Source organism: Lactuca virosa, chromosome 5 (genome assembly GCF_052849685.1).
Source record: "Lactuca virosa cultivar CGN04683 chromosome 5, Lactuca_virosa_CGN04683_v6, whole genome shotgun sequence".
In the NCBI taxonomy this organism is placed as follows: domain Eukaryota; kingdom Viridiplantae; phylum Streptophyta; class Magnoliopsida; order Asterales; family Asteraceae; genus Lactuca; species Lactuca virosa.
The window spans coordinates 457429848-457501936 of NC_136430.1; the positions used below are offsets into that span (position 1 = coordinate 457429848).

The window sequence follows — 72089 nt, forward strand, 5'->3', positions numbered from 1 at the left end:
GGAAACGCCGTTCAACTTAGTGTATGGAGCGGAGACGATACTCCCAGTAGAAGTAACGATAGGCACCTTGAGGATAGTTCATGCTAAGGAAGAAACTAATTCCCAAGATCTAAGACTGAATCTAGATCTCCTCGAAGAGAGACGAGAAAAGTCAGGGGTGCGGCAGGCCGCGTACAAGAACGCCGTAGAAAAATATTACAACCAGAGGGTCAAAGAAAAGGCATTCCAAGTGGGGGATTATGTGCTGAGGCGAAATGAAGCAAGCCGAGCCCAGCAACAAGGAAAATTGGGCCCCGTGTGGGAGGGACCATACAAAGTTATTGAGGCAAACTGCAACGGAGCATACGCACTGGAAACAATGGAGGAAAGGGAAATTCCAAGAACCTGGAACACAAGGAACCTAAGGAAATTCTACTTCTGATGAACACGAACATTTAGCGCCTAGGCCGGCAAGCCCGGACCTTTCACCTAACACGCCTAGGGCGGATCGTGCAGCCACAGTTCTAAGAAAGTACTTAGTTCATCAAAAAAGCAAACTTCCCACGCTCAAATACTTAGTGTATTAAGCGCAAAACTCTCATACTTAGTGTATTGATGACTGAATACTTAGTGTATTAAGCGCACATTATTATTAAATACTTAGTGTATTAAGCGCAAAACTCTCGTACTTAGTGTATTGATGATTGAATACTTAATGTATTAAGTGCATATTATCATTACACACCTAGTGTATCAAATGCAAAATCCTTATACCCGGTGTGGTGATGACCAAATGCTTAGTGCATTAGGAGCATGCTCAACACATTAATATTAACACCTAGTATATTAAAGCGTGAAATTTCTCATGCTTAGTGCATTGATGACTAAATGACCAGTGTACTAAGAACAAGCATAGCACAAAACGCCTAGTGCATCAAGCGCATACTCAGTATTGATATATAGTATATCAAGCGCAAAATTGGGCGCATCAACCATGGGTCAATACTAAAACCGCCAAAATAATGGTCCCATCCACCAAATTAGCAGACCAAACTGAAAATGCACAGAGTAATAACGAAAGAAACCCAACATACATTAAACAAACACATCCAGTACAATAGGGCCTAAGGATTACAACACCAAGCAAAATAAAAGTTCAATAGTATTGGTTCAAAAGACAATAGATATGTAAAGAGAAGATTTTCACGCCCCAGATGGGGTAGCACACGGTGCATGAGCACCTTTTTCAGCATCACCAACAACAGACTCACCAACAGGCTCAACCACGTTGCCATCACCAGCACCAACAGCCTTGCCATCACCAACAATTCCCTCAAGAACATTACCAGCACCCCCTCCACCACCCTCAGTCTCATCATCATCATCCATAACACCAGCCGACACACCGTCAGGAGTCCCTTCAGAGCCTGCGAAAGCACAAAGCTCACGGACCCCCTGGATATCCAAATCCCCTAGCCCTAGCAAGGACGCATGGTCCATGCTAGCAAACGATAACAGGGCCTCATTTACACTCACATAAGGAACGCCATCACCAGGATCAACATAATCAGAACCTGCTGCAGGAACAGAAACATTGCGACTGGACTCCGCCCCAACAATAAAAGAAGCGTGGCGGATGAGACTTATAGCATTTGTAAAATCCGGATGCTCAATCAGCTTATCTACAACCCATACAAGACCCACACGCAGCAGTCAGTCCAAATCACGCTGGGTAGCTTCGGCACCTACTTGAACGGGGTCAATCAGTTTATCTCGATCAGCAACGTCGCGTTCCAAGCTCTCAACTTGAATCATCAAACCTTCATTCACCTGAGTGAGGGAATCCAACTTGGCCTCCAGAGTAGCTCTGATTTCTTCCACAACAGCCTTCTCAGTGGCAAGCAGCTGACACTTCTGCTCCAAACCCTGAACATCACTTCCCAACTCAGACACTTGACGCTTCATGCCCATCCTCACGCGAACTACACCCCGCATGAACTGCCTCTATCTCGCTGAGCAGCTGGACACGCTGAGCATCTGTAACAAGTTAGAACATAGCTTGCGCAGCGGCATAAGACATATTATGAGAAAGAACGGGACTGCCCATGGCCTCCATGTCAGTAACTGCAGCAGGAGGGAATGCGTGCCGGGAAAATTCTATTGCGTTGGTGCGCACAGATAGGCGAGACTCATTGTTGAGATTACAAGCAGGAACAAAGGTGGGAGGACCAAAGGGAACCTCGCCAATACCCCCACTAGGAGGAGTTGAGCCCCGCTCCACACTACTAGAGCCTCTAACCGGAGAAGTATTCGGAAGAACTTCAGACACAACTGGAACAGAAACACTTGGCTGCTCAGATGCCCCCTGGCCCCCTTCGGACTATTGAACGTCGTCATCGGGGATCACAACAAGTGCTGACGGTGTTGAAGATAAGGAATTCAGAAGGCGAGCAAAGCCACGCCTCGTCTGAACCTGTTTAGCAACGTTAGGAGCTCCAGTAACCGTCTCACCCATAACTAAGACGGCTTTTCGCTTGGCTTGCACACGACGGACATTAGAGATAATCCCATCTTTGTTGTCCTCATTCACCCCAACCGAACTAGAACAGGTCCCACTTAAAGGTGCAACAGTGGTAATAGGACAAGCAACTACAACGATGGGTGTCGATGTCCCACTAACCACAAGGGGAGTGGAGGCAGCAGTAGCCAAGACAATCTGGTCAACTCATCGGGGGGAGGAAGTCAATCGATCAGATCTACTTCTCGGTGTTCCAGTTTCCCCCGATAACGCTTTCGTAACACTTCATCCATGGATAGGGAGGACTCAGCACCTGCAAAACAATGGAACATGAGGAAAACATATAGCCAGTGTGTATGGATCAACCAAAACAAAAACCTTAACCAAAAAAGGGGGAGAATAGGAAGAGTAAAGGAAAACACTTACCATCGACAACAGAGAAGAAGACCGCCATCTTCCCCCGACGCCTCCAAGAAGGACTCATTCCTACACCTGCCAGCAGCACCTCAGAATAATCCTCAGGAGTAACCTGGATGTTCTTTAAAAGATCAGCAACAGTTTGGTTGTGTAGAAACAGTTTGGGAGTGAGATCAGCGAAGGAGTTAGCACGATATCGCCCACTGCCTGCCAAATCGTGATTCACCCATAACCACTTGTCTTGCCAGTTCTTGGGGGTCTTTCCATCGGGAACCAGGGTATGTCCCCCTCGCCGGACAGAGAAAGTGCACTTGTCACCAGTGCAACAGAACCTAAAGAAGTATTTAAAGACAAAATAGTCGGGGAGAACACCGTTGGCACGACAGATCATCTCAAACGCCACTACTTTGTTCACAGTGTTGGGAGTCAACATCTGGATGCTACAACCTTCCTTTCGCAGGACCTCTTCCTGGAAATCGGTAAGAGGAAGTCGTAGTCCGGCGTCAAGGGATTTCAGATAAACCCCAACTTTTCCAGGAGAGGGAGACGTGATAGATGAACCAGGCAGCGGGAACTCGACCCCATCCGCTGAAGAAAGGCCATACGTTTCCTCCAAATACCGATACTCAGCATTAGAAGGAAGATTTCCAGATGAATCAGTCATGGAAAAAGAGAAGGAAAGAATGGAAGAAGAAAGGTGAACAGAAGGAGAGGAAATGTGAGGGTAAAGAGAAATGACGATAAGTGCCCTTATACAAGAAGAGGAAAAGTGAGATATTCAAAATCCCTGACACATGACGTAACTGCCGACCATGATGAGCGGTCACGTCGCCATTAAAACCGAAACGACGGGCGAATAGAAAACAAGCACATATAGAGCAATTAAGTCCACAACGCCGTAGCTAGCGCAGCAACGCTACGTCTACCGGACTGGGGGACTTGATAACGTGCCCTAGCTAGCACGAAAGGGCCGCGCCCAGCTCAGAAGGCTAGCACATCCGCCAGACTAGGCCCAGCGGGCTTAGCGCCCACCAGCGCCCTCAAGGGTAGGGCGCTCTAGCAAAAGGATAAGTGCCCGTTAAAGGCGTCCTCGCAAGAGGCTCGCGCACGCCAAAGGCGCTCCAGAGCTCCACGACAAAAGATACGGTCAAGGGACAAAGCAAGGGATCAGAGCATTATCGGCAGGACCAATGGCAACGCTCTAACAAATAGAGGAGCATGATCCTCCAATCAGCGCCCCGGATCCTGTCGGCTCAGGAGATCCTGTCTTGTACGAACGAACAGGGCCGCTGAGTATAAAAGGGAAAGATCATGACCCCGAAAGGTAAGACGCCTTCTCCAAGCTACACACATGCACTACAGGAATAAGGAACTATAGAGACGAGATCTATAGGGACGACATATGTCGTCATTATAGACACCCTAAAGAGAAGACATGTCTTCTCCATAGAGTTTAGAATTTTTTTTTGACGTTTGCTACTACAACGGTCTCAACATGTAAAGCGGGTAAAAAAGGCGCGTTTTAGGGAAGGGTATAGGGACGACTTGTCGTCCCCATAGCTTCTATGCCTTAAATCAGCAGATAATCTCCTTCGTTTCATTCACACACACTCAATTATCAGTCTCTCTCTCTCTCTCTCTCTCTCTCTCTCTCACACTCTAGATCGGAGATTCTCCCCTCCCTAATTCGATCATTGTCTTCTCCTCTGGAAACTTCCTCACCACCTACTCCCTGCGAATCTTCGTCCTCTCTCCGTAGATTTTCATGCTAATTGTCGAACAGCACCGTCGGGATCAATAACTACGATTAGTTTCAACCGATTCTGTGACATCCCCAATTTCACGGCCAGAAAAGACTGATTTCGTTTATGCTTTTTAAAATAAAATCAGAGAAATCCTTTTAAAATATGTTGTGGAATTGGTCCCCAAAAAAAAACATGATAAAAGTTTATCAAAACCTTTCTTTAAGAAATATATAATTTCCTTTTATATCAAAACCTCGGTATGTCATGTTCCGATACAGATCAAAAGCATAAACAAGACATTATAAGCCTTGCAACAGTTATTTACAACTACTGGCCTATAATCCATAAATCACTCATCATCATCCGACTATGCTCGGGGTCCACTACCTGTAATATAAAAAAAGCTGAGTCGGTCGGGCTTGGAAGCCTGGTGAGCATATAGGGTTTTCAACCCACAATAAATAAATTTATTATGCTTAAACATCAAACAATCAACCCAATTACCCAATCCCCATTATCTTATTTATTTCTTAAGGATTTACCCTAAGAATCAATTATCACTCATTCCTAAGGATTCATCCTAAGGAATATGCACGAAGTCCATCGCTGCCCAAGGTTTATACTACAAGCACTAACAACGTCGATCCCCACATACTGATCCTATACAGTGATCTTACTAGATCTAGCCTAAAGGATCGATATGAACAACCAACTAACGAAACTGCTTCGGAAATCCCCTAGCAGCAAACAAGGATCGATAAAGACATCAAATGAATGGAATAAGTTTAACCACGAACCTTTGTTCGTAAAAGAAAGAACCACAAGACAATTAAGTCATGGGTAATTATCAATGCCTAGGCTGTGGTCTGAATATCGTGAGGTATATAACCCCCAGACGCACCCTATCCGGCAATGGAAACGCTGACTAATGCCTAGGCTGTGGTCTGAACCCCCAGACTCACCCCTATCCGGCATCGAGAATGGAAACACTGACTAATGCCTAGGCTGTGGTATGAACCCCCAGACTCACCCCAACATATTTGTAGATAAAAATACATATACAGTTTAAAACTTGTATAAAACATCTATTCAACGGATCCTATGTAACATGTAATAAGTGATTAAATAACTAATTAGATACATTTATGTATCACCTGTAGTGAGTGGATTTGATGGAAGTGCCGGGTAGGATGCTAGGTGTCAAGTGAGGACTTGAGCACACACACGGATCCTATGTAACATGTAGTGATACATAAATGTATCTAATTAGTTATTTAATCACTAATTAAGTAAGTAAAGACACTCTAATGCATGAAAACACTTTGTTTCGAGTGCTAGGAGTGCTAAGGGTTGCTCCTAAGGAGAGTATGGCCTCACATTGGAGTTTACTCCTCAAATGGTAGCCCCTATATGTGTTTACGGTTTCTGGACCATTTCCTCCATGAGTTTACGGCCGTAAACTCATGGGAATGGTGTATTTGGGTGCTTTAAGGTCTCATGCTTCACAAAGAAGTGTCCTAGGGTTGAATCAAAGGCTTAGGAATTGGTTAGGGCTCGATATGGCACTCCTTTGGAGTTTGCGGTCCTTGGACCACTCCTTGGGAGTTTACGGTCGTAAACCCTAGAGTTTACGGTCGTAAACCCTTGGCCACTTCATTCTTTTCGTGTTTTGTGGTTCTTAGTTCATGCATGCAAGTTCTTAGCCTCTTATCCAAGCATTAGGAGGTGTTAGGGGCATCCAAACACCCTTTGGGGGTGTTTACGGTTTTGGGAGATCCCCAAACCGTAAACACATGTTCTTGGGGATTTTTGGTGTTCATTCCATGGATTTGTAAGCACACTAAGCAAATAACTAGTTAGGAAGAGTATACTTACTTATAGGAAGCTTGTAAGAGTGTTTAGGACCCAAGAACACTAGTGTGTGTTCTTAGTGTTCTTGGTGTTTTGAAGAATACTTGAAGATCTATGTAAAAACCAAGAATCCATGGATGAAATGATGTATAAACACTAGATTAAGTGTTGTATGAACGAATTTAGGAAGGAAATCTTACACTTTTGGCGGATTTGGAAGAATGGACTTATGATACTTGAGAGAAAAAGCCTTGTGTTCTTGAGGTGGGAAGTGGAGAATGAGGAAAAGATGTGTAAACTCATGCTATATGCATGAGTCTTGGGGAAATTGGTGTTTACGGCCCAAACACCCCTTGTTTGGCCGTAAACACCTAACTAAGGTGTTTATTGTTTTGTTTGCTACACATCGCTAATAACGTCACTTCCTTTTATTTAATCGTTTGACGAAAATAAAATAAAACACCCAAACGGACTTAAATCCGGCCAAAAATGTACTGAAATGTTTTTGAATATTATATGAAGTTTTTAACTGTAGAAATTATATAAATGAAAATTTCGGGTTGTCACAGTTGGTGATGGAAATTCCAAATGATGGGACAACTTCAAGAATTACACCAATCATTCCATCATCCTGCCAATCGAAGGTGTACTTCAGACGTACTGTACCCCTCTAAACGTTCCATTATTTTATTAGACATATTTTAAAGACAAGATACCACTCTTACGATATCTTCTGATAGGTATCATTCACAATCATAAGCTTTTCATTTCCTCCATCTACTCCATTCTCTACGAGTCTTCACCATAATATTTTGTACACCCAAACAAACGTTCGGTATACCGGGCGAGAATTTAAGATAGGAAAGCTTTGTTTACGATAGACGTATAAATCTCCTTATCACTTCGAAACGTTTACATGTTAGTTCTAATCTCGTAATCATACGCTTAGAATCCTACACACATAAGGTTTCCAGATCCGGTCGGCAACAGACCATAGATCCGAACAAATAATAGCATCATTATAGCTATAACACAAAACATTTAGCACATAAAAGCATTTTAGGCATCCTTCCTAAAATAAACTAGTGCTCGTGTCTAAAATATGGTAGACACTCATCTCACAATCATCACTTAGCATTTTAAGTTTAAGTCTAGAAATCCTACAAATTCCTAATTCGCTTAAACTAATGCTCTGATACCAACTGTGACATCCCCAATTTCACGGCCAGAAAAGACCGATTTCGTTTATGCTTTTTAAAATAAAATCAGAGAAATCCTTTTAAAAGATGTTGCGGAATTGGTCCCCAAAACAAAACATGATAAAAGTTTATCAAAACCTTTCTTTAAGAAATATATAATTTCCTTTTATATCAAAACCTCGGGATGTCATGTTCCGATACAGATCAAAAGCATAAACAAGACATTATAAGCCTTACAACAGTTATTTACAACTACTGGCCTATAATCCATAAATCACTCATCATCATCCGACTATGCTCGGGGTCCACTACCTGTAATATAAAAAAAGCTGAGTGGGTCAGGCTTGGAAGCCTGGTGAGCATATAGGGTTTTCAACCCACAATAAATAAATTTATTATGCTTAAACATCAAACAATCAACCCAATTACCCAATCCCCATTATCTTATTTATTTCTTAAGGATTTACCCTAAGAATCAATTATCACTCATTCCTAAGGATTCATCCTAAGGAATATGCACGAAGTCCATCGCTGCCCAAGGTTTATACTACAAGCACTAACAACGTCGATCCCCACATACTGATCCTATACAGTGATCTTACTAGATCTAGCCTAAAGGATCGATATGAACAACCAACTAACGAAACTGCTTCGGAAATCCCCTAGCAGCAAACAAGGATCGATAAAGACATCAAATGAATGGAATAAGTTTAACCACGAACCTTTGTTCGTAAAAGAAAGAACCACAAGCCAATTAAGTCAGGGGTAATTATCAATTCCTAGGCTGTGGTCTGAATATCGTGAGGTATATAACCCCCAGACGCACCCTATCCGGCAATGGAAACACTGACTAATGCCTAGGCTGTGGTCTGAACCCCCAGACTCACCCCTATCCGGCATCGAGAATGGAAACACTGACTAATGCCTAGGCTGTGGTCTGAACCCCCAGACTCACCCCAACATATTTGTAGATAAAAATACATATACAGTTTAAAACTTGTATAAAACATCTATTCAACAGTCACCTTAATTAAACAATTAATATAATTACACATAGCATGTATTTTAAAGAAAATACTTCATATATATGTGTAAGGTGAAAGTGACTATACATTCACCTGATTTAATGAAAATCGGACAGCAATTCGTTTCCTAAAACGTTCGTTTCTAATAAAACCGAGAGTTTTATTTAGAAACCGGGCTCTGCGAGGGTCGGGCTTTGAAACCGAAAAGATAAATTTTCCGGGCTTCTCGGGAACTTCGGAACGTATTTCGGGCTTTAAAAATGATAACGGGGCTTCAGGGGAAGTCAAAATAATAAAAAAGATGAAAAATGGGTGAAAAGTGACAAATTTCGGAATTCTACCCGGGAGATCTCGCAGCCACCACTATATATAGCAGCGAGGGTTGGATCCGAAGCAAGGAGGGAGAGGCAGGTGTCTGCGAGGCTCGGACCAGCTGGCTGCTTCGGCGAGGCTCGGATGCGAGGAGGCCACGTGCCGGCTTCGGATTGGGCCAACACCTCGGACACGGGGCAACAGTAGCGATGCGCGTCGGAAGTTCATTGGACCGCACCCTCGGTCGAATCAGCACGCGACACGCGAGTCGGGCACGGGGCAAGCATGCGAGGATCACGTGACCAGCACCATTCCTTGCGAATTTTCTCGAAAATTGTGCCCATTCTTGTAAAATCCATAACTTTCTCATACGGGCTCCGTTTTTGACGTTCTTTATATGCACGCGTAGGGAAAATTATGCTATACAACTTTCGTTTAGACTTCGTCAGCTAATTTTGACTTTAATTTTTATATTATTATTTTTAACAGACCGGGACAGGTAATCCGTTAAAAATTCATAACTTCTTCATCCCAAGTCCGTTTTCGTCTGTCTTTTTACCGTTGTGCTACTATTGACGAGACCTTCGATTCTTGTTTAGGGCGTGTCGGCTAAAAATCACTCGATCTAAAATTCGAGTTTTTAGTTGTCTACTGCTATGCTGAAACTTCGAAAAATCATAATTTCCTCATACGAAGTTAGATTTGGGCGTTCTTTTTATACATACTCTCGGTTTAACGAACACTACCACTTTCGTTTAGATCACCAAGGCTAAAAAGTAGTTTATCAAAAACTCACTTTTTACGACATTCGGCACCGTGCCGGTTTTGTCGCGAAACTTCGACAGGTCATAACTTCTTCGTTATAACTCGGATTTCGACGTTCTTTATATGTATGGAATCCTTGTAACATATACTACAACTTAGTTAAGATTAATAATTTTAAATAATCTTCCATCAAAAAGTCATTTTTGATGCTTATCGTCTCTTAATTGACTAGCCCTGATCTACAGGCGTTATAGATTTTGACTATCGGCTTCCTTTTCACATCCGGTTACGAATTCTATCGAATACAAGCCCTAATCCGGCTACCAGGTTAGTAAGTCTCTGTTTGAAATAGTAATTGAGGTGTATGTTAGCAATTTTGTGTTTGAAACTGGAATTTGGATATAGGTAAACGATGATGACAACGAACAAACTCAAATTCAATACAAATTTGTTTTCAATATTGCTCTGTACGTTTTCTTTGGCGGAAGCAAGGTTATTGTATTTTCAAATGGCTTATTTCTGAATATTATCTGACACCATACCAAAAATCCATGTAGGTTGTAGGCGAAATATTATAGTTAAATCTCATCTTTGTTTTACAAATCTCAATGACTCTGTAATCTAAACAAATTGAGCTGAATTCATGTGGATTTATTGTATGTAGAACTTATGATAAGTTACATCTTCACTAGAAGAGAAAGTTAAGCCGGATAAATTTAGCACAAGAAATTTTTAATTGAGCATTCTGTTCGTGTTTGCTTATAGAAAATTTTGGATGCTTTTTATTTTGTCTGCAGGGAGGTAGGGCTAGGGTGTTCATGTACCAAAAGGTACATCCATAAGCATGAAAACAGATGTCCAATTTCCCTGCTTTCATCTTTGTAGGAATTTAACTGGGGAAATTGCTTGCAAGAGTATGCGAAAAGAGTGGTATAATTCATCATTATCTTCATATTTTTTTATGTTTTGATCATTAGAAAGCACTATTAAATAGCATACTTCTCATATGAGTTGATAAGCATGCCACTCCAAAGTGTAATTGTTTCACTAATCTTGATTTCGACTTTTTTGTGCAATTCAAAATGAGGAGGCATCAGTAGATGATTTGAGAGAATTTGTGGAACAAACTGTTGCTTTTCACATGAAGGTATGGACTCAATTTTTTTTTCATATGTTCCTTTCTTTTGCAAACAACTTTTTCACATGAGGATCTTCCCTTAAAATGCAGTACCCTCCATCAGGGCCAAGTGGGAGGGGCAGCTTGGTAATCGTGTGACTTCTGGGCCACTTGTAAATGAGTCTGCTGAAACATCATCATTCTCCCCATTGATTGGAATAATTTTTATGAAGCTGTTATAACAGATTACAACCCCGTTGAGGTAATTTGATCTTGCTTGCAGCTCCACCTCCAAATTTTATGCTAAAAAAACAATCTTGATATGGCTTTCAGGGTCGACATGCACTAGTTTATGATATTATTACAACAAATGAGACATGGGAGTGGGTTAATCATGCAGATATAATTGATACTTGATGCAGATATCACCAGAGGATAATGGAATGAGTAGACCTGTTGGACATGATAATGGTCCAAGTGGAGGTGGAGGGTTGCCCAAAAGTCAAGCAGCAACAGCAGCAAGAAAATATTTTCCACCATCACAGAATGGCAATGGAAAGAAAGGCCTATACAATATTCAGTTAACTTTACACTGATACTCTAATAAAAGAGGTAAATTGCAGATAACTCATTGTATTCTATTTACAAGAAAGGAATTTTAACATTCATGTCATGTGCGTGCAACACAGGTTGAGAGGGTATTTGGGTCTACTTGTGAAGCATGTGGACAACAAACATAATAAAAGAGCATGTATGTACTTAACATGTTTAGCAAGGTAAACTACCAAACTAAATGAATCATGTTTCTATACATCATGTCGCCTATTTGTTGTTTGAAACTTGGAGTTTCAGTTTCATAAATCATTTTTCTATACGTGTGTACTTGGTTTGCATTTCATGGTCATTGGAAAGTATAATCTGATAGAAATAGTTTATTATGCTTTGTATGTTTCAGGTGTGAATGTGGTGATGCAATTTAGTTTTCTTGAACACACCACACCCTTTGGATACTTTAAGAGACTAGTGCACTTATCAAATTGTATGAAACTTTTAAACAATTTCAAATTATGTTGTATGTTTTGGTAAACAATTGTATAAGATATTCAAATGTTTTGATATTATTTTATGATATTTTAACGTTTTTTTAGTTAAATATACTGTTTTTGCTCTTTTATGTTTGAGAAAACTGGAAAAATAAACAAAAAATAGCAGTTGAATGTAAATTATGTACAATATCTATGAAGACGGCATTTTGTTGCTATAGATCTAGCTATGGGGACGACATGTCGTCCCTGTAGATCCTGCAATGGAGACGACAACCAAGGACCAACAACAACGATATCTCGTCGCTAAAAGGTACCTATGGCGACGATATCTATTGCAACGCCAAAAACGATCTGTTGCGACAGGGCTATAGCGACAAAGGCTATAGGGACGACTTGTCGTCACGACAACCTATAGGGACGACTTTCTAACCTATAGAGACGGCATTTTTCGTCCCTATAGGTCCCATTTCTTGTAGTGATACACACTCTCTAAACCCTACTGACTTGACCGTCGGAGCGTCTTTCCGGGAGCCCCCTCCCGGGAATGGCTGACGGCCCCTTTTTCTCTGTGATCTTGTAAGAGCAACTCAGGGACCGTTGCCAAAGTCTACTTAGAGCAGGAGCAAGGTCACATCACTCTACATCCCCCCCCCCTCTTTTATAATCAATAAGTGATTATAAAACTCACTAAGGTTGAGAAGCGTCCGAGGAATATACTTCACAAATCTCCCCATTGATGTGCCAAAAATGAAACCACGACAAACTTGCATTAAAAAAAAAACAATCACGAAAAAGTCATGAAAAATTTCCAATTTTTGTGAAAAAATTCAACTTTTGGGTGAGAGTTGCAAGAATTTCGAAAATCCGGGTAAAAACTGTCAATATCAGAATTCTGAAGGGACCATCGACATCGAACCAAAATCAGTCGACCCTCAATGTCGAGATAACAAGCTAACATCAACATAATCGATTCGAATCAACACTAGTCGACATTGATTTCGACTATAAGCCAATTAACGACTGTCGAGTATTCAAACATCCAAAACTTTCGATCATCGACATACCCATTCACCAAAGTAAACCCAAACCTTCAAACCTTCGAAGTCAGATAAAGAATGTCGACTTCAAGTCATTCGACTCCAAGGGATAATCAACCACCAAAACTGATTTCGATTCCATCAATACATGCGTTGGATTTCAAACCTTTTTACCCAAAGCGAAACTCGATGCATCCACACATCGAACGATTTTAACCTCTACATCGAATTCGAATTTGCTTTTGACTTTAACAAATGAACTTTCGTTCCTAAAATTTCAGTTCGACTCCAAGCTTTATCAATCAACTTCGATTCCAAGTCAAACACATCAAATTCCAAGTATACATAACAAAATCGTATTCAACAGGTAAATCAATTTCCCAAATTGATGCTTATTCGACCCAAAAGCGAACTCAAATCATAAAATGTATTTGAATTTGACTCCAAATATTCGACTCTAATACTTCATAGGAATCGAAATCACAAAATACAATTCGAACAACATCAATAGACATCTTCGATTTTCAAACAACTCCAATGAACATAGAATACAGACGAAGTTGAAAATTGAGTATTGAGTCCAAGAATAACCAGATGCGAAGAAAAAAATATGAACAAAAGTCAAAATTGAAAATCGATTTTCAACCAACCCATCGATTCTGTTTCAATCAATTCGAAGTCAATGTAAAATCTCACAATTCGATCTGATGCAACTCCAGTTATGATCGAGTTTTGAAAGAACATCAATCGAATGGTTTATCAACTGAACATAAAATCAAACGATATTTAGGCTTAAGAATAGACTTCAAATTTGAAGAGTCAATATTTGGGCTTTAATCGGATTGGGCTCAAAAGAATAGTAATCAGATCAAAAAAATTGGGTTCAAATATGTTTAATGAACAATAATTTTCGTGATTTTGGGCTTGATTTAAATAAAAATAATTGGATCAATCAATGGGGTTTGAAATGAAATAGATCCAACGAATCAAAACAATCAAAAATGAAAAACGCAACGCATGAATCGAAATCATGAATGTTTTGGAATCCATTTGAGAATTTGAGATACCTTTTTGACGATTCGTTTTCCGTTTGCAACACACGAATAAATCATTGATGATCTTGGCTCTATTGTTGGAACAAGGAAATCACCAACTTGAACATTGTACCACCCATGATGTGTGTTGTACAACTCGTTATTCGTGTTCTTCAACGATCTAACACCATCTTCATAAGAACCATCAACATTTTTGGGTTTTGAATTCAAATTCATTGCAACATTTGGTGATTGTTGCTTTGAAACCCAAATTTGCTTCATGGATTTTGGCTTTACAACAACATTTAACGATTTTGTGAATAAACCCACTTGTTCTTATGCTTGATCTTCTTCTTCTTTTTCTTTCTCAACTTTTTGGATCTTGAAGATTTGATTTCAAGAACAACTTCATTCTTTACAACCTCAACTTTGCAAGTTTGAATCAAATCTTTTGGAGTTAGATATTTGTCAGTTTCTTGAATTGACGGCTTTCGACAAGGAATCATTCATTCAAACGAATCACAAGAACACAAAATATCACCAGTTTGAACTCCAATTGAGTAAAACACTTTTTCTTCTTCATGAAAATCAACTTGAACTCCTTTTTATTGAACATCAAGAACATCATGAACATGATAAACTTCTTCAAGAACATCCGGGTAAGAAGCAAGAACGTTGTCACCATATATGCATTCATCAAGACGAATTCCTTCAATTACTTCATCATCTTTCTTCTTCTTCCTTCTTTCATGATAAGTTGTTACCAAACGATTAAGCAACAACTTATGATGATCATGATCAAGAGGATAACCATTGAACTTTCCACATTCGCATTTCTTACTTGAAATGAGTGAAATTTGTTTGAAATACCCAGTTACAAAACAATTGAGAACTCCTTCAAAACTGAATGACCATGGATAATCGTTCACAAACCAATCTTCACAACTTGTTTCTTGCATCTTTGATCAATCGATATGAACTTGGGTTTTTCTAGAGAGAGAAAGTGATTTTGAATGGGTTTTCTAGAGTGAGAAAGAAAAAATTACTTGAATTCTAGTCAAGAAAATCGAATTATGAATTGAATTAAGTAACAATTCGATTTTTGGAATCTAAAAACCTTTCAAAACACGAAGATCAAATAACAATGAAGAATCACCAAATCAAAAATGTCATCATGGATCAATTCTTGATCAAATCAAGAACACCCGCTCTGATACCAAATGATGTGAATTATGAGCATTTGATTTGGCATGTGGAATTAAAGAACACAAAGAACGTAGCCACACTAACTTTTGAATATCTGTTTAGTTCATCAAGGAATGTTCCTTGAGGAAAGAAACTTATATGTCAAGAAGTCAGTGGAAGTCTCAATGATCTTGAAGAGTTTCAGGAGCTAATCAAGAATAAACCTTTTAGTAATCACTAGCACACGACCAGAGGTTTATAACCTATTGTGTTGACACATTCTTGTTTCTGTACATCTTCTAGTAAAGTTGACTATGCATGTGAGTTCTATACTTCTCATTTGACTGCAAAAGGCAGAGCACGTTGGTAAGTGATAGTACATTGGTCAATGGGAGTGAGCTGCTTGGCAACTTAAAAGCACTGGTAGGCCCTTGTGCCACCAGAGGGAGAGAAACTAAGCATAAGTAAAGTTCAGTCCATGAAGGGAAGAACTAAATTTGATTTTGTTTTGTCCTCAACCTTATCTTTTGATTGTAGGTTGGAAATGATGAGATTCACATGGATGGGAACACATACACCATAAAATCTAAGTGACAAAAGGTTTCACTCTAATTCATGAAAATGATTATGAGGAAACATTTTCGCTAGTAGATTTTAAATCTGATTGATATCATTATGGTTAGCAGTTGTGATAATTACATTCTCAAATTTGTATATGATTACGACATCCCTTTTCATAGTTCGAATTGTGAGAAATGGAAAGGAATTGTTTAAACGTTCAGGACTTGTAGTTCTGAAAGGGTCTAGACATGCACATATGTTATCTAATGAAGGTGTATGAACTTGAGAAGTCTAGATGAAGACTTATCAAATCACCACGTATCAGAAATATGAACTTTAGTAAGAAGTCAAGAGCATTGATTTCGATAAGTCCAGTTGATTTTTGGGTACATGTCAAAGCTAGTGGGAGCATAAACGTTATGCAGGCATGAGCATGATTGTTATGCTAGTGGGAGAATAGTTGTTATGCTAAGTATTGCAAGTTAGCAATACTATATATAGGAAACAAAGGTTACAAATTTGCAAGTTGCAAAGTTTGAAAATTGTTTCGCTATAGAAAGTTATTTGCAAGTTAGCAATACTTTATGTCTTAACAATTTCCACCTAAGTGACCTCGTAGCTTTCACATTTTACTTGTTGAGTTTGAAGAACTTGAGCATGATCCACCAAAACATTGGATTAGGTGTCTAAGCCCATAACTATAATTGGTATGTACTTGAATTGAAAGTAACAATGTCCTTTTGGGTTGCCTTCAAACCAGGTAATTGAATAAGATGATATTTAGAGAGAGAAGAATGATTTATTAATTTATTACATGGTTAATAAATTAGTTAGAAATCAAAATAAATGATTTATTAATGTGTTATGGAAATAATATATTAATTAAAAATCATAATGTTTAATTAAGATTTAATCAGAAATTAATTTGGAATTAATTTTGGGATTAAAGGAATTAATTGAAACTGTAGGGACTAAAGGTGACAATGTTCCATAGTTGAGCATTGAGCATTCTAGAACCTCCCTATAGAGGGGTGAATGAAATCTAGATGCTCTTAGGGTTTCCTTGGGCTCTAAGGGTACCTTGGATGCCTTAGGGAAGAAGTTAAGAGATTAGGGTTATCTTGGATACACCTGCCTAATCCAATACGTTCCTTATCACCTATATAAACCCTATAGGGTTTGATTTCGTCCACCACTTGATTCCTTAGAGGAATTCCGAATTTTTTCACCCTTCACTCTCTCAAAAGTGATCCTTGGTTGCTAGGTTTGTTTGTGAGCCATTAGAGGCGTGACACTTGTGGCGCTTGCTACCAAAGGTCTTTCAAGCAAGGTTTTTAGATTGTTATTACAATATAACAATCAAGGTATGTATTCTAATCTTTGTTATGTGAATTTTGATTATTATACATAGAACCTAGGGTTTCTTCTTTTGTGTTCAAGTTTGCATGTTCAATTAGAGAAAACCTAGATCCAAATCAATTAGGGTTGCATGCACACATAGGATTGTATGTTTTGCTCAAATTAAACACATCATTGGTATCAGAGCCTAGGATTAATTTTCTGTTGAATATGATGCAATTGTGAATTGTTCAAAGGAGAAGCGAACATAATCGTCATTCTGTTCATCGAACTCGACGAGTTCATCTTGGAACTCGACGAGTTGACATCAACTCGGTGAATGCATTGCCAAACTCGACGAGTTGCACTGTCAGATCCAAATTTTTTGGTTTTGATAATTGTCTCATGGATTGATTAGGATAATTACCTTAAATTTGTTTTAATTGTTTAAAATTGGATATTTTAATAAGTAATTTGTATCATTATATTGAATCCATGATTAGGTTAAAGTTTTAATAAAGACCAAATTAATTTGTTAATTTAATTTTAAAAAAATTTAACCTAGTATTTTGAAAAGTCTTAAAATACATCCTCATGGATTTTATTAATAAGTTAATTAAGTGTTTAATTAAAAGACAATTAATAAATCCATAAAAGGTTTAAATTTAATTAAATTAAAAGTTTAATTTATTAAAAGATTAAACCCTTAGTATTTTGAAATGTTAAAATACACCCTTATATTATATGTAACATTAAAAGTTTAATATTACTATACATATAAGACGAGTCAGTCGAACTGCTAGTACGCCTCATTCACGAAGCCATACTATAAGGAGAGTTTAAGGAATCGGCCTGTAAAATGACCGCCATTGGGTATCCATTCTTACCCACCGCTCTCTTGTATGGTGGAGGGTCGTTAGCCGAATGGGTTCGATAGGACAATTAATCTTTATTAAAAGTATAATGATAAAGTAACTAAACCATTTTCTAAAATCTCATTCTTAGTTACTTTAGGAAAATGTGAATTTGATGCTAACCCATGAAATTTCACATTGCACCTTATTGGTTATTAGTGGAGCGTGTGTGGTTAACCGACACACTAAGATGGACTAATATTGTTGGCAATGGGTTTCTCGTAAATTATCATTGATCGATGGAGCCTGTGTGGTTAACCGACACATTGATTGGGTGATAAATGACATCGAGAGTACCAAGCTAATTTGCATGGTTATTCACATCTCGTTTGTGATCCTCGACATCCCAATCACAAAGTGAGAGCATAATCGAGATTAAACATGCCATTGAATAGTTCAATGAATCTCAAAAGATCTAGGAGTTTCATTAGATTGAAATTGGTAATAGTTTTACCTACCTAAAATATATTCGAATTTGATTACGGCATCCCTCTTCAGAATTCGAATCGAAAATATGGATCCTAGCCTTAATTTAGATTTTTGGGTTAATAATTAAGGATTAAAATCAACTAACTTGAATTTTCTTTTCTCCCTTTATAGATGTCAAGTTCTGACATCAATGGTCTTCCTCATCCTTCTGGAAATGGTTTTCATTCTCAATTTGAAGATGATCCTCCACAAGTTGATCAAGGTGAAAGAATGTCTCCTTCTTCAAATGGTGGAACTGGAAATCATTCTTCTCCAACTCTTCCTCCACATCCTCCAGTGATTCTCCCTGATCCACGTTTTCTTCAACTTGAAAAGTTCAAGGTTACTCAAGCCCTTTTGGCATGCAAACACCAAGATGGAAATTCTGTGTGTGCGCATGAAGTCACACATTGGCAGATTGGGAATGTTAGGTGTCGTTTTCCTAAGGGAGATAGCTGTTAGCTTGGTTCTTCACTCGCTTCCTGAGTCATATAGTCACTTCGTTAAGTACTACTATATGACTGACCACGACGTGACCCTAATTGATCTGACATATTTGCAAATTGTTGCTGAAGCAGAAATGCTGAAGAGCACTGGTCAAGCAAATATTTTTGAAGGATTTGTCTCCTAAATTCCCATGGACATTGACAATGGCAACATTGGTAGTCCAGAAAAGGTTTCTCTTCCCAATGGAAAGGGATCGGCCAAGGTCAAACTGTTTGACCATATGGTAAAAAGAAAGTCTAATTCCGAGATAGTCCCATGTGCCATTCCTGAAGAGTCCATATGTTTCTATTTCCAATTGAAGGGACATTGGATGTGAGGCTGCCCTGTCTACCTGAAAGATCTTAGAGATAGTAAAGTCAAGTTGTGTGACTCTACTTCGGGTACATCCACTATCTAACTCCATTAAATTCCTATTCATAGATTCTTAATACATGATGTGATAGTCACATTTTGATATTCTGTAGGATCTAAGAGAAATAAGGAAGCGTAACAAGAATGAGCTGAATCTGATCGCGAGAGATGGATTTCAATCACATGGTTCGATGATCAGATTTTGGAAGCTAATTTTAGGAGTTATGATAAATTAATAGATTGCTTAGGAAATGTCTAGAAACATAGTTTTCATATATTTGCATTATAAGGACAAATTTTTTCCTCATTTTATCAATAAAGTGAATTTTTGATTTATTTACTTTATGTTTCCTTGCAATGGCATTTGTGAAAATTGGTGGTTACATTTCTATTACTAGCAATGTTAATTATGGATCTGATTCTTAGTTGTGTCATTTGTGGAAATGTCATAATCAACCAAGTGAAAAGGAATTCTCATCACCCAAGTTTCAGTTGGATAGAAACTTGGAGTCATACAATTCGAATTGTGTGATGTATGAGAACCTTGATCTTTGGAAGATTAAGACTAATTCCTTGATCACATGTTTATGTGAGACAAGTGAAGGATTAAAGGATCTAGTACACGTTGATGTGGACTGGTCAGATCCACCACAAAGAACGATAAGTCTATTCATCATGATTTACCGATGGTTTAGTAAATATGGTTATGCTTATAAGATTAAGTGTAATTCTGGTACTTTGGAAAAGTTTCAAAGTGTGACGGAACGAATAAGAAGAATCTATTAGGCAGAAAGATAAAGGTTTCTCCGATCTGAAAGTAAAGGAGAGTACTTTGGTATCGTGTTTTATGATCATCTTCATGATTGTGGAACCATGTCACAATTGATCCTCTAAGGACATCTTGGTGAATTTGTATGACTAAGAAGAGGAATCAAATATTGATGAAATGGTTTAATCGAGAGATGAGTCATGCTTCGTATCAAATCAAATTTTAGAGTCACACTCTAGTAACTTCGAATCCTATCTTGAAGCTTATTTCAAACTAAATAGGTTTATAACACATCATAAAATATGGAGTAGAAATGCTTTCTTACTCTAGTACATTTTGAAATTGGTAGTTGTGATAAACTAAGACCAATTAAATGAAGTGTTATCTTGACAAGAATCCACACTAACTTTTAAATATCTGTTTAGTTCATCAAGGAACGTTCTGTGATCACTAGACACGGCCAAAGGTTTATAACCTATCGTAATCACTAGACACAGCCAAAGGTTTATAACCTATCGTGTTGGCACATTCTTGTTTATGTGCATCTTCCAGTAAGTTGACTATGCATGTGAGTTCTATAGTTCTCATTTGACTACAAAAGTCAGAGCACGTTGGTCACTGATAGTACATTGGTCAATGGGAGTGAGCTGCTTGGCAACTTGAAAGCACTGGTAAGCCCTTGTGCCACCAGAGGGCGAGAAACTAAGAATGAGCAAAGTTCAGTCCATGAAGGGAAGAACTAAATTTGATTTTGTTTTGTCCTCAACCTTATCTTTTGATTGTAGTTTGGAAATGATAATATTCACATGGATGGGAACACATACACCATAAAATCTAAGTGGCAAAAGGTTTCACTCTAATTCATGAAAATGATCACGAGGAAACATTTTCGCTAGTAGATTTTAAATCTGATTGATATCATTATGGTTAGCAGTTGTGATAATTACATTCTCAAATTCGTATATGATTACGACATCCCTTTTCATAGTTCCATGTGTGAGAAATGGAAAGGGTCGGTTTAAACGTTCAGGACTTGTAGTTCTTAAAGGGTCTAGATGTGACATCCCCATTTTCACGGCCAGAAAAGACCGATTTTGTTTATGCTTTATATAAATCAGAGTATCTCTTTTAATAAAAATGTTGTGGAATTTTTTCCCAGAAAAAAAAAACATGATAAATACATTTCCGAAGAAATGTATTTTTTATTCATTTCAAAACATTTGGGATGTCATCGTCAACACATAAACATAAGCATAAACAGAACTTACATTCATTTACATTAGTGATCTACATCTCTTTTAAATCTCTCAGTGTAAAGTAGCTTCATATCGACACCTGTGATACAAATAAGCTTGAGTGGGTCAGGTTGGGAAACCTGGTGAGTACATAGGGTTTTCAACCCACAATAATATAATTATTATGTTTAAACATCAAACAATTAACCCAATTACCCATCCCCAATATCTTCTTTATTCTTAAGGATCTACCCTAAGAATCAACTATTTCTCGTTCATTTATTCCTAAATATTATCCTAAGGAATAGGCACGAAATCCATCGTTTCCAGGGTTTACTCAACAGGCACTAAATCCATAGTTTCTAGGGTTTGCTCATCAGGCACTAAATCCATAGCTGCCAGGGTTATATCGTTTATCGACAGTATCGTTTCCGAGAATCCACTCGCAATACATGTCAATGGGTTTTTATCTCGTTTATCGACAATATCGTTTCCGAGAATCCACTTGCAATACATGTCAATGGGTTTTTAGAGTACAACTGGTGAATACACAGTTCAAATAACACCTACAGGTTGCGAGCCTGCTAGTGTTCCACTGGACTGTCTAGAATAGTCCGTGGTTGTCATCCATACTCTGCTAGATGACGGGGCCAACACTTGGGTAAAAGGCTTCTCTCATGGTTCACCTCTCACCCTTATCTCATGGTCTATATCACCTCTCATCATTTTGTTTTTGTCACACTACAACTATTTCATCTACCCATGTTTTACCCAACACATTTTGTAGATATAAAATACATATACAGTTTAAATCATTTAAAACATGTATAAAAATATTTCACCCAGCATAGACGGCAAGTATACAGATAATATGCACACATAGCATGTAATTTATATTAAATATTTCATATCTATGTGTAAGATGAAAGTAACTATGCACTCACATCACGTAATTTATATTAAATACTTCATATATATGTGTAAGATGAAAGGGACTATGCACTCACTTGTTAAGGTGGTGATTCCGAACTCAGACAGCGCTTCGCTTCTATTAATTTATTTTCTTTCGACGAAACCTAGTATCATTACCACTAGATTTTAGTCTAATATTCATTGCAACTATTTTTTAGTCTAGATTCATCATTAACTCAAAGTCTACTTCATGATCTATCAAGTAAGGAACAACCAGGTAGGATCATATCGGAGGTAGGGTCCGTTTGGTATACGAAGAATACTGTTTGGAAATCCCACTTTAAACACCTCACTAAATCACAACCTAGACATCATTCCCGTAAGTAGATCAATCAGTATAACGAATTTGAATCACTGATAAATCTTATTTATAGGTTCACAATAACGATATTATATTTATATATAAACTATATTTAAAGTATGGTAGGCGTAGCTCACTTACAGCGGGTTTTCTCAAAACCGGGTTTCGCTGGAGCAGCGTTTCCAAGCCGAAAAGCTCTTCTTCTTGGAGCCGTCGGGCGCTCCGCGGATTCCGCCTCGTGCTAGGGAGGTTCCCTAGGCTTTTCGGGGGGTTTCGGGGCTAGAGAGAGGTTCTAGAGAGAGGGGGAAGTGATGGGAGGTGTGAGGAAGAATGGAGGCTTCACCTCTTATTTATAGGGGGTGGAGGGTCACTCACGTCATGAGTTTCTTGATGCTCACGTCGTGAGCCAACTTGGGCTCCAAGTCTGAGCCTGGTGCTGACACGTGGCATCGCATACAGGGTGGAAATCAGCCGATTTTCAAAAAATTCATAACTTTCGCATACGAGCTCCGTTTTCGACGTTATTTATATCCACACGTAGGTAAAAATAAGATCTACAACTTTCATTTTGACTCCGTCGGCTAATTCTCGACCGATCTTAAATTTAACAGTACGAGGAGATTATACTGTTAAATGTCCGCGTAGAATTCATAACTTCTACATACAAACTCCGTTTTCGTCTGTCTTTTTACCGTTGAGTTCCTATTAATGAGATCTTCAATTCTCATTTAGGTCGCATAGGCCAAAAACCGCTCCATCTAAAATTCGAATTTCGGGTTGTGCACTGCTAAGCCAAATCTTAGAAAATTCATAACTTCCTCATACGAAGTCAGATTTGGGCGTTCTTTTTATGGACGCTCTCGGTTTAACATATTCTACGAATTTCGTTTAGATTTCTAAGGCTAAAAAGTCCTCTATCGTAAATTCACTTTTTACGATTCCCGGTGCTGTGTCGGTTTTGCCGCGAAACTTCGACGGACCATAACTTCTTCGTTATAACTCGGATTTCTACGTTCTTTATATGTATGGAACCCTTGTAACATATACTACAACTTGGTTAAATTACTCCTTCTAAATAATCTTCCATCAAAAACTCATTTTTGATGCTTATTGTCTCTAAATTGACTAGCCCGAATTTGCGGGTGTTATACTAGACACACACATATGCTATCTAATGAAGGTGTACGAACTTGAGAAGTCTAGATGAAGACTTATCAAATCATCACGTATCAAAAATCTGAACTTTAGTAAGAATTCAAGAGCATTGATTTCGAGAAGTCCAGTTGATTTCTGGGTACATGTCAAAACTAGTGGGAGCATAATCGTTATGCAGGCATAAGCATGATTGTAATGCTACTGGGAGCATAGTTGTTATGCTAAGTATTGCAAGTTAGCAATACTATATGTAGGAAGCAAAGGTTACAAATTTGCAAGTTGCAAAGTTTGAAAATTGTTTCGCTATAGAAAGTTATTTGCAAGTTAACAATATTTTATGTCTTAACAATTTCCACCTAAGTGACCTTGTAGTTTTCACATTTTACTTGTTGAGTTTGAAGAACTTGATCATGATCCACCAAAATGTTGGATTAGGTGTCTAAGCCCATAACTATAACTGGTATGTACTAGAATTGAAAGTAGCAATGTCCTTTTGGGTTACCTTCAAACCTGGCAATTGAATAGGATGGCTGTTAGAGAGAGAAGAATGATTTATTAATTTATTACATGGTTAATAAATTAGTTAGAAATCAAAATAAATGATTTATTAATATATTATGGAAATAATATATTAATTAGAAATCATAATGTTTAATTAATATTTAATCAGAAATTAATTTGGAATTAATTTTGGGATTAAAGGAATCAATTGAAACTGCAGGGACTAAAGGTGGCAATGTTTCATAGTTGAGCATTGAGCATTCTAGAACCTCCCTATTGAGGGGTGAACGAAATCTAGATGCTCTTAGGGTTTCCTTGGGCTCTAAGGGTGCCTTGGATGCCTTAGGGAAGAAGTTAAGGGATTAGAGTTATCGTGGATACACTTGCCTAATCCAATACCTTCCTTATCACCTACATAAACCCCTATAGGCAGTGTTTTAAAAATCGGTTTGAACCGGCTGGTCGAACCGGTTGGACCGGGAACCGGAGGATGGAGCGGTTCAACTATCACCGATTTTACATTGATTTCTGAACCGGATTGAACCGGCCGGTTTTTAGAAAAACCCGGTTGAACCGGTTAAACCGAATAAAAACAATTAAAAAGAACCATTTACATAATAAACTTTGGTGATTTTTTTCAAATCTATTTAGTTTTCTCTAAATAAAAACATATGACAAATGTTATAAAGTTTTTTATGTGTTTATATTCATCTAAAACTATATTTTTGTTTCGGTATTATACTTTATTTTTCTTTTTAACGTATATGGATTAATGTAAAACACTAAAACTTATGATTATGTGTTATTTTAGTGTATTTGGATTCATCTACAATTTATTTTTATGTGTATTTTTAATGTTTGAACTTGTAAATATCAAATTCATGATTTATATATGTATGTATGTGTAGGAAAATAGAAAAAAAGTTAAAAACATGAAAAATATAGAAACCGATTCACCTGGCGGTCGAACCGGTTGAACCATGAACCGGTCACCATACCAGTTCAACTAAAAAACCGGTTTTTAAAACATTGCCTATAGGGTTTGATTTCATCCACCACTTGATTCCTTAGAGGAATTCCGAATTTTTCCACCCTTCTCTCTCTCTCAAAAGTGATCCTTGGTTGCTAGGTTTGTTTGTGAGCCATTAGAGGCGCGACACTTGTGGCGCTTGCTACCTAAGGTCTTTCAAGCAAGGTTTTTAGATTGTTATTACAATATGACAATCAAGGTATGTATTCTAATCTTTTTTATGTGAATTTTGATTATTATACATAGAACCTAGGGTTTCTTTTTTTGTGTTCAAGTTTGCATGTTCAATGAGAGAAAACTTAGATCCAAATCAATTAGGGTTGCATGCACACATAGAATTGTATGTTTTGCTCAAAACCCATCACAAAAATCTCTAACTTGGAATATCCAGTTGATTTTTCTTTGAATTTCATGCTTGACTTCCTCAGTTGTGTATTTGGATTTTTCGGTCAGCAGAAGGATGTCTTCTAGCTTTTTCTTGATACAACGATGGAAGGATTGAGCAAGGAGAAAGTTCTTTGGAGCTCCCTTGGCTGTCCGAAAAACAATGCCAAGGTCTGGATTGTTGGTGGCTCCTAGACTTAGTTCTTGTATACCTTCGGTGATGAAGTGTGGGGATTTGAGAGGTGGAAGTTCAAGTTTTGCCTATAACACCGGAAGAATTTTAGGACCAATAGTGGAAAAGTCACCAAGGAGGGACCGAAGATAGGTGCAAACCCTTAGGTAAGGAGTCTTTATTTTCTGATGTTTTTCAATCTTGTGACTGAAGACTTTTGCAATTAAGAATAGCTCTTCGGGATTCATCTTCGGATAGTCAGCCTGCGTTCTGTAATAATATTTGCCAAAGTGCACCAGAGTATATTGGAAGAATTGAGATTTGAGAAATGATCTTGGTTTGTAGTTGGTAACAACATCCGGTGTGTAATTTGACCAAATATCGTTTACAGGTGGTTTCCCGTGCTTGTTGTGAAAAAGAGTTAACGTCTCGAACTCCATGGACAGTCTTCTGTAATTAGAAATCTGCAGATCAAAGTCTTCAAACACCTTATAGAATTTCCCATTGTGGACAAAGGAATGTCCCAATACATGTTTTCGCTTGGGGAGAGTAGGTGAGATGAGAGACATATTCTTCATCTAGAAGTCTGCAACATGGATTTATCCATGAATTGATTAATGATTCATCAAAGGTTGTGTGGATTCCCTGAGCATGCCAGATTTCGTCAACTAGTTTAGCAGCTCTCCAGTCTCTTTTCTTTTTCCTTGTGGCCGGGGAGTCATTTGAGTGATCAGAGGACATAATCTCCTATTCGGTTGGTTTTTAAGGGGATTTTGGAGGAGATTTTGGAGGATACTGAATTGGGGATCTGTGTCTTCGGGATCTTCCTACCACAAGTGAGGTGGTTGCACTCATTATAGGTGACATTGATGGTTTTGATTCACGAGATATTGTTTTGGAAACACAAAGTCGGCATCTTCAACGTATTAATCAGTTTCATCCTCAGTATCTTTCACTTCAATATCCTTTATTGTTCCCTTATGCCGAGGATGGATTTCGACTGGATATATTACATCGCGGTGTAGAAGAAGCAGACTCCAAAGGACGAATAAAGCTGACCATGCGAGAATTTTTTGCTTACCGTATACAACAGAGAGCTAATGAAATATCTTTGATATTACGTTTCCAAAACTCTTCCAACAATTTTTGGTTGATTCCTATAAATTGGTTGAAAACGACCGCCTTAATTATATACGATTTAACCAACCAACATTACGTGTCGTTCCTTATGGCAACTTGGTCGAGGCCGCTCAAGACGGAATTGAAGATGCTTCTATGATGGGAAACCGTATCATTATTTCATCTTCTTTTACTGGTGGCAGCCGTTACATGCAACAAAATTACTTAGACGCAATAACTTTGGTTAAGTGGTTTGGTTATCCATATCTTTTTTTAACCTTTACATGTAATCCTAAATGGTCAGAGGTAATTAGATCTGTTGAATCTTAAACCAGAAGGTAGGCCTCATATTTTGACACGAATATTCAAAATAAAACTTGATTCACTAATTAGTTGACTGAAGGAAGAAAAAAATTTGGGTGAAGTTGATGGAGGTATATATCTAAAATGTCATTATTCATTATCTTTTTTTAATGATTTTATAATATTATGTGTTAACCAACTAATTTAATTGCCTCATACAGTTGTATATACCATCGAGTTTCAAAAAAAAGGGTCTTCCACATTGTCACATATGCCTATTTTTAGAAAAAAAAATCTAAACTTCCAAATCCCGAAGACATAGATCGTGTTATATGTGCTGAATTGTCAGACAAGGAGCTTGAACCAAAATTATATCGAATTGTTTGTGACAACATGATACATGGACCATGCGTCAATGAATTTCCATTTATTCCATGTATGAAAAAAGGAAAATGTTCTAAAAGATTTCCAAAAGACTATACAGATCATACATATATTGACAACGATTGTTATCTGGTTTACAGAAGACGCAGCAATGGAAACAATGTCGTGAAAAACGGTGTTTCTTTGGACAACAGATATAAAAAATTAACTTTTATTCATATGTATATTTAATTATGTATAATTTTTTTATATGAAATATATGTTATATTTTTTTGATACATAATATCGCTAAACAAGTTATATAATGCAACATTGAAGTTTATATAAATCAAGTTTAAGTCACTTAAACTATTCATACATCACTTTTTATATACATTTATATTATATTATTTAAATATTTATATAATATAAAAATTATAATTGTTATATATGTTTATTTGTTTTTCCTCTGTTTTAAAAATAATATGATTTTAATGTTATTTATGACATGTTTCTTTCCTTTTTCAGATATGTTGTTCCATATAATAAGATACTTTTGAAGCAATACCAAATGCATATGAATCTTGAGTGGTGTAATGAACTTGGATCGATAAAGTATATTTTTAAGTATATTAACAAAGGACCAGACAGAATCACAACCTCTTTTTATGACGTCGAGAATAAAAAAAGCAACATAAAGAAAATAACGATCGTGATGAAATTGTTGACTTTTACAATTGTCGTTATATTTCTGCTTGTGAGGCATGCTGGAGACTTTTTGGGTATGATATTCATTATAGAACACCTCCTGTTGAAAGGTTGTCGTTTCACCTTGAAGACAAACAACCTATTGTGTTTAAATCATCCCAACGTGTTACTAATGTTGTTTCTAAACCCACTATTGCTGCTTCTCAATTTTTGGCTTGGATGGAATGTAACAACTATGATGAAAAGGCACGAAAGTTATCATATGTTGAATTCCCAAGTCAATATGTTTGGAATAAATCAGATAAAGTATGGACAAGAAGAAAAACAAAGACAAAGTCACTTGGTAGAATTAATCACGTGTCTCCCAAGTTTGGTGATGTTTATTACTTATGCCTTTTGCTTAACAAAGTAAAGGGTCCTACTTGCTATGAAGATATCGGGATAGTTAACGGTACCGTTTATGAATCTTACAAAGATGCTTGCTACGCTCTTGGTCTATCAGATGATGATAGAGAGTACATATCTTCTATACACGAAACACATCATTGGACCATTGCTTCATTCTACAGGTCTTTATTTGTTCTGTTGATTACATCAGATAGTCTATCCCGTCCTCATCATGTTTTTAAAGATACCTATAATTGTCTTTATGATGATGTCGTTCACATACGTGAACAAGAAATCAGCGTAACAGATACATTTTCAAATAATCTAACCCATTTACACAAAAAACGTTCTAAAATTAATTGATATTAAAAATAAATAATTTCATAATTTTTTGTCTTTTCAGGCTTGAAGCTAAAACCGGAAGCAATTTTCCACCAAACGTTGTCATACATTGAGAAATCTTTATTGAGTTATGGACTGAGTCTGAAGCAAATACCCAATATGCCGTTACCTGATCACAAATATATTCAAGATTCTTGCAATATGTTAATTCAAGATGAGCTTAATTATGATCCGTCCGGTCTTGAAGTCGAACATAAACAACTGCATTCGAAATTAAATGTCGAGCAAAAAAAGGTTTATGATACAATTATCAATGTTATTAACAACAAAAAATGTGGTGTCTTTTTCCTGTATCGTTATGGAGGAACAGGAAAAACATTTGTTTGGAAGACACTGTCTGTTGCTATTAGATCTAAAGGTAAAATTGTTATCAACGTTGCTTCAAGCGAAATTGTAGACCTCTTACTCTCTGGTGGTAGGACAGCGCATTCAAGATTTCATATACCAATCAACTTCAATGAGGATTCGTTTTGTTCTATTACACTAGGTAAAGATGTAGTTGAACTGTTGAAGAAAGCTAGACTTATCATATGGGATGAAGCACCGATGATGCACCGTCATTGCTTCGAAGCAGTTGATAGGACACTTAGAGACGTTATCCTTTCATCGGACAAGAATAAACCGTTTGGAGGCAAGACCATTGTATTTGGAGGTGACTTTCGACAGATTCTTCCAGTAATACAAAGAGGAAATCGTTCAGATATTATCCAGGCATCATTGCATTCATCAAGATTATGGCGTGAATGTACAATTTTACGTTTGAATGTAAACATGAGGCTTCAGATCGGCTGTCCAAACAATGATTTCGAAGAGACAAAATATTTACTGAATGGATTCATAAATGACGGTGAAGTTGAAGTTGAATATCCAGAAGATGTTATCGTTCCCTCTACGGGTGACCATATTCATTCAATTGTATCCACCATTTATTCATCCTTTCTGAACCATCTTGATGATCCATCATATTTTCAAGATAAAGCTATTTTGGTCCCTACAAATGAAGAAGTCGATGCTATCAATGACTACATGTTATAATTGATGAAAGATGAAGGGAAAACATATCTGAGTTCAGATTCTTTATGTGAGACTGAGACATAAGATTCTTTTGAGGAATCGGTATACTCTCCAGATGTGTTGAATGGTTTTAAGGCTTCTGGAATTCCCAATCATAAACTTATACTAAAAAAAGATGTTCCGGTCATGTTACTTCGTAATAACGACCAAACCAAAGGACTATGCAATGGTACTAGATTAGAGATCGTAAGGCTTGGAAGACACGTCATTAAAGTCTGAATCATATCTGACAGATTTTTCAATGAGACTACTTATATACCTCGCATTAGGTTAACCCCTTCTGATAAAAAAATTCCGTTCCGTTTTCAGCGGAGGCAATTCCCCATAGCTGTTTGTTTTGCTATGACCATTAACAAAAGTCAAGGACAGTCATTATCAGATGTTGGATTATACTTGCGTAGACCCGTTTTCACTCATGATCAGTTATATGTAGTTGTTTCCTGTGCCACAAGTAAAAAAGGTTCGAAGGTACTCATATGTGACGTGGAAGGTCGTTCAACTGATAAAACAAAAAATATTGTCTACAAAGAGGTCCTTCAATGATTATAGATATTTATCAATTTCAGTGTATCTTCTACATATTTTAATAATACAAATTGCCATAAATTTTTTTTAATCATTATGGAATATTTATAGACGTTTGTATGTTTTTTATGCGTCACATTTAACGTATGTTATAATCTAGTTTCTCTTTAAAACAACATATTCTTATATGTAAAATGAGGTTTTGTAATTTCTCTTTTGAACAACATATTCTTATATATAAGAGTCATATAAACATTTCATAAATGTAAAAATTCTCTTAAATTATTCGAAGTTAAAGTTTGAAAATATTCTGTAATTTAGTAGAAAAACTGGAAAAGCTTTGCATAAACGTGGCCATCTATTGGGGTTAGGTATCTTCTTAGAATTTTGATGATGGAAAAGAGCGAAAAGATGTCGGTAATAAAAGCCCACCAAGGCCCATAAGTAAGTAATGTGAAGTGTGAACAAATCCACCGATTTCGAGCCAACAAGGCAACAAACAACAATCAAAGTATCAAACTCGCCGGAGAACACAATGGTGTCTCTGCGTTTCCCATTCTCGTTTTCTCAGCCCGCCACAACGCGCGTCCCCTCCGGCGCCTTTTCACCTGCAAATATCGCTTGCTCCGTCGCCGTCTCTGCCGCTATCGGCGCTGGCATTTCTGCTGGCATTTGCTTATCACAAAACTCTACCAGTCCATCTCTTCATAACGCATTGAAATCATTGCTTTCCAATTTATCACACTCTTCTCCCCTATGGGGTTCACTATCTCTCTCCGAAGGTTCCGGCGATGTGGTCACCGAATCAAAGACTGGATTTTCGTTTCCGGCAGTTTTGAAGGATTCTCAGGGGCTTCTAGGGATTGGATTGAGGAGAAAGGCCGTGTTTGGGCTGAAGAACATCGATGTTTACGCCTTCGGTAATATAATTCTAGAAATTTTCTGCTCAATTAGTAATGTGTTTACATGAATTTCGATGCCCTTTGTTTCTTTCCGCAACTTCAAATTCAGTGATCGGAAACCTACGAAAGAACACTGAACTCCCTATTGGTTCTCATTTAGCTAGATTAGTGCACCAGTTATTTGCAGTTCTCTTTTTCAAAATTTTAAAAGATTGAAATTGATATTCAATTAAAAGGCAGGCGTCCACCTTTTGAGGGGTGTTTGGATGCGTGTTTTGAAATGCAAAACAGCAAAACAACGATATAAGGGTATATAAGTAAATTGACTCACTTTATAGAAACAGTTGGAAACTGATAATTGTAATTTATAACTTTAAGTCACAATAAAGAGTTTAAACACACATCCAAACACTCAGTTTTCGGGCAATATGTAAAAAACAAAAGTAGCGAGCACTAAAACCATTCTTTCCAGCCATAAGTGTTTGATTGTAGAAATGAGAAAACAAAAAATAGCAACATACTTTCATTTATATGTGTAGTATATTATCCTACTTTTTTTAATTACAACATAATGTTTTTAATGTTTTTTCTTATTAAGGCATTGTACTCTAAAAAACCTACCCAAGTACATCAATATACTTTCATTTCTTTGCTTATTAGAATACTTTCATGAGTGTTTGGTTGCACTTTTGCATAAACATTGGTTGAAGTAAATCTAAAATTGACAATAAAAAAAATATCAAAATGACCTTTCTAGGTGTATATGCGGATGATAGTGATATCAAGAATTTTCTAAGTGAGAAATACGGAACACTTTCAACCACTGAAGTAAAGCAGAAAAACATGACTCAAGATTTGATGGAAAGCGATGTTAGTGTCACTGTTAGACTACAAATAGTTTATGGAAAACTCAGCATTCGGTCTGTTCGTAATGCATTTGAGGATTCTGTGGGAAACAGATTAAAAAAATTTGGAGGATCTGATAACAAGGAGTTGCTTCAAAAGTAAGCCTTTTTTTCATCCACTTTTATCACATGATAATAATTGTCTACTTGTTTTGCTTATATTCTTTACATTTTCACATGTTTATTTAAAACTTAAAAGCCGTTTTTATATTTGATTTGACAGGTTCACTTCTCAGTTTAAAGATGAATACAAAATCCCACGTGGATCTATCATAGACCTTTCAAAAGAAAAGGGCTATGTGCTCCGGACCAGTAGTAAGTTCACATATTTCAATGTTATAAATTATCACTACTTTTTGCAGTATGTCAAAAAGAAACACTCATATATAGGCTATAATAGCTTACCAGTATTGATTAATATTGTTCTTGGTTCAAATCATGTAGTTGATGGCAAGGAAGTAGGAAGCGTCCAAAGCCAACTCTTATGCCGATCAATTTTGGATCTTTATATTGGCGATGAACCTTTTGATTCAAAAGCAAAAGAAGATATTGATCTCAAATTGGCATCCGCCATTACAAAGTAATAACTGATTCCATATACATCGGAATCATCTTTTCTCCTTGCAATTGGTTTTGTATCCAAAGCAAATATGTATGTAATATATTATGTATGGACTTTTAATTTATGCTGGTTTTTAATGTTTAAAAATCTTTCTATATATATATGAATAATAATGGTATGAGATGAATTAATAAATGATATCTGTGTGGATAAAGTGTCGGTGATATAAATAATGTTTCTTTTTTGGATAGAATATAGTGTCTTAATTTTAACTTTTTTAGGGTTAAAATGGTTAACAGTCTGCATAGGTAAAAAGGCTAATATATAAGATTTGGTAGAAATGAGAAGGGTATGTTATTGTTACACAAGAAGCTTACTTTCAACCAAATGCACAAAGTACTACAAAAATCATGATCATAACATGACAACGATACACATAATCAATGTGTGCACTACTCCTTCCTAACTTATACCATCTTTTTTTGTATGAATTTAACAAACCCCAAGTTGGTGTAAAGAAAAAAATGGTAAAGCTGGTAAGAATGATGCTTCGTTTCGTGTTAATAATGATGATGAAAGGAGTGATGACCGAAGTGTATAACGTTGGGGATTCAGATGGTTGGACTACTCCTGTTAACACAAGTTATTCCAAATGGGCGTCTTCAAAGAAGTTTCGTGTTGGTGATACTCTATGTAAGTCCCGTTTTTCAATATACCATAGAATTAAAAAATGTTTACATTTTGTAATTTTAACAAAAAAAAAAAAAAAAAAAAGTAATAATATGATTAAATTTTTTGTAGGGTTCCATTATGACCCAGCGAGCCATAATGTGGTGCAAGTGAACCAGATGGGTTACCAGTTATGCAACATCAGCAACGCACGTGTGGGTGTAAAAACGTATGAAACCGGGAATGATTCATTCAGAATAAAGGGACCAGGCCATTACTACTTTATTTGCAGCTTTCCGGGTCACTGCAAAGCTGGTCAAAAGCTCGATGTCAGAGTCCTTAAGAAGTATCCGATGACTACACCAACACCAAAAACGATAGCAATGGCACCTACCTCCTTTGCAAATGCTCTCTACCCCTACCCTATTACCTCCTTATTATTCGGTACCATTGTTGTGTCAATTATTTGTGCTGCAACTGCAATGTGGGTTGCTTAATTAGTTATTATTATCATGTTTTTGCATAAAGTATTTTAATGTTGTTGATTTGTAGTGTACCACTGGTTTGGTTTTTTTAATCCAGCTTTTTTTATTCAATCTCTTGGATTCATAAAATGTAAGAACCAAAAATCTATTTTTTTTTATTATTTTTTTTTTTTATATATACTAGGAAAGTTACAAGGACTGTTATAATCACGTACCCACGACCCATGAGAATTGATTTATGTATTTCTTTTAATAATGTTATGGACTTATATCTTGTATGAAATTTAACTTGTTGGCTGCTTTGCAGAGTCTCAATATTACTGGGTACTTTCCATGAATATGGATTTCGTAAGGCACTTTACATGTTTTATGTAGCACAAACGATCCGTTGGAGCCTATTTTGAATTTTATAAACAATTAATGCTTAATTGTGTGTCATATGAGAACAAAATATTAAAATAATTAAACATACTTTTTTAATAAAACGATTTAAAAGGTTATAGGCGCTTAGAGTTTAGACCACCTTGAGTCCTTGACTCCACCATTTTTTGGTATATATATAAACTTAGTGATAGATCCTCATACATTCTTGAACTGATAATCAAAATAATCAAAATATGATAATAGTAAGATAGTAATCCCATTCATTGAGAGGAATGGACTCTAGTCGGACTCTCCCGAGAAGAACAAACTTCTCAACAATATGATTCTTAGCTACCCTTCTCTAAAACAAGACCAACTTAAATATTCCTTAAGGTGGGGACCAACATACCATACAACCAAAAGTGTTGTTCCCACTACTACTGCCCTATAACAGAATTAATGCTTACTCTATACAATCGATGTCGGGATCTCCTGGAGCTCTGGGGCGTTCTCATATGAACCGCCGTTGCTCTTGCCACACTCCTATTACTTTCTATACGATTTTTAAGATTTATAGAACAATCAATGTCTTCGATTACGATAAATGATTCTGACTATCTTCATAAGCAACTTCTAGAGTTCTGAATTCATGTCTACCTTTGTTAAATCAAGCTCGTAAATGACAAGATTTCGGTTTCCAACCATGATCTCTGGCGAGGGTTTGTTATTGGGTTGTGCTCTCCATAACAACATTGGGAAATATAGGGTGATGATCGATCACGGTGAGAGCAGGAACTGGAGCAAAGGTCATTAGAATTGAAGCTAGGTATCTCCGATCTCGTGTGTGTTTGGTGGTGTGAACGGAGGTGAAGGAGGTGGGTTTATAAGAGAGAAAGACTCATAAATAGTCCCACATGTCCAAATGGACAGCCACGTGTCAGCCACATCACGATGATCGGACATCCACATCTTCTTCAATGATTGTGTGGCAATTATAGGTTAGAGGGACGAAATAAGCAGGTCAACATCCACTTTGTTCCCTCATAAAACACAAAAATAACTTAAGGGAATGAATGGACAAATGTGCAATACATAGTATGACACTATGACTAATGTGTCATTTTCCCTTTTTCTATTATAACTTTCAATATACAAAGCTTGATATAAATAAGAATAGAATATATCGTTGAGACAATATAACTGTTATCTACATTATGATGTGAGTTTTTACCACAATCTCAAATAAACATACGATGTATTTAGTTTTTTTTTATCAAAATATAGTAGTCTATGTCATTATAAATATGTATTTTCTACGTCTCATCTATAAAAGAAAAATATGTTAATTTTTGGTCATTTTCATAGAGAAATATATGTTTCTATAGATTTTTTATAACGATAGAATCAATCATTTAAAAAAAAACTTGCTAAATTTAATTTGTAATTTTTATTTATATTATATTTTAGGAAGTACAACTTCATACATTAAACAACTTTATGTAAATAGTTATAACTATATTTGTACTTTCAATATCCAAATTCTTGACTTGCTGTTGATTTGAACATTTACTCCTCACAGCTATTTAATTATTATATATATATTAAAATTATGAAGAAAAGGAATAGTAAACTTGTCATTTTTTTTGTAGAATTGGTCCCTGTATTATTATTGGGCTTCAAAGTTAGGAATAATAAATTTGGATGTATTTTGGCAACTTTGCTCCTCATTCTTTAACCATTTTGACACTTTTGGTCCTTGCAACCAATATTTTTACACTTTTTAGAAACCTTTTAATATTTAAAGTTTGGCTACAAAACTTTAACGGTTTGACAACTTTGATCCATTTTCTAAAAAGTTGCAAATTCCTACCCCTTTAATTCTTTAGCCATTTTGACACTTTTGGTCCTTGTAGTCAAAACTTTTACATTTTTTCATAAAAACTGGATGTTTTTTGGCAACTTTGCTCCTCATTCTTTAACCATTTTGACACTTTTGGTCCTTACAATCAATATTTTTACACTTTTAGGAACATTTTAATCTTAAAGTTTGGCCACAAAACTTTAACGGTTTGACAACTTTGATCCCTTTTCTAAAAAGTTGCTAATTCATACCCCTTTAATTCTTTAGCCATTTTGACACTTCTGGTCCTTGCAGTCAAAACTTTTATATTTTTTCATAAAAACATGAAAAAAACGGTCCGGGGCAAAATCCGGGTTTTTCATCCTTGCACTTTCTACGTCTATTATATTTATCGATTCGCAAACAACATTGAAAGCTTCTGGCCCCCGCGTAGCGGGGGTAACCTTTCTAGTTATATAATTATATTCCTTCGTGTTAGATTAAGCCTAGTATTTTATAATAGTGTATTCACAGCTATAAGAAAAGGATCTAAATTTTAGGTAGAGCCAAATTGGTAAATTTTAAATATCAGGGAGTGAGTTTACAAAAAAGTTAAAGATTGATGGCCTAATTGTACATTCCTCTATTCTAAATTATAGGAGGATCAGCCCGCCTGAAGAAAGAGAGCTAAACTAATCGGGGCGGCCGGATAATGGCGGGAACGGGTGCCTCTCCTTCCTGCATCTTCTGTCAGATTGCTTGCAATTCCACCACCACGACCCTCCTTCACACCGTCTGGCCTCTCGCTAACTGGCAGTTTTTGATATTGACATTTATGTTCCTTGATTTCGATAGTTTACTTGTTATTTGATATGTATGACCTTTTGATTTGTGCAGGATGAAAAGGTTGTAGCGTTTCAAGACATTAATCCTTCAGCCTTTAGGTACTCAATTTGATTTGGATTATCCTCAACGTTCAATAATTTAGGTTGAAAGTTGTTTTTGGTACTCAATTTGATTTGGACTATGCGTATGCGTATGATCAGATCGCATGTTACACAGTATTCTTTGTGAATTTATCATTTGATCTCATTATTCGTTTGTTTGTTTGCGCTAGGGTCTGATTTTACTTCATTAACAGAGTGAGTTTTTGAAAGTAGGCTTAGAACAAGTGTTTCTTGGTATAGCACTGATTTTATGAATATGTGAGCACTGGAGTTGAGAATGAGTGTAGTGTAGTGCAATTTGTATTCTTATTCTTTTTTAATCGATTGAAGATTTAGATTTTAGAGTATAAGGGTTAAATGGGTTTTGAAAGGTGATCTCAATAAAATATGTAAGACCTTGAACCTAGATGATGAAATATACATTTTGAAATCGGGTTTTTTTAGTTGAGTGTGATGAATGCCGTTTATTTTTTGCTTGTATGCAGTTCTGGCATCAGGTATTCAGGTTGATTTTTGGTTGACCTAGCTAGCTATGATAATGATGAGTAACATTCAAAAACCTTTGGTATTATAACTAAATGTATTAACTTATAATCAATCACCATTCATGCTTTTTAGGTTTGGAATGTCAATTTCTGTTTTATGAGCTGAGCTGTTCCATAACTGTGACACATATTTTACTGGTGAGTCAATACTAAAAGTGGCCTACTTTATGTACCCATTATTCAGCAGATACAATATATTTAGGGTTTCTTGTGTCCTGTGATTGAGCATGAGCATCTTGTTATATGTTCAGGCTTTGGACCTCTTTATATGAGAAAAGTAATTTGGTGATCTTTCTTCCATTAGAATAGAACTAGAAATAGAAAGTGCACAAGTCTGTAAGAGTATTCAGTTCCATATAAACTTAATTAGGTGGACCTTTGCCTTTAATTTCTTGGACTTGAGTAATTTGATCTGTCTTTGGCATGCAAACTGTGAGCTGACATGTCTATGTCACATATGACCATTAGAGTGTTGCCCAGTCATTTTTTTTTCATAAGTTGATGTTTTTATATTTATTATACCATGCATTGTGATTGTGACATATATACCAGGTAGAACAGATTTGAATCATTTGATCACACTATGTCCACTTGAAATTGGATTTTTGTTTCCAATAAATAATCAACAAAGTAATCTTTTGACATAATTTTTGTTTATATATTTAAAAATAGGCATTACTTGGTGATTCCGGTGGAGCACATTGCAACGGTTAAGAGCCTCCGCAGAAGGACAGAAGACTATTCTTTGGGTAGGCTCATTCTTCTTTTTTTTTTTTTATTTACAAACCAATATTTAATATATATATATATATATATATATATATATATATATATATATATATATATATATATATATATATATAATGATTTTTCTTCATTTCCGGTCAGTCAGTCATATGTTAAATGTGGGGGAGACACTGCTACAGAGAGATGCACCTAATTCGACTCAATACAGGTAGGTACCAATTTCATATATCTATAATTAAAATTCACCTTGAGTTCAATCTTGCTCATCATCATCATCATCTCTTTTAAATTCCCTTAAACAGATTTGGTTTTCATCAGCCTCCCTTCAACAGTGTAAATCATCTCCACCTTCATTGTTTGGCGCTTCCATATGTATCCAGGTGGGTGTGTGTGTGTGTGTGTGCACCATTTTATTTTATTTTCCTTCTGATGATGATGATGATTAGTAATAATAGCTTCCAATCCAGAAAAGGGTTGTGTAAGTAAAAACCATTTGAATCATTAACAATTTTTTTTCAAAAAAAAAAAAAACAGGTGGAAAACAGTGAAATACACATCTTTGGGACCACTAGGTGGATTTATTGAGGCCCGAAAACTATTGGAAAAACTGAAGCCATAGTTAACTCTCCCTCCTTACCAAATATAAAGAGATTATTTTAATTGTTTTACATGTTAATTGACCTTAATTACTACATACACACAATTGAGCTCATGCGTGCAGATTCCATGCTTCTTTTCTGAAGCTGATCTTTTAGCTTTCACAACTTTCTGTTTGTGTTAAGGGCGTGTTAATGCCACACAATATCACATGTATGGTGTGTAATTGCATTGCACCCAAGTACAGCTCATACAGATATGCACACTCTTGTTTGGTTACAAGTAGGTTTTAAAACTTTTCATCGCATTGATTCTTGAATATACACATTTGTAGTGCAAAAAACAAACTGAACATAAACGTCACTTTGTGCAATGTGAATACCATTTTCTAGTTGCATAGTTTGGATTCAAGCAATAGAATAGAGAAAGTTGAAGTTGTGTGTGTATGTATGTATGGTGATGAAGGGACATATGTTTTGTAGTATGTGTTGGATGCTTTGTCATTGTGACAACGCTTTTGAAGAAACCACTAGAAAAGAACTCACCACATGACACAAAAATACATAAAACAACGTTAATTGATTGTCTTAGTAAACATATAAAATCGAAAATTTTAAATTAGATATTGTTCAGTTTATGCGAAATCCCTCCATTTTGCAGTGTCGAGAAATTCTCACCCATTTATCGCTACATTCAAAATCCTTTACCAATTTTCAATACTTGCAAAGTACTTCTCCCCCATTTTAATCCCAAAAGTTCTGAATTTAAATCGTGGAAAATAACGGTTCTAAAGTAAAAAAAAACATTGGAAAATGAATTTTAATAAATATAATGCTAAGATTTTCAAAATACAATATCTTAATAAAAAAACCGAGAATATAATGTTATTATAGTTTATATTTTCAAAATGTAAAACATTTGAACTATAGTAAAAAGTATAACATTGTTATTGAAGGTATAATGCTATAAATGGTTAGATAATCAAACTACAATGTTTTTGTAAAAAAACTAATAGGAAAACAGATTGGGAACTATTATGTTATAATTAGTAACGAAAATCAAACAAGTCTACTTTTTTATAGTACAAATGCAATACTTGGTTAGGCTTTTAAAATGCAATGTCTATATAGGAAATGAAAATAATATGACATAAACTCTAACCAAGATCAAACATAGGAAAAAACTACTGAAAGCATAATGCAATAGTTGATAACCAAAATAAAAAAAGTTCAGATTTTCAAACTACATTGTCTCAATAGGTTAGATTCTCAAAGTGAAACTCTTAAAAGGTAAATAATCAAAAGTGCATCTTAATAAGTTAGATTTTTAGAGTATGTGAGATTGGTTAAATTATCAAAGTTCAATGCCCTAATAGGGAAAAAGTTAGTAGGTTTCAATGTATTAATAATTTAACTTTTGAAATGATGCTATAACAGGTTGAATTTCAAAGTATATTGTCTTTAAGACAATATTGCATGGCTTTTTCATTAATACCCTATCATACATTTTGCATGTATATTAACTAATCAGCAAAGTTCTTTTTTTTTTTAAATAAAAAAAAAAGTCCTAAATGAAACTAACCTTGCAAGCACTAGCACTTCAGCTTGAGAATTAGCATATGCAGCAATAAAATTAAGAAATTTCAACTTCCACAAAAGTGTTGATCTTAAGATAACATCAGACAAACCCTAGAATCAAATAAAAAGTAGCAAACAGCACAAATGAATAAAATAAGTGAACTATCAAATCTGATGTGAGGGCTGTTTCTTTTTTATTTAATATGTTAAGTAAGAAAATCTGGCTTAATGTATTCAGACATCAATCATTTATCTATTTGTCATTCTTTTTTCCTCCAAACTCATCTCATGTTAAAATTGATCAATGTCTTTTTCCTCCAAACTCATCTCATGTTAAAATTGATCAATGTCTCAAACGCAATAAAATGAAAATATAACATTATAGGTTGTAAGCAAAATATAACAAATTTTCATTTCCAAGTAAAATGCCCAAAAAGAAGAAAAATTAAAAATATAAGGCCTTATAAGTTAGATATTGAAAGTATAATGCTATAATAGAAAATATAATGTTGGAAATGGTTAGGGTGCGTTTGGTTGTGGAAAACTGTTTTCAATTTCTAAGAAAATGTTTTCAGAAAATAAAGTTGAGTTTTCATTTTCATTTTCAGTTTTCAATGAAAATTTTAGAAAACGCGTTTGGTTGGAAGCGGTGGAGTTTTCATTTTCCAACTTAGAAATTTGGAAAAACTATGGAAAACTATAAAACTCGTTTTTCTAATTCACATACAATTTGGAAAACTGAAAATTTTCATTTTCTTAGAAAACTTTGGAAAACTGATCGAACCAAACACATTTTCAAAATTTCCGTTTTTCTTGGAAAATTTTCCTAGATAACTGGAAAATTTTCCACAACCAAACACACCTTTGGATTTTCAATACACAATGTCTTAATTGGAAAAACATGGAAGTAAAAGTTGGTAACCAGAACCAAACAAGATTAGATTTTCAAAAGTGCAATAACTTGATTGGAAAAAAAATGAAAATAAAATGCTATTTGTAACAAAATCAAACAATTTACCTCTTCAACCCCCAAAGGATGTTGCTGTGGCTTTCCCCATTCCAGTGATAATTTAGCAAACTGCCAAATATAAATGAATAATAATAAGTTTGTCATGACAGAGTAACAATTATATGAGAGCAAATCCTATTATTTTTGGTACAAAAGCAGCTTTTCTTAATTTATTTTTTTGATAAAATTACCTCGAGAGGGTCAGGGGGATATTTGGGAACTATGGTGGCATCATTTCGAGAGGTTGGTGGTCTTTGGAAGCCCATATAAATCTCCTCCTTTCATTTTGACCTTGACTTTTTGACCATGGCTTTGACTTTGACCATGACCATCAACAAGGCTGTCACAGAAGAGTTGAGAAACCTTGTCACACAGGAGAATGGAAAGATCTCGGGCAGTCGTGAGTTTTTTTGCCTCTGCCCGCTGCCCGAATGATTGTCTTCGAATTGTTATCAGAGGGAGAGCCTATGAATGAAGATGAAGGTGTTCCGTTTGCAAGAGATTTTGGAAGGAGCTTCAATGAAGACAAAGAGGGTCTTGAAAGTTATTCACAGGAAATACATCCACGTCTTCTGATGATCTGAAACAAAAAATGACTTATTATCAACAACAATATCTTTTAAACATATCAGATATCAGACGCAATTTTTTCAAGGAAAGAGATGAATTTTGTTGGGGTTTTAATTATGCTTGCTTGAACATGGAAATGAAAGAGATGAAGAATACGGGGGCAAAAATGGTCATGTTAAAAAAATTTAACATTTGGTCTGTTAAAGTTGCGACCCAGAGACCAAACCCATTAGGGTACGTTTGGTAGAGAGAAATAGAATTGAAGCAGAGAATAGAAATGAGAAATAGAATTGAAGCAGAGAATAGAAATGAGAGAAAGAGAATTAAGCTTGAGAATGAGAATTGTTTCCATTGTTTGGTACAACAGAGAATTCATCTGATAAATGTACCCAAAAATCAATTTTCTTGTTTAAATGTAGTAAATAATGAAATGGAAATGAATTTTACCATGTTTATTTTTTCAAACAATACTTTTTTTTTACATTAATGTCATTAGAATTTACACATTAAATTTCTAATATTATGTATTTTTTATATTTCTAATTATATATTTTCTGAATTATTTTTTATTTTTGTCAATTAACATTTTATACTTTTGGTCGTAACATTGGATCATGAAAATAGCAAAATAAGTAAATAAACGCATTTGCAAAATAAGTAAATAAAATCATTTTGTGCATTCTTTTTATTTCGAATAAGAAAATGATGAAACGAGATTACAACCTATTGGAAGTAACTTTATCACACCCCCTTATGTACGATACCTCTCATTTTCAATTCTCCGTGTTTTATTTCATATCTCCGCTTTCTTTATTTTTTCATTTCTCCCCTTTTCTCCTTATTTATTAGAGAATGAAATAGATGGAAAGGGAATTGATGTTTTTCTCAATTTCTATGTTTTAAGCCTCAAACAAACAAGAGAAATGGAATCAATTCCATTTCTCTATATCTATTTCTTTGTACCAAACATAGCCTTATATTTATGACACCATGAAAGAGTAGCATATTTTCATAAAGATTGTAATTTGAAGAATTTAGGGTTTAGTTGTCCTCCTTCAGCATGCATGACAAACAGTTTTTAAGGAAAGAGTTATGAAAATGAAAATAAAAGAGATGAGAAAATGGTCATTTTCATAAATTTAACATCTAGGTTGTTGTGTTAGAGTTGACGACCACCCAAGTAGTAAAAAGCATTATGAAACCATGAAATAAGGACAGGACCAAAGTTGCAAAAAAGATTCCCTTTTGGGCCTAAACCACCAACCTGACAATAAAGACATGTTTAACTGTAGCAAGAAACTCCCTGACTCCATGAGGAGGGATATCTAAACCTGAAATTAAGCAGATAACATGAATATATTATGCCAATTGGAAACTTGAGAGATGTTAACAACAAATAAAATAGATGAAATTTCAGCACAAAAGATTGTAACAACATACCCTACCCGATGATAAAACAAAATGGAACTGCTCTGCCCTCTTATGGTATACAAATTTTTGTCTGCAAAAATCAACATCTAAAGTTCCAATGCAGATTACACGTGTGTATATACATATAAAGAGTAAAAAGACAGCTACGGATTTGAGGTTTGGCCTTTATAAGGTATATATGATTACAAAAAATATCGAAAATAGGTAGGACCTAAAGATACAAGATGTGGCCTTGTATATAGCTTCAATGTAAAGCAACATGAACTCATGATCAAGTATCGGTTATTACTTATAATCTCCATTTTTGTATCCAAAAATTTCAGCATGCGAATTTTAACTACTGAACCACATTTACTCAAAAAAGACCAGTGATATAAACACAAATCCAGAAAATTTAAGACATCATTATCCAGGTAGCACTTTATCAGTGCAGCACTTTTTTGAAAAAAAAAAAAGGAAACTTGGACTGCTTGTCATATTTCAAGTGAAAACGAAGTGGTAACTCAGATTATGAACCACTGATTGTATATTTGTAAAAGATATCAAATGTGCAAGCTAAACTTCGCAAGTGCAATCACACAAATAGCTGTCATAGTAGCAATGTCATGTTTCAAATGAAGAAGGTAGTAGCAAGTTAACTCAAGTGTCACACTTTGCTTAGTTTAAATGAAGCATTCTTAGTTAATTATGGATGTACAAACAACAATCATATTATAGTTATCAGAAACATGTGTTGCAACAGACTGGAAACAGTTATGACAGCAAAACTGGTATTCAATATGACAATTCACCATAATATGATCTGCTTGGAGTTTGAGTTGGACCTTTCATTTCATGTATGTGTGCCAAAGTAGGATGCCATAACAAATAAATCAACAAATTAACCAAACAAATATATATATATATATATATATATATATATATATATATATATATATATATTTGAAAACAAAACACAGTCAGCTTTATTGTTATGGAAGTTTATTTCCTTAGAAACACTAATTGAAAAATGGAATAAAAACACTTTAATAACTAGTAGTTCATTTAGAACTAACTTACTGCCCTATATGAATAATGAAAATGGACATATGAATCCATGTTGTTCTTATAAAAACAGAAACAACGTTTCTGTATTATGCACGAATCACATGTTGTATCTGATACAAAACACAATCTTAGAAAGAAGAGTAAAATACACTTTTGGTCCATGACCTGATTATAGCTAAGGATTATATATACATTTGCACTTCATATTTGTAGTAAGTAGCCTTGGAAAAATCTACCCAATTATAGCAATGCCCTTTTAAGAAAAAAGTTGAAACTACAAAGTTAGGTAAATATTTTAGAGTCTAATAATGTTCTGAAAAGCAAAAATAAAATAAAAATAAAAATAAAAAAATAAAGTACGATGCTTTAAATGGGTAAAATATTCAAAGTGTAATGTCACAAAAAGAAAAAAAAAATTGCAAGTACAATGCTATAATTGCATAAACTTTTCAAAGCATAATGTCCTAATATGAAAAAGATGAAAGTACAATGCTGTAACTGGGTAGACATCGAAAAGTAAAATGCACTAATAAGAAAATAGCTAAAAGTAATATGATATAAATAGGTAAAATTTTTAAAGTACAATGTCTTAATAAGAAAAAGTTGAAAGTACTGAAAATAGGATGCAAAATCTTGAAATATTAAACCCCATGAGAATAAAAAAAATATAGCTTGTTTTAAAAATATTTAATCTTTAGATTAAAGAAATCTACAATAATGAGACAGATTAAATACCCGGTTGCTGAAGAAACTATAACATCAACTTTCTTCAAGATCTCCATATGATAGTACGCAGCTAGGTTTCGAGTAGTGATGAAGGAGAGAGAAATTCTATTTTTTAATTTTTTTAAAAATCTACTTTAACTTGTAATATGTAAAGTACATTGCTATTAAGAGTAAGAAATAGAGTATATTAGAATACATTTCTAATCCCTATAAATTCCCCTTGATAAGGTTAAAACTACATTAATACACGTATATCATCATTGAAAACAACATGGGTTGCACTGTATTTTGAAAGAAGATCAAAGACATTAATGAAAAATTTAAATATGATCCCTCATTAATCAACTTATCAGCTAGCCTGAATAAGCACCTTTTCACAATACTTATTCTTCACAGTAGCTTATTCCTAACAAATGAAAAAACTATTTAATTAAATAATTTATAACTTTTGTAGAATTAAGGAGAAAAATAACAATCCCACTTGCTAATTCGCTCTCTTTTGCCTCAGACCAAAGAAATACACCACTTCATTCATTAATATGGTGCATCGTATCAAAAACTACCTAGAGCATTGAAGGAAGCATTAATTGACCTCAAAATTGGCATTTTTATAGACATGGAATGATGGAATAGGTTTAATGTAATGCAAAGGTTATAACTACCTCTAATGGGGAAAGCCTTCTCTCCTTGACATTTTGTATACAGTCATTCTTTTTTGCTTTAAGTAAAAAAGAAACAACCTTACTGAATTAAGTCTTTTTCAGTTGTTCTGATTAAGAACATTCAGTCAAAACTGATAAAGTGCAAAGTCAATCCATGAGTCCAATGTTAGCTTCTCATCCATCCTATATATAATAACATGAGACATTTATCAGTAACAAATACATATAGAATTTCACATATAAATTAGTTTTACACTTAACCTGAGCCCTGTTCTACGTCACACAATCACATACACCAGATAATAAGGCTAAATGCAATAAATATAGACTTTGTTTTGTTAATTTGTTTACACTAAAATGTCAAATAGTCATCAATTAGCAAAACATAAGCAAATCGGAGTGGGTTTTACTAGAAAGTAGAAACCCCAACGAGCAGAGAGAAAGTAAAATACGATAAAAAAAATAGCAATTAACCTTCGGTTCTTTCTTATTCAAACAACTATTTTATATTTAAAAGGAAATTACAATATCTTAATCACAAAAAAAACCCTAAAAAAAACTTACAACGATCTTGAAATTTTTTTTAGACTAGAGAGATGAATTAGAGTCTCCTGCGAACGTTGGGGGTGTTTACGTCTCCGGCGGTTTAGTTACATAGATCGCTATGGGTTTGGATGTGTTTGGGTTTGTTGAGAGCGGAATAACGTATATAATGCTCGACTACAAACCAGTCCTTTCGAATTCCAAGGGTTTTTTAGATCTCCGGCGAAGGAAGGTGGTTCTTTGGTATCCGGGGAGCGGAGATCGCTGAAGAACGTATATTTTGCGGGAATAAGAAGCCGACTCTTTCGACTTCCAACGGTTAAATATTATAAATGCTTTCCAAAATTAACATTTTCTAAATTACACCCTCATAAAAGCAACATATTAAATCTTAAACTTATTATTAATATACTTAATTCTTGTTTTGTAAAGAATTGAAATTTATTAAAATGTTTGTTTATTAATAGTTTTGGGCATTGCAATTTTCAAATGAATACTTTATCTTGTTTTCACTTAAATTAATCTATGACCCAATGCTAAAATATTAATTTTAATAAATATTCATATTTATATTTCGATTCAGTTGATTTTTTTACAGTCTCAACTAGGGATGTGCGTTTGGACCGAATACCCGAACCGAAATCGAAACCCGGACCGGACCGACCCGAATTAGTTATTTGGGTTGGTTCTCGGGTATCTATTTTTGCCAAATTCGGGTTTCGGGTTATTCGGTCCGGGTTACCCGAATAAAGGTTTAATCGGGCCAAAAAGACCGACCCGAAAAGTGAATAGTCACTTGAACCGAATAACCTAAATAAACCGAAATCGTCTGATTAACCCAAATAAACCGAAATGACCCGAATAACTCAAATAAGGAAATTCTATATTTAGTTCAAGAAAAAAAAATATTTTTTTTTCTTGAACTAAATATAAAATTTCCTTATTTAGGTTATTCGGGTCATTTCGGTTTATTTGAGTTATTCGGTTAAAAAACATAGTGTAAATGTTTATTTGGGTTATTTCGCTCCTTTCGGGTTAATAACCGAACTGAAACTCGTATTACCCGAACCGAACCCGTCCCGTATTAGTATAATCGGTCCGGGTTTCAGTTTCTACTTTTCATCTAATTCAGGTTTCGGGTTATCCGGGTTCGGGTCGGTTTCGGCCCGAAGCACATCCCTAGTCTCAACATTTTAATCATACATAAATGGATTTACGGAGAGATTCACAGATGAATTTACTTAGATTCATATCTTAACTATATTATAAAACATATTTGACAAATCTTGAAATTTAAGAGGTAGACAATGTAATGCTTAATATACAAACAAGTGAAGCATAGAGAAACAAGTAATACTTTACGGAATGTTGAAATCACCACTAATTCTTACCAAATTTTGATGTAGTGGATTGAGTAGTTGATTATGAAATTTAAAATTGTCAAAAACATATCAATTTGTTTATTTTTTGGTTGATGTTAAAAATTAAGATTTTGTAATTTGTTTTCTAAAGTGTTTGGTTGCGCGAGAATTGGTAAATTGAATTCTATTGTGTATTATCAAATATTGGGAAGGTTAATTATATCACAACCAATTGCTCATTCGTAAATTAAAAATTAAGCCTCCAATTAAGATGTCATTTAGAAAAGTTGATAAATGTAACATTTGTTGAAATTAGGAAACAATTAAGTTTTCATTGGTCAATATTGCTTGAAATAATATCGTTGAAGGGGAAACAATGTCTTTTCAACACCATGTACGATTGATCTTTTTTCTCTCTAACAATGTTTAGAAAGAACAACGATTGATCTTTTTGTGTTAGAACATTACCGTTAAATGTATATTAAAATAAATATTAATTTTTAAATCATTTTCTATTTTATGATTATACATTTTTACTAACATCATACTTTCTTCCCCATTTCCCACCTCTCACCGTTACCTCTTTTTAATTAGAGGGAGTGATGGTGAACTTAACATGTTGTCATCATATTTTTTGTTTTTAGAAGCCACGTAGTATTTTCCAAAAAAAAAAATAAAAAACATGTCCACCTTGTAAAACTATTCGCCGCCCTAGAACGAAACGATTTAGTGCCCCTACTTTGATGTCCGCCACATTGCACGGGTATACCACTAATGTGCATTTACTTAAATTTATATGTGAATGATCAAGAATTGTTAATGAAACATACCAAAAATATAGTCTGAAAATTTCGTTTTAAATCAGTAATAAAACCCAATGTTGTAGAAAACGCTAGATGTTAGCTAGGCGTTGGACTGGGGTCTAGGGATTAATCGGCTAGGCGGGGATTAATCGGGGGGTTAATCGGAGACCATTAATTATTAATAAATTAATATATATAACATTAATCCTAATAATGTAACATTAAATATAACATTAATAAATATAACATTATATCAATTAAAAAATTAAGAAATATAACATTATAACATCAAACTATGATTACAAAAAACCCATTTGATCCTTAATACATCACAAATCATCTACATCAAGTGAATACTCTTTCATCATCAAACTTAAACCTAGTTGCAACAATGGTTACCAAGACCACACCATGATTAGGGCTCATGTGAATACACTTAAAAATACATGTAAGAAATGATTAAAAATATTAGAACTCACTATTTATCTGAAAGAGTTGGCCTTATAAATGCATAGTAGTGTCCACCATTATAAACCAACACACTGCCAAGATACACGGTGAAAAGGTAAGTCCTAATTTTGCAAATACCCAATATTTGATAGCCGCATTTGATACCTATGCATGGTATAAAGATTCCGAACACACTTATCAGCATCCAGGAGATAGATGTTTTCCATTTATCTGCACAATGAATCAGAACAATAAGCAGGGCCATTTAATAATGCTTCAAATAACTTCTGTATTGTCAATTGATCGAACATTTGACAATTGATCAAACACTTAGTGGGCAAATGGTTTCATACACAAAACAATTAAAGATTTCATGTAGATACAATCTGATTTCATACACAATTCATTTCTCAACAGATTTCATACACAATTTTGTCAACTGATTTCATACATCAGCTCCAACTGATTTCAGAAAAACAAATTACAAAAAAACCATTGCTTACTTGATGTTGCAGATGTTGAAGTTGCTTCTTCTTCGTTTTCATTTCAACCAACATCACCACCACTTCTGCCCTACATGTTACAACCGAGACACAAATCCAAACCTCGAACCAGAAAAAGATGAACAAAGAACAAACGATTTTAGAAAGCAAATTAACAACCCTTGCTCTCTCCCCTGTCTACCTTTCCCTTCGCAGACCTTGTCACACCCCACAATCGGAACGACGGAATCGTTCGGGGGTGGAGGACGTCATGTTTAGTATCACGAGATATGTATATGGTAAGCAAGTAATGAACAACCATTTCATTTCGAAAGAAAGTGTTTACAATGTGTGTGTTCACAAAACATAGAATTCATAAGCAAATAACAAATCAAGACTTGAAGCTATAATGCTCCATCTTCTGAATTCCCAACACGAGCACCTGTCTAATAGTCTCCTGAGAATACAAGTTATTTGAAAGAGTTGATCAGCAATTAAGCTGGTGAGTTCATAAGAGTTTAGTGATGTAAGTAAGTTGTAAAGTGTTGTTGAAAATGTAGATGTAAAATGGTGTTGAAAATGTACTTGTAACATGTAGTTGTAAAAATGTTGTAAGTTGTAAGTTCTGTTTTGAAAAGCTCGCCTGTTCCTCTAGAAAATCCTATATTTCCTACTTTGATGGAAGTTTAAGTAAAATGACACTACAACCCTTTCTATGGGTACTACGTGGGTACAAGTTATATAAGACTCAAAGTAAACAAACAATCGATTGTGCGCATCTGCCCTAAGCTCACAACCAAACGAGGAACAGAATTTAAGGCGGATAGCACACATCCCATTGGTTGTTAGGTCATTGTCATATATAACCCTGGTGTATTCACTTGTTACTCATGGAGTTAATTGTAATGGTTCCTTTATATCTAATGAAAAGTTCTTTAAGAAAACCCTTATTTCTTATAATAAAATGGTGACCACAATGACTACTTTTATAATAGCTTAGTTTATACTGATATATATATATATATATATATATATATATATATATATATATAATCTAATATCGGATAGAAAGTTAATTGAGTGAATCTGCCCTAAGCCCACAACCAAACAAGGAACAGGAAGTAAACTACCTATTGGGTATTAGTTTTATATATAAACATGATGTATAAACTAAGGTATTATAGAGTTACTCACCTAAGGTCCTTTAAATTGAACTGGTTTAATAAAATGGATTAAACCCTTTACTGGGAAGTTTCTAGTTTTGTATACTAAAAGTACTGACTTTGGAAAGTATGTTTTGTACTAGAAAAACTGTGCTTTGACCCTGTGTCCTATAACCTGACCCATACCTGGTACCCTTATGATGACTTAATCTATACTGAGCATACATATACATAGAATCGGGTAGAAAATAGATTGGGTGAATTCGTTCCAAGCCCACAACCAAACAAGGAACAGGAAGTGAAGCAGAGAGCACCATCCTATTACCTGTCGGACCCTATTGGTATATATATATATATATATATATATATATATATATATATATCCTGTGATGTATACATTAAGGAATCATAAGACTAGCATTATGGTCCTTTCTTTTAAACGTAGCCTTCTACCAAGGCATCTTCTTCTATGTGCTAGACTCGACTGTTCTGTTTGTCGTTTGTAAAAATGTATGTTTTCCCTAGTATATAACTATCTTAACTCGAAAATAGTTTGAGTTTGACTTTCAAGTGGTACTGTCACTTTATGAAAGTATTAGGAAAAGTAAGTACACAATTGTCGTTTATAATGACATGCGGATGTACTAATGACCTAAAAACATGTTTGTTTTAATACGGTCATAATGTGAAGGCTAGAACCCCTACTAAACGTTCTCCCTGTCAAGAGATTAAGGGAACCAAACGCGACCTCTGCAAATTCTTGCAAGCCGTGTAATTCACATTTGTTATATGATCATGTATACCCAATATAACTATCACCTTTTGTTTAAAACAATGAGTTAGTGATCAATTGGTATAATTAGATCCTGTGTGTGTTCTCATGCTATAGGAACCTAACTTGTTTGTTTTGTACTGTATATTGTACGTTCTGTTTGTTTCTCGTAATTGTGTGTTCTCTCTGTATGGTATTGTTTGTTTCTCTTCACTATGTTCTGTATGGTATTGTTTGTTTCTCTTCACTGTGTTTGACTCATGTATGAACTGACTCATTGTGTGCTTCATTGTACTAGAAGTAATGAATAGCATTCTCCTAAACTATACCTATTATAGTTTACTAATGTTCTACTTGGACTGTTACCGAAAAGACTCATATATCTACTAAGTTATGTTTGTACTTTAAAAACGGAGTTTTGTATAACTATAAAGTAACATAACTTTAAAAGAGTTTTTGAAATGTTTTGACAACTTATAAATGACATAAGTAACATTTTGAAAGATTTTTATAACAAACATTTACACAATTATCATTGTGTTCAACTTGTATTCCCCCCCCCCCCCTTAAAACAGTTAAAACAGTTTAAAAGATTCATTACGGGGTATGAACTCACCTGATGTGGGTGATTTAAACGGCTATGCGTGTAAGGATGAGAAGTTCCACGAATGAAGTCCCGAGACACAATAGGTCCTAAATGACATATAAGGACACATATTAACATGAATATAGTGTTTACACACAACTATATGAAAGGAAACACCTTTCGGGACTAGGAAACACTTTGACCAAGTGTTGGAATCACAGGTGATTCAACAAAGGAAAGTGAAATGGCACTAACATGTGTTTACGACCATGGGTTTATAGCCCAAGGGAGTTTACGGCCGTAAACTCATGGTCACACATGGCTAAGAGTGAGTTTGAAGGCTAGGGATACTCTAAGGACTTTTGCTCTATACTTACATGAGAAAGACCCACCCTAATGAGGTTCTTGATGAGTTTACGGCCAAGCATGGAGCTTACGGCCGTAATCTCATGGACTTTATGAAATGAGGGTTGTTTAAGGTCATACAAACATCTAGGAAGAGTTATGGGTCACTTGCCTTACATCTTATAGGGTTTATGGCTCAAATGGCCACCTTAAAGGGGTTTATGGCCTTGGGAGATGGTCTGGCCGTAAACTCCTTTTGTCCTTGTGTTCTTGATGTTTTCAAGTCTCTAAGCATGAGTCCTAAATAGATATGAAGTGTAGGAAAGAGTACTCACAATCTAGAAGCTCGAAATGGTCGGTTTTGGCCAAGAACACTAGTGTGTGTTCTTGGTGTTTCTTGAAGATCTAAGAAAACATGATTTCCATGGATGAATCATGAGGATGAAGATAGTTAAGAAGGATTAACAACAAACTAGAGAAAGAACACTTACCTAAATGAAGATCTAGGAAGAAAGTTGGATGATACTTGAGAGGATTTGAAGGAAAATCGGCCAAGGAAGGAAGAAATGACTAGAAATGGCCCAAGTATCATCTATATGCACTTGAGTTTACGGCCACATGAGTTTACGGCCGTAAAGTCATGGTCTTGTGGCTGTGAACTCATTTAGACGAGGTTTAGGTTCGCTTTGCTACACTGTGGTTCTAGCATGTACTTTCTAACACTTAATCCTTAAGTGCATTAGGCTCAAAACTCCTTAGAATGACCTCTAACCGGGCTAGAACTCAGAACTAATGAGTTTGACACTCAGTTGAGTTGATTGACTGGGATTTAAAATCAAAATTTTTTCCGGGTTGTCACATCATCCCCCCGTTAGATGGAATTTCGTCCCGAAATTAGCTTTCTTAGCATTACTACTGGGGTTGCGCTCCTCTGATTGGCAGAATACCCACTCGTAGACCTGGCAACCTTGCCTTCGTGTTCATGATAGGATTCGTACTTGGTCCATCTATCATTACCTCATGCATACAAGTCGTACATGGTTAGGATTAGTAAGATGTTCGGATGTGCGACTCTGCCCCAGGCCCACAACCAAACAAGGAACAGGAGATAGGGCGGAAACACACATACTAAATCTGTGTAATCATAATCATATACCACCCTCGCGTATACACTGAATAGTGATAGGTGGGTTGTATTCGTCCATAGCCTCTGTGCTCGAACTTGGTCTGCTGGACGAGTGGTATTTTGTGGCGGTCTGCGGACATCTGACGATAAGGCTTCGGAGGACAAAGTACTCCTCGCACGAGTACTTCGGGGTTTAGAATACGAAAGATAAAATCGAGGTTTAGGTCGGACCTTCGATACGAATGACGAAAGTTTCGAGAACTTGCCGATCGAGGCGATAGAAACATATGAAGTCAGTATGGTGAGGACCACGCCAACTCATGACGAAAGAAAGCAACGAACTCTTTACTGAACAAAGTTTTGGTCAAATGAAAGAAACGTCTGATATACGACGATGTATCCCTTGTATGCTCGATATTGTACTCCTAGTATGTTCGACAATGTACTCTTGTAAATGTTCCCGTGTTTCCTGTTTTCTCTTTGAAGTTAACACTCTTACGTATCGTATCGCTATGTGCACATACATACAAACAAAAGTGCTCTTCTAACTGGTGGGGATACTTTATATCATGATCCTCCTTGGTACCACTACAATCTCCTGCCATATACAAGTTATGAATATTTAAGACGAACCAGGCAGTCGACTGAGTAACTCTGCCTCAAATCCTCGACCAATTAAGGAATGGGGACCTAAGCGGAGTCACTCACTCTAAGTCTGCAACACCTTAGTTACGCACAACCCTGATGTACATGGTAAGCCATAATAGCTTCTCTAAACGGATCTTTTAGTTCTCTTGAATATTGTGACCTATTTCAACATGTGAGTTGTTATAATTACTTTTAAGTGTTGTCCCCAACTTTTAATCTTATTCCAATATAAATTATTTTTAAAAGTAATTACTATTTCGAAAACGTACCGCTACTCGTCGACGACTCCGGGGTAGATTCTCATGCGGTGATCATCAGAATGCGTCCATCCGCGCCTGAGCTCCTTATTATCGGGCAGTCCCTCTGAAAATGTCCAGACTCACCACAGCCATAGCAGGCTTGGTTTTCTTCAGCTCCTGGGACTTGGGAGATCGGTTGAGCCGGTGCCCTGCAGAAACGGACTGTGTGTCCTTTTCTGTGGCAGTTCAGACACTGCATTTCCCGGAATACTCCGGTGTGATGAAAGTTGCACTTTCCACACTTCGGAAGGTTTCCAGCATATCGACTGGCAGGTGCTGGAGCAGTAGGCGTCGTAGCGGCATACATAGTACTCGCTCGTTGCTCTTGCGGGGTGTCCTGTGTTGTTCGCTTCTTCTTCCTCTTGTTCCCCGACTTCTGACTATAGTCCTCTTCTCTCGGCGGCTCGAGAATAAGGACTTCTACACCATGGCGGACTCCGTGGTCGATGAGTCGCTGAGCCAGGCGTTTAGCACTATCGAATGTGGCTGGGTTAGAAGACAACACATTTCCTTGGGTCGGAGCAGTCAGACCCCAAATGTATCTTTCTATCTTCTTGCTCTCCGGGGTAACCATCCCGGGGCATAGAGCTGCTAGCTCGCTGAACCGATCCGTGTAGGTCACTATGTCTGAGCCGACCATAGTGAGATCCCACAGCTCTCGTTCCAGCTTTTGAATTTCGCCTAACGGGCAGTATTCCTCCCGCATTAACTCTTTTAGGTTTTCCCAACCTATTGAGTTAGCCACTGATAGGGTCAGTGACTTAACATGGCTGTTCCACCATGTTAGGGCCTTGCCAGAGAAGGTGCAGGCAGCAAACTTCACTTTGCTTCCTTCTGGGCATAAACAGATTTCGAAAATCGACTCTGTTTTCTCGAACCATTGCATGAGGGCAATGAGTCCTTCAGTCCCATTAAAGGACAATGGTTGGCATTTGGTGAAGTCCTTGTAGGAGAACTCTCTCGAGCGCACGAGGACCTCACCTTGAGTAGAATTAGTAGGCGTTTCACATCCGCTGGTACTAATGGAGTGATATTGAGCCATGGTTGTTGCCACAGCCGCAGCCACTGCAGCGTTTATAGCTGCCATATCGATTTTAGAAGGAGGCGGCGTTGGAGTTATCAGAGTAGAGCGTCTGTTAGATCTGCGATGAGGCATCTTTGCTAAAAGAGTACAAAGATGAGACGGAATAAATCTAAAGGAATGGACACAAGCCGAAAGCTGAAAAGACAAGGTTATCCTAGTTCTGGATGTATCAGGTCCTGACTTCCACAGGGTTCTAGAAATAATTCATAAAAGAGTCTATACCTAATAAACTCTATGAATTTGAAATAACTATCCTCGAATGAATATTTGTTTCCTGAATAACTGTTACCAGCTGCATGTAAGAACATAATCTTAACATATAATGTGAGCAGTGTTTCCACTCGCTCATTTAAAATAACAAGATTAGTATTTAATAGTGTGACGTGTAAGACGTTTTGGTTACTTCGGCTGATCCCTCTTTGAAAACTTCTCATGAACTTGTTCTTGTTCCTCCTGGCCTCTTCTGTTGTCTACTATGAGGAAGTGGTTACATCTATCTGGGCTTGTCGTGCGAGAATGAAAGTGACTAAAGAATCTATGAGCTTTAAGGTAACTTTATGGGGTGATCACTACGGAGTCCTCCTATAATTTTGCAATGTATACAAGTTTGTATATAGTTGAGGATTAAATAAACCTTCGAATAAGTGATCCTACTTCCAAAACTACACCCTTAAGAGGAATGGATAGCGAAGCGTAGACCACGGATTCTAAGTTTATAAGATCTTGATTATATATAAAACTTTAGGAATATACATTGCAAGATTATAGACATACCCGTAAGGGTCTTTTAAGTTATCACATAAGTTATTTATATGGACTAAAATACTCCTATAGTATTTTAACGTAATGTACTTGGTATGTTCTAAACTCGTTATTGCGCTATCGTACCATAGAATACTCCTATAGTATTCTAACTCTAAATGTACTTGTTCTGGTGTTCTCTTGACTGGTGTTCAGGTAAGTTTTAACACTGTTGCAACACCACATCATTTCCAAACACATGTCGGTCACATCTCGAATGAATATAGTTGATCAGGCTATATTGATCCTAGCTATGATTACATAACTGTTCAGGTTGACGACAGTGCCCAACCTTTAAATACTTTTAGTTATGTTCTCCTCGTGACACTAGTTCTATTACGTACACGTATAAGCAAGTAGGTATATTTTTATAACTTGTAGTTATATTCTAAAAATATATCATTATCGAGAGCACTTAAGCCCCATTGTATTTATAGTTGTATATCTTTTATCGGTTGATATACTTAGTTCACTATAAACAATGTTCTGATACCAATCTGTCACACCCCAAAACCGGAACGGCGGAATCGTTCGGGGGTGGAGGACGTCATGGTTTAGTATCACGAGATATGTATATGGTAAGCAAGTAATGAACAACCATTTCATTTCGAAAGAAAGTGTTTACAATATGTGTGTTCACAAAACATAGAATTCATAAACAAATAACAAATCAAGACTTGAAGCTATAATGCTCCATCTTCTGAATTCCCAGCACGAGCACCTGTCTAATAGTCTCCTGAGAATACAAGTTATTTGAAAGAGTTGATCAGCAATTAAGCTGGTGAGTTCATAAGAGTTTAGTGATGTAAGTAAGTTGTAAAGTGTTGTTGAAAATGTAGATGTAAAATGGTGTTGAAAATGTACTTGTAACATGTAGTTGTAAAAATGTTGTAAGTTGTAAGTTCTGTTTTGAAAAGCTCGCCTGTTCCTCTAGAAAATCCTATATTTCCTACTTTGATGGAAGTTTAAGTAAAATGACACTACAACCCTTTCTATGGGTACTAAGTGGGTACAAGTTATATAAGACTCAGAGTAAACAAACAATCGATTGTGCGCATCTGCCCTAAGCTCACAACCAAACGAGGAACAGGATTTAAGGCGGATAGCACACATCCCATTGGTTGTTAGGTCATTGTCATATATAACCATGGTGTATTCACTTGTTACTCATGGAGTTAATTGTAATGGTTCCTTTATATCTAATGAAAAGTTCTTTAAGAAAACCCTTATTTCTTATAATAAAATGGTGACCACAATGACTACTTTTATAATAGCTTAGTTTATACTTATATATACAATCTAATATCGGATAGAAAGTTAATTGAGTGAATCTGCCCTAAGCCCACAACCAAACAAGGAACAGGAAGTAAGGCGGAAAGCACGCATCCAACTACCTATTGGGTATTAGTTTTATATATAAACATGATGTATAAACTAAGGTATTATAGAGTTACTCACCTAAGGTCCTTTAAATTGAACTGTTTTAATAAAATGGATTAAACCCTTTACTGGGAAGTTTCTAGTTTTTTATACTAAAAGTACTGACTTTGGAAAGTATGTTTTGTACTAGAAAAACTGTGCTTTGACCCTGTGTCCTATAACCTGACCCATACCTGGTACCCTTATGATGACTTAATGTATACTGAGCATACATATACATAGAATCGGGTAGAAAATAGATTGGGTGAATTCGTTCCAAGCCCACAACCAAACAAGGAACAGGAAGTGAAGCAGAGAGCACCATCCTATTACCTGTCGGACCCTATTGGTATATATATATATATATATATATATATATATATATATATATATATATATATATATATATATATATATATATATATCCTGTGATGTATACATTAAGGAATCATAAGACTAGCATTATGGTCCTTTCTTTTAAACGTAGCCTTCTACCAAGGCATCTTCTTCTATGTGCTAGACTCGACTGTTCTGTTTGTCGTTTGTAAAAATGTATATTTTCCCTAGTATATAACTATCTTAACTCGAAAATAGTTTGAGTTTGACTTTCAAGTGGTACTGTCACTTTATGAAAGTATTGGGAAAAGTAAGTACACAATTGTCGTTTATAATGACATGCGGATGTACTAATGACCTAAAAACATGTTTGTTTTAATACGGTCATAATGTGAAGGCTAGAACCCCTACTAAACGTTCTCCCTGTCAAGAGATTAAGGGAACCAAACGCGACCTCTGCAAATTCTTGCAAGCCGTGTAATTCACATTTGTTATATGATCATGTATACCCAATATAACTATCACCTTTTGTTTAAAACAATGAGTTAGTGATCAATTGGTATAATTAGATCCTGTGTGTGTTCTCATGCTATAGGAACCTAACTTGTTTGTTTTGTACTGTATATTGTACGTTCTGTTTGTTTCTCGTAATTGTGTGTTCTCTCTGTATGGTATTGTTTGTTTCTCTTCACTATGTTCTGTATGGTATTGTTTGTTTCTCTTCACTGTGTTTGACTCATGTATGAACTGACTCATTGTGTGCTTCATTGTACTAGAAGTAATGAATAGCATTCTCCTAAACTATACCTATTATAGTTTACTAATGTTCTACTTGGACTGTTACCGAAAAGACTCATATATCTACTAAGTTATGTTTGTACTTTAAAAACGGAGTTTTGTATAACTATAAAGTAACATAACTTTAAAAGAGTTTTTGAAATGTTTTGACAACTTATAAATGACATAAGTAACATTTTGAAAGATGTTTATAACAAACATTTACACAATTATCATTGTGTTCAACTTGTATCCCCCCCCCCCCTTAAAACAGTTAAAACAGTTTAAAAGATTCATTACGGGGTATGAACTCACCTGATGTGGGTGATTCAAACGGGTATGCGTGAAAGGATGAGAAGTTCCATGAATGAAGTCCCGAGACACAATAGGTCCTAAATGACATATAAGGATACATATTGACATGAATATAGTGTTTACACACAACTATATGAAAGGAAACACCTTCCGGGACTAGGAAATACTTTGACCAAGTGTTGGAATCACAGGTGATTCAACAAAGGAAAGTGAAATGGCACTAACATGTGTTTACGGCCATGGGTTTACGGCCCAAGGGAGTTTACGGCCGTAAACTCATGGTCACACATGGCTAAGAGTGAGTTTGAAGGCTAGGGATACTCTAAGGACTTTTGCTCTATACTTGCATGAGAAAAACCCACCCTAATGAGGTTCTTGATGAGTTTACGGCCAAGCATGGAGCTTACGGCCGTAATCTCATGGACTTTATAAAATGAGGGTTGTTTAAGGTCATACAAACATCTAGGAAGAGTTCTGGGTCACTTGCCTTACATCTTATAGGGTTTATGGCCCAAATGGGCACCTTAAAGGGGTTTACGGCCTTGGGAGATGGCCTGACCGTAAACTCCTTTTGTCCTTGTGTTCTTGATGTTTTCAAGTCTCTAAGCATGAGTCCTAACTAGATATGAAGTGTAGGAAGGAGTACTTACAATCTAGAAGCTCGAAATGGTCGGTTTTGGCCAAGAACACTAGTGTGTGTTCTTGGTGTTTCTTGAAGATCTAAGAAAAAATGATTTCCATGGATGAATCATGAGGATGAAGCTAGTTAAGAAGGATTAACAACAAACTATAGAAAGAACACTTACCTAAATGAAGATCTAGGAAGAAAGTTGGATGATACTTGAGAGGATTTGAAGGAAAATCGGCCAAGGAAGGAAGAAATGACTAGAAATGGCCCAAGTATCATCTATATGCACTTGAGTTTACGACCACATGAGTTTACGGCCGTAAAATCATGGTCTTGTGGCCGTAAACTCATTTAGATGAGGTTTAGGTTCGCTTTGCTACACTGTGGTTCTAGCAGGTACTTTCTAACACTTAATCCTTAAGTGCATTAGGCTCAAAACTCCTTAGAATGACCTCTAACCGGGCTAGAACTCAGAACTAATGAGTTTGACACTCAGTTGAGTTGATTGACTGGGCTTTAAAATCAAAAAAATTTCCGGGTTCTCCATCTGATTCAATCACTAACGAGAGAGAGAGAGAGAGAGAGAGAGAGAGAGAGAGAGAGACTTCGTTTTCAATCCCTCCATCTGTATCTCATGAACAATCGACGGATTCACAAATTAAATCGAGGTTAATAGAGGTTTAAGATTCATCATCAAATCATCACAAATCAGTTGATTAACAACTTAAATCGAGGTTAATAGATAAAATTGAAATTTGACAGCTTAAATCGAGTTTGAAAAACTAACATGTGTAGATGATAAAGACTATTGTCGAAAGAGAAATGAGGCCTCTAACAGCAACGAAGACGAAGGAGAAACGGGAGGGTGTTATTGGATTTCATAGATTCGAGCTGTAAGAGGCGATGACGAGGGCGGGGGTGAGCTTCACGTTCTCTGATTTTTGCTTTGAGTCGAGAGAGAAACCACATAAAACTTTTTCACAATGACGTTGGAATGAGTGAAGTGAGAACGAACCCTAGCAAAAGTTTTGAGTTTTGACAATTTTGCCCCTAATTTTTTTTGAAAATCCGTTGACCGAAGTTGACCAATTAAACCGCCTAGATCCGATTAGGTCCGATTAGCTCCGAGTTTGACCGGCGTTGACCAGCCCCGATTACCTTGAGCGATTACATAAAAACGTGGTCGGTTGCAGTCCGCCTAGCGCCGATTAATCGGCCGCCTAGGCCGATTTTTACAACACTGATAAAACCATAGTCATCATACGTCATAGAAAAATCACAACAATGTATCTAAGAATAATATAACAACTGTCATGTATATCAGAGTATAAACATCCTAGGCTGAACAAATGGTGTGTGCACTGCACTCTTCCCGAGCTCCTCTTTTGAAAACTGAGTACTTGAAACCAAAATTGAAAACTGTAAGCACGAAGCTTAGTGAGTCTCCCCAAACTACCACATACCATACAATAACACATATAGCACATACTGGGCCTTGCCCACTGCACCGGGCTCCGCCCGGCATCGGACCGAAGTCCGGAATAACTTGGGCCGCGCCTACTGCATCGGGCCCCGCCCGGCATCGGACCGAAGTCCGGAATAACTTGGGCCCCGCCCGACATCAGACCGAAGTCCGAAATAACTTGGGCCCCACCCACTGCATCAGACCGAAGTCCGGAATGTACTGAACATAACAAAACATAAACATATAACATAATCATATATATACTGCATCGGGCTTGCCCGACATCGGACCGAAGCCCGGAACATATAACACATAACATAAACATGCATGAATCACAAAGACATCAAGCATACATAACTACTTATCGGGATTTCCCCGGCATCGGAACGAAGTCCGGAACACATAACATATAACATGTAAGCTAAATCACTGCATCGGGCCCCGTCCGGCATCGGACCGGAGTCCGATACTACTAACATCTAAACGGGCCGGCATTGTGGCCTTAGACCCGTTCCTACTGGAAGAGGACTCACCTCACACTACTGAAGTCCTGCTGACAAAACCATAGTTGTTGGATGACATATTCCCGATCTGTCAATATCAAAATAACACCCAAGTAATGATTGGGTTCCAACTCATAGTCATAAGTCCATGCTTGGGGGTAAACGACTACTCTACCCCTAACTTGGCTTGATTCAAGCCCAAGGCCCAATCCAAAGGCCCAAAATTCCAAGTATGGCTTAAAGCCCAACATATGGCCCAATTTTCCAAATTGGGCCCAAACCTCTACATGGACTTCCCTTAAGACCCAATTGTTCAGTCCAGTCTAACATGTCTCATTCTAAGGGCCCAATATCATACAACCATTTAGGCCCAAACTATGGCCCATCTATGGCCCAATTTTCCAAATTAGGCCCAACCTTCCCCTAAAGCCCAACTAATTACTCTAGTCCATTTGATTATTCTTGGATTGCCCATTAATAAACCAATTACCAAAGCCTAATTGAAAGGCCCAACTCACGGCCTAAGGGAAATTAGGGTTTCACATAAAATGACGATTAGGGTTAAGTGTTTCTTACTTAACCCATTAGGAACTTAATCCATTAAGTCATTTACTCTACTAGATAAATGACATGGAGAAATTGGGCTTAATACACAATCCAATCTCAATGGCCCAAAGGTGGGTCCAATAAGTCCAAGGCCCAAATACTCACAATTAGGGTTTTCTAAACCCTAATTAGGGTTTCCACCCAACCATGGCCCAATAGGCCTAAAATTAATCTTTAAGCCCAATAGGGTTTTTCTTGAGGGGCACCACCCACTACCACCTCGGGTAGTGGTGGTCAATGGCGGCTCGCGGCGGCGGCCACCACCTTACGGTGGTGGTTATTATTATTATTTTCATTATTCAATGCTAATTACAGTTACAAGGCTTTTATCCAAAATAACACACACACATTAATACACACACTAACTAACACACACACAGTCACACTGAGGTGGCCAACGGTGGCGCTAGGCGGCAGCCACCACCTCACGGTGGTGGCAGTGGCGGTCCTCGGCTTTCCGGCTTGACAAACATGCACATAAAAATGCCAGACTGCATACAACACTTCAGCCACCCACCTGGTGGCTCAAGGCGGCAGAGATGCTAATGGCGGCGGCAGGCAACATCATAATCGGCGGCAACAACAACAGCTTGACACCAATGGCGGCCTAAAACCCGTCCCCGATTCTCGACTGTTGGAGCCCACAACGTCACAGGCAACGGTTGTGGCGTTTGGGGTGGCGAAATAGCAGCTGTGACAATCCGAAACTTTTTCCGTTATCTATACCCGATTTCCGTTAATAGAATTTGGGGTTTTATTAAAATTCCATCAACATTCTTGGTTTAGGAAAATAACTTACCCTTTTCAATCAATAACGTGTATTTTATACAAAGTGGAATTAACCGAAAATCACGCGAAAACTCGAAAACTTCACTAGACAGCCCGAGTTCACGGCCAGGAATTTACGGCCGTAAACTCGTGACCGTAAACTCGAGGTCGTAAACTCGTTTAGGGTTGGTGCCAGCTCACTATTGACCACAAACTCACCCCCTATATAAGGGATGAATGGCCTTCATTTCGAACTCTAAGCACTCAAAGGACTTTCTCTCTCTACTCTCTCTCTTCAACCATTGATTTTAGCTCAAGAATCCCCAAGAATGTAAGTGATTCTTCATTTCTATGGTGTTTCAATCCCTTTCCTAGTGATGAATCCATGTTTCATCTCATAAAGTTCATCTTTTTCTAGATTTTCTCTCACACCAAGAACACCAAGAACACACACTAGTTCTTGGTGGCTAAAAATCGCATTTCAAGCCTTCTTATAGTAAGTAACTACTCTCTATGCTTGATATCTGCTTGAAACTTTGGATTTCCACCTAAAAATCGACCCAAAAGACATGAACACGAAGAGTTTACGGCCGTACATCCCGCCTTGGCCGTAAACTCTAGTAAAGGATCAAGGATCGACCTTTAACACCCCTTTTGCTATACAAAAGACTCGGAACACTCCCAAGAGGCTAGAAAGGACCTTGAAGCACCAAAAATCCTACCTTTCACCAAGTGTTTACGACCGCAAACCCTGGGCCGTAAACCCATGGACCGTAAACACTTGGGCCGCAAACACTTGGACCGTAAGCCATGGGCCGTAAACTCACAAGCCGCAAACTCATGGGCCGTAAACCCATGGACCGCAAACTCCCTATCTTCAATCACGTGTGATTGAAACACTTAGTTTCAAGTGATTCCTAATCCCTAAGGTGGTTTCCTTCCATAACAGATAGTTTTATGTCCTCATCTAATACATATGTGTGTTACCATATGTTAATAGGATCCACTTGTGTACGAAACATCAGTTGACACTCAGCATTCACACTGACCTTACACTCGGGTCCTACGTCAAACGGTGAGTTCAAACCCCTACATTTTTACTGGTTTTCAAACGTTTTCAGGGGGGATACAAGCTACACCATAAATGCTTTTGTTAATACAAAGAGCTTTTAACAAGTATAAAACTCATGCAATTCTCATACATTAACCCTTTTGTACTGTGCTGAGCATAAGGGACGTTTTCACTAAAATTGCATAGTTTTCCATAACACTATATTCACTACACTATACATGCAAACTATAATCGGTATAGTTTGGGATTTTCTAAAAACATATCAAGTACAGAAACTTTCACTACTAAACGTATGCACTAATACAGAAATGGTTTACATTTTACATCACTGCATTATCATGGTATTCATAACTGTAACATTCACTACATATGGTATACATACGGATTTTCACTACGGTAAAACGCTATGACACTACCTGTAAAGTAGATTGTACGATACTGTGAGGCGCTATGTAACACCAGAAAAATTAGGTCAAAAATAAATTTGTTCAGTAACCATAATTGAGTATACTAAGTGGTAGATATCGTAACTAGGTTTCCAAAAATATAAAGAACACCAAAATCCGAGTTATAACGAAGAAGTTATGACTGACCGAAGATACGCGACAATACCGGTAAAACACTGTTAAGCATAAAACGAGAAATTTCAATAAAATACTTTTCAACCTTAGATGTCTAAATGAAAGTCGTAGATATCCCAAAACCGTGAACATACATAAAAAGAGCGCCCAAATCTGACTTCATATGAGGAAGTTATGATTTTTCGAAGTTTCGGACATAGCAGTAGACAGCTAAAAACTCGAAATCGAGATCGAGCGACTTTTTGCCAACATGACCTAAACGAGAATCGAATATCTCATCAATGGTATTACAACGGTAAAAAGTCTGATGAAAACGGACATCGGACGAAGAAGTTATGGATTTCTAACAGAGTTTTTCTGTCCCGACCTACTAAAAATAATATATTAAAAATAAAGTCAAAATTAGCCAACGGAGTCTAAACTAGAGTTGTAGAGCATAATTTCACATACGTGTGGATATAAAGAACGTCGAAAACGGAGTTCGTATGCGAAAGTTATGAATTTATGAAGTTCGGGCGCGAAACCCCAAAACTGTCAGTGTTCACGACGTGAACTGACTTCTGACGCCTTCTGGAGCCTGACAGACGCAAGTTGCGATGACGCACCTGATGACGACTGAACTCACGACGTGAATATTTGAGATTCACGACGTGAACCCAGAAAATTCACCCTATAAATAAGGATTGAGGGCAGCCGACTTTGGTTGTTCATTTCCATCCTTTCTCCTACTTCTACTCTGTGTTAAGCCTCCCTAGACCACCCCGATAGCACCTCTAACACACGACGCAAGTCACGAAGTCCCGAAGATCCCGAGAAACTTGCTTCTTTTCAGTCGAAGTATTGCCCGAGTTGAGTCTCGTCTTCTTCAACTCACCACTTCTATCAAGTGAGTTCTTACCCCTACAACCACACTTTAAATGCTTTTTAAATGCTTTTGAAACACTTTTAAGGGGGGGGGGATACAAGTAAACACACGGTTAAAATCGTGTGAAACACCAATCTTTTACTATACTTTTCGTACTGTTATTTTAACTATCATATGAAGTTGTTATCATGCAAAACACCTCACAACACAACTTTACCCTCTTGGGATATAATATGTTATATTTATACGTTTGCATACTACATCATATCAAGGGTAACCATTTTCAACTAGAACATGATGCTTTTACAAGAAAACTCAACTCATCATTACGCCTTTGTAACACGGTAGAAAAGGAAATCATTTCATACAAACGATTTTTCATCATATTACTCGTGAACTTGTTGTTAGCAATCATGTGATGTCATATGGCTTTGTTTGTACCAAACGAAAGTCCCCACCTATAACCAGAGTCTCTTGGAGGGAGAGCGTGACAAGTGTGTATAGATCTATACGGGGCTGACGACTCCGCACCCTGACTGTTAGCTACAGTCCCCGGGGTGACAAATGTCTACATTAGGTACTGCGTCTAGTATGGTTATGAGGAACTCACAACACGCGGAAACAATGACTCATGCACGTAGTAATACATAACTCAATCATGCTCGGGGGGTAATAACTATATTATAGGGTATTATCAGCATGTTTAGAATTCAGGATAAACACTTCCACAACTAGTTTTACTTAATAATAAAACTATACATCTTCATTTCTAAGCATGACATATTTGCTTACAGGTTACAGTCCTGGTCATTTAATACTGCATCTCATTTAGGAAAATATAGGATTTTCCTGGTTCAAACATTCACTTTATACATCTTCATTTCTAAGCATGGCATATTTGCTTACAGGTTACAGTCTTGGTCATTTAAGACTGCATCTCATTTAGGAAAATATAGGATTTTCCTGGTTCAAACATTCACTTTATACATCTTTATTTCTAAGCATGGCATATTTGTTTACAGGTTACAGTCTTGGTCATTTAAGACTGCATCTCATTTAGGAAAATATAGGATTTTCCTGGTTCAAACATTCACTTTATACATCTTCATTTCTAAGCATGGCATATTTGTTTACAGGTTACAGTCTTGGTCATTTAAGACTGCATCTCATTTAGGAAAATATAGGATTTTCCTGGTTCAAACATTCACTTTATACAACAATGATTCACAACCCACTTTATTAAGAAAATATCGGATTTTCTGGAAAACATACACGAACTTTCGAATGGCATACATTTTATCAAAACACTACTTATGAACTCACCAACTTAAATGTTGACACTTTTTCTTTGAAATAACTTGTATTCTCAGGAAATCGGTAAACCAGGTTAGCAACTGCTTTTGAAGACTTACGCTCAGGCGTTAGTTTAATCTTTTGGACATCATATGGTAATTGACTTTTGCAAACATGTAATACTACAATCATGTAAACTTTTCAATTATGTATATGATGGTTGTGTGTACTTTCTTTACTATTCATTTGTTATGATACTGTACATGACGTCCTCCACCCCCGAACCTTTCCGCCGTTCTGGTTTGGGGGTGTGACACGCTACTTCACTACTGTACCCATAGGTGTACAGGGATAAATTCTATCATAGTATAACCAGAGTCTCCTGGAGGGAGAGCGTGAGTTTGTGAATAGATCTATTCGGGACTGACAATCCCACACCCGAACTGCTAGCTACAGTTAGGCAGGCATGCCTTGGGTGACAAATGTCATTTAACTCAACGCCTGAAGAACGTTGGAAAGGTCACTAGTCATATCAAGCATGGTTATACGACTCACACTATGTATAAATCACCCTTAGTTTACAATCTGACACTCTTCAATGGTTTTATTTATACTAAATAGAACCAACACCCACTACGTATACTGGCTAAAGCCAGGGTTTTCAAACAGAACCGATTATGCAATGGTTTCACATACAAAATACCTATACTTCATGATTAGCTTTAGCTAGTCACATGAGGTAGTATTTTCGCATATCACTACGGTTTTCAGTAACGAACATTCATGGTTTTATACGGAAATCGATAACATTACTCTTTCACTAAAGAAAATATCGGATTTTCTTGGAAATATACAGACATTTCTGCTAACTCATCAACAAGTTTTCATTACAAATTACTGCTTATGAACTCACCAGCTTTATGCTGATATTTTCAAACTGCTTGTATTCTCAGGAAATCAGTGGACAGGTACCTGCTGGGTTTTTGAGGAGTTGGAGCAATAAGAGTTTAATGTTTATATTCATACAAACTACATGATGTAATTCAAACAAGTTTCAGACAATTTCCAAATTGATGTAAACATTTTTACTTAAGTATTCATTGTAATCGTTGCGTTGCTATGATTGCTGTTATACATTGGTTATGATGATGTACATGACGTCATCCACCCCAGAATGTTTCCGCCATCCTGGTTTTGGGGTGTGACAGCAGGACAACGTAGCAGTGGGACGATGGCCCCGATCCTTGGTGGTCGTAAGGCTCTAACAGCGGCGGCGACGGTGGGAAACTCCTACCGGTTACGAAGCTAAGTCAACGAACAAAAGAGGGGTGATGGAGGAGTGAATACGACGAGGCAGGAGGCGGTGGCCTTGTCGTAGACGGCGAAGGGTAACAACAGCAGCGCTCATCACGGCGGTGGTTTCCGATCTCCACAGTAATGATGGTGCGGCGCCGGAAGTCTAGAAGGGAAGGTGGCGATCGGCGGAGGGGATATAAGGGGGGTTGAAGCTGTTAAGGGCTCCTAGGGTTAGGGTTCCCGAAGAGTGACGAGTTTATATACCCGTTTACTTCCAAACTTCCCATAATATACAATTCCAGCCCCTCCTTCTCTTATTCCTTTCAATCTAAGTCCATATTTTACCCTTTTCACCCCATCCTCTGAAATTCTTTACAAATAAACTCCGGAATTTACCAATTCACCCCTTGATCTCTAAAATCTTTTCAAAAGAAGTCCCATAAATTACCATTTAGTCCCTGCCTTCATAAATACTTACAAAACTAATCTGGAACTTACACTTTTAACCCCCAACTTCTAAAATTCTTCAAAATTTAGTCCGGGACTTACATTTAGTAATTTATTTAAATAAATGGGGCGTTACAACCCTCCCCCACTTAAATTAGATTTCGTCCTCGAAATCATTTCTTACCATTCCTTACACGCCAAACCACTCAAACAACATGGCCACAATCCTGTGCACACCCTAGTCTTCTCCAGGGTAACCGTGACCATCCTTCGCAAGGCCCTAAATTTTGCAGATGAATGAATTCATGGCAACAAGATCACATCTACTCCGTCTGAAATCTGTTGTCTCAAGATGGTCTGAATCCCCGATAGACCACTCATACTAAATCATTATAGATGAACCCCGCGGTGGGTGACTTAGCATTACTCAGCAATCTGTTACGCCTACCATACATGAGATCCTCAAATACCATTACTACTGGAGACCCAAAACTGTCTGAAACACTGATCTGCCTGAAAACACTGAACTGCCTGAAACACTGACTGCCTGAAACACTGAACTGTCTGATGGCTGTTTTCCAACATCTACTGAGACCTACCTGGTCGCAATTTTTGTTCGCCAATCATTTGAAATACCGAGTTCCGGCCCGGCTGCGGAGCCAAAGGACTCCCACTTAGTCGCCTCACACGACTTCTGAATGAAATCCTTCTCTGGAACTAGTTGCAACTAGTTATCATGCCACTGTGACTCTAACAACTTTCTGATCTAACCGATTGGGTCCATGCGCCGAATCCTATCGTCGTCAAATCCAAGACTAAAAGTGATTGCTACATGACCAAAGGTAGCCTTAAATCACAAACGACCTCACGTGGTCCATTGCTTTTATAATCCCATAACTATAGTGGCACTCCTACCGTCTTATCACTGGCTTAACCAGGTCTAATCCGTCTGGGTAATTCCGAAATCCAATCCGTGGATTTCCATATCCTCACTGCTACACCCGAACTGGTGGGTACTATTGTTCTTTCCGCGTCCTAACAACGCACTCACGCTATCTACCAATCTAGTGAATGCTACGGCTACACCCGCAGACTTACAACACTCTATCATTGTCTGGCTGCTAGTGAATGCTATGGCTACTCCTGCAGACTTACAACACTCTAATACTATCTGGCTGCTAGTGGATGCTACAGCTACACCCGCAGACTTACAACACTCTAACACTATCTGGCTGCTAGTGAATGCTACAGCTACACCCGTAGACTTACAACACTCTAACACTATCTGGCTGCTAGTGAATGCTACAGCTACACCCGCAGACTTACAACACTCTCCATACTGTATCGAACACGCGCTTGACCCGCACTCAACTGAACTCATGTCCTGACTGGAATCCCCAACCTGATTCCCCAAGGCTTGCTGGCAAACATTACGGGAACGCGATCTCCTTATTGGCAAGTTTTTCCGAACTTCCCTCTCACACCATCCTCAAACCATACAGTCGCTTGAGCTATCTTCCTTCCTGACAAGGATGCGAAACTTATCCCAGTTTCAAAACTGCTCCTACTTCTGAATCCTTGGATGATTCTCCCACACTTTGATTCAACTAACGTCTTACAGCACACAATACCGGAAGGATTCTCAATCTTTCTTACCATTTTATGCCCAATCTGCTAAAAACCACGCTTACCATTGCTAGTGTTTCAATACTAGCCAGTCCAAAAGATCACACCACCTCCAAGAACCCGAATAAATCTCCGGTAATAACCCGCTAAACCCAGGAAGCTCCGAATCTCAGTTGGAGTGTAACACCCAATTTTTTTCAAAACAACTTTTCATTTCAAAACATACTTTCCACCACATAAAAATCACAAAATCATAATAAATCTCTGTATCATCACAAAACATGTCCCAAGATCTCATATAAATAAATCCTCTCTCGTGTATACGAATCATGTCGGCGCCTTCCCGCGATCCTCACTAGTACCTGAAACACATCACACAACAACTGTAAGCATAAAAGCTTAGTGAGTTCCCCAATATACCACATACAATACATACGCCACTCGAGGCTACAATACGACCCTCCGGTCCGATATGTCTCAGCGGGACCCTCCAGTCCCGTAGCTCGTTGGACCCTCTGGTCCGGTCATAGCTCGTTGGACCCTTCGGTCCGGTCTGTATCGTTGGACCCTTCGGTCCGGTCTGTATCGTTGGACCCTTCGGTCCGGTCTATATCGTTGGACCCTTCGGTCCGGTCTATACAATGCACATAATCTCATACATACACATAGCATACAAGACCCTCTGGTCTACACATAAATACCACTCTAGGTAATGTATAGTGAGAAGACTCACCTCGGATGTCTCGGATAATATCCCGCCCGTGTATATACTGATCTAGCCTCTGCCTATACACATAACATAATCATCTCAATCAATCACGACTCTCTAGGCTAGACTAGACTCTCACATGTCCTCTAAGAAGGCTAAAAGGCTATTTTACCCTTCAAACAGTCCACAAGTTCCATTGTTGACCAAACCCAAAAAGTCAACAAAAGTCAACGGTCAACCCTTGACCAGACTCGCCGAGTGCACAAATGTGACTCGGCGAGTTCAGTCGTGAACTCGAGTCCTCTATCCCCCTTTTGACTCACTGAGTCTTTCCCCCAATTCGGCAAGTCACTCACTGTGTGATTCACGGGAAACCCTAACCCTACTCGCCGAGTCTGCCCTTGGACTCGGCGAGTTCATGTCATGCACAAACTCAATTGACCTCCTGAGGTCAGATCTGTTCCTTAGAACCATAGATCTGACCTTCCCAAGCCTGATAATCACGTAAAGCTTGGATCTTGACACTCATGTGACGCCTAGGAGGCTTTACTTGGTGATTTAGCCCCA

General features: G+C 36.8%; 4 protein-coding genes, 1 long non-coding RNA gene and 1 pseudogene across 8 annotated transcripts; 5 read left to right on the forward strand and 1 right to left on the reverse strand.

Annotated features, from left to right (window-relative positions):
* The first annotated feature begins 11404 nt into the window (after positions 1–11404).
* Positions 11405–12015, forward strand: LOC145113858 (uncharacterized). Its single transcript, XR_013710876.1, has 3 exons — positions 11405–11540; positions 11618–11704; positions 11884–12015. It is a non-coding gene; the product is annotated as an uncharacterized LOC145113858 (long non-coding RNA).
* Positions 12016–18643: 6628 nt separating this feature from the next.
* On the forward strand, positions 18644–30205 carry LOC145114342 (uncharacterized). Its single transcript, XM_079050336.1, has 4 exons — positions 18644–18744; positions 28202–28288; positions 28474–29114; positions 29172–30205. The coding sequence occupies exons 1-4, from the start codon at positions 18644–18646 to the stop codon at positions 30203–30205; spliced, it is 1863 nt and encodes a 620-aa protein (XP_078906462.1).
* Positions 30206–31224: 1019 nt separating this feature from the next.
* Positions 31225–33295, forward strand: FAP1 (Chalcone-flavanone isomerase family protein). The gene is made up of 4 exons (XM_079050536.1): positions 31225–31689; positions 32429–32675; positions 32800–32891; positions 33021–33295. The coding sequence occupies exons 1-4, from the start codon at positions 31305–31307 to the stop codon at positions 33158–33160; spliced, it is 864 nt and encodes a 287-aa protein (XP_078906662.1). The 5' UTR covers positions 31225–31304; the 3' UTR covers positions 33161–33295.
* A 367-nt stretch (positions 33296–33662) lies between these two features.
* On the forward strand, positions 33663–34304 carry LOC145114343 (mavicyanin pseudogene; annotated as a pseudogene).
* A 2841-nt stretch (positions 34305–37145) lies between these two features.
* Positions 37146–39626, forward strand: HINT4 (histidine triad nucleotide-binding 4). The gene is made up of 6 exons (XM_079050537.1): positions 37146–37288; positions 37393–37439; positions 38660–38736; positions 38876–38942; positions 39037–39114; positions 39269–39626. The coding sequence occupies exons 1-6, from the start codon at positions 37208–37210 to the stop codon at positions 39351–39353; spliced, it is 435 nt and encodes a 144-aa protein (XP_078906663.1). The 5' UTR covers positions 37146–37207; the 3' UTR covers positions 39354–39626.
* A 65-nt stretch (positions 39627–39691) lies between these two features.
* LOC145114521 (uncharacterized) lies at positions 39692–47178 on the reverse strand. Of its 4 annotated transcripts, none has more exons than XM_079050538.1 (8): positions 46918–47178; positions 46354–46536; positions 43933–43988; positions 43752–43818; positions 42109–42497; positions 41927–41986; positions 40913–41019; positions 39692–39860 (listed from the first exon to the last, which is right to left on the reverse strand). In XM_079050538.1, exons 5-8 carry the CDS (start codon positions 42181–42183, stop codon positions 39692–39694), a joined length of 411 nt encoding a protein of 136 aa, XP_078906664.1. In that variant the 5' UTR covers positions 42184–42497; positions 43752–43818; positions 43933–43988; positions 46354–46536; positions 46918–47178. The 4 variants fall into 4 exon arrangements, with proteins under 4 accessions (XP_078906664.1, XP_078906665.1, XP_078906667.1 ...); XM_079050539.1 differs by having other exon boundaries at positions 43928–43988; XM_079050541.1 differs by lacking the exons at positions 46354–46536; positions 46918–47178 and having other exon boundaries at positions 43933–44074.
* Between the last annotated feature and the right edge of the window lie 24911 nt (positions 47179–72089).

What these genes read in the sequence shown, in the direction of transcription:
- HINT4 (XM_079050537.1), top strand. Translation starts at nt 37,208, where the DNA reads ATGGCGGGAACGGGTGCCTCTCCTTCCTGCATCTTCTGTCAGATTGCT. An exon ending in ATTAATCCTTCAGCCTTTAG is followed by an intron (nt 37,440 to 38,659) that starts GTACTCAATTTG and finishes ATTTAAAAATAG; the next exon opens with GCATTACTTGGTGATTCCGG. An exon ending in CCTAATTCGACTCAATACAG is followed by an intron (nt 38,943 to 39,036) that starts GTAGGTACCAAT and finishes TCCCTTAAACAG; the next exon opens with ATTTGGTTTTCATCAGCCTC.
- LOC145114521 (XM_079050538.1), bottom strand. Translation starts at nt 42,183, where the DNA reads ATGGGCTTCCAAAGACCACCAACCTCTCGAAATGATGCCACCATAGTT. An exon ending in ATCCCCCTGACCCTCTCGAG is followed by an intron (nt 41,987 to 42,108) that starts GTAATTTTATCA and finishes TATATTTGGCAG; the next exon opens with TTTGCTAAATTATCACTGGA. An exon ending in GAAGTGCTAGTGCTTGCAAG is followed by an intron (nt 39,861 to 40,912) that starts GTTAGTTTCATT and finishes GTTCTTTTCTAG; the next exon opens with TGGTTTCTTCAAAAGCGTTG.
- FAP1 (XM_079050536.1), top strand. Translation starts at nt 31,305, where the DNA reads ATGGTGTCTCTGCGTTTCCCATTCTCGTTTTCTCAGCCCGCCACAACG. An exon ending in AACAAGGAGTTGCTTCAAAA is followed by an intron (nt 32,676 to 32,799) that starts GTAAGCCTTTTT and finishes TTGATTTGACAG; the next exon opens with GTTCACTTCTCAGTTTAAAG. An exon ending in CTATGTGCTCCGGACCAGTA is followed by an intron (nt 32,892 to 33,020) that starts GTAAGTTCACAT and finishes CAAATCATGTAG; the next exon opens with TTGATGGCAAGGAAGTAGGA.
- LOC145114342 (XM_079050336.1), top strand. Translation starts at nt 18,644, where the DNA reads ATGTCAAGTTCTGACATCAATGGTCTTCCTCATCCTTCTGGAAATGGT. An exon ending in GTTGATCAAGGTGAAAGAAT is followed by an intron (nt 18,745 to 28,201) that starts GTCTCCTTCTTC and finishes TTCCTTTTTCAG; the next exon opens with ATATGTTGTTCCATATAATA. An exon ending in AATGAACTTGGATCGATAAA is followed by an intron (nt 28,289 to 28,473) that starts GTATATTTTTAA and finishes TATTCATTATAG; the next exon opens with AACACCTCCTGTTGAAAGGT.